At 39.2% G+C, this 72,089-nt stretch overlaps 3 protein-coding genes and 1 pseudogene across 3 annotated transcripts; all 4 read right to left on the bottom strand.

The window, feature by feature from the left end:
* Nucleotides 1-5,979: 5,979 nt before the first annotated feature.
* LOC132226140 (olfactory receptor 6C2-like) lies at nt 5,980-6,918 on the bottom strand. Its single transcript, XM_059681001.1, has one exon. The coding sequence runs from the start codon at nt 6,916-6,918 to the stop codon at nt 5,980-5,982; it is 939 nt and encodes a 312-aa protein (XP_059536984.1).
* Nucleotides 6,919-16,247: 9,329 nt separating this feature from the next.
* On the bottom strand, nt 16,248-17,189 carry LOC132226139 (olfactory receptor 6C65-like). Its single transcript, XM_059681000.1, has one exon. The coding sequence runs from the start codon at nt 17,187-17,189 to the stop codon at nt 16,248-16,250; it is 942 nt and encodes a 313-aa protein (XP_059536983.1).
* Nucleotides 17,190-33,534: 16,345 nt separating this feature from the next.
* On the bottom strand, nt 33,535-42,193 carry LOC132226545 (olfactory receptor 5T3-like; annotated as a pseudogene).
* A 13,823-nt stretch (nt 42,194-56,016) lies between these two features.
* Nucleotides 56,017-56,964, bottom strand: LOC132225776 (olfactory receptor 6C2-like). The gene has a single exon (XM_059680751.1). The coding sequence runs from the start codon at nt 56,962-56,964 to the stop codon at nt 56,017-56,019; it is 948 nt and encodes a 315-aa protein (XP_059536734.1).
* Nucleotides 56,965-72,089: the final 15,125 nt, after the last annotated feature.

Below are 72,089 nucleotides of genomic sequence, written 5' to 3'. Positions count from 1 at the left end.
AGACTGAAAGAACTCTTTGGTGAATGCGCCATGAAATTATGTTGATGATAAATATGCTTCAAAGTTGCCAGGGAAATGACAACTGTAATTTTATCTCATCTTATTTCTCCTTATCAAACCATAAAATATTAAATATGTTGTAATAGGACATATTATGGTGTATAAAATCCAGTACCTAAATTCTGAAACGTTTAGAGAACTTATTTTTTTCTTTGATGTCAATAAAGCAATTTAATAAACACACATAATAACAAAGAGTGTATTATGGCAATGAGATATCCTTACTGCTATGCCAACTTATATGCTTCCAATTAGTGTCTTTTCTCTCCCCTCCCGCACCGACACTACACTTCTACTTGAAAGGTAGTGTATTGTAGAGGAAGGCACATGACTTGAAATCAAAATTCAGACTATGTTATTTGCTACTATGATATATTTACAATTTACTCTATCTTCTGTCCATGTTTTGATACAACTAAGACATATTGATAGAACTAATAAGGGCATTAATAATAATGTTTGAAAAGAGTTTGATGCTTGGGATTCTACTATATAATAAAGAGCTTACATGCTAATTACTGAACAACAGATTGACCATCTGGACGACCTTCCGGGTGAAGCCGAGGCTGTGAGGGCTGGGTGAGGCTGTGAGGGCTGGCCAGGGTTTTGAGGGCTGGCCGGGGCAGCAGGGACTTTGAGGGCCGAGCCCCTTGCACGAATTCTGTGCATTGGGCCTCTAGTCTAATCTAATAGAAGAGAAACATGCAAATTGACATCACCTCTGCGAAACCCAACAGCCAGTTAGAGCAACTATATGCAAATTAACCCAACCAAGATGGCAGCCGGCAGCCATGGAGCTGGGGCAAGCAGGAGGCTTGGTTGCTGCGGTGATGGAGGAAGCCAAACTTCCCGCCTGCCCTGGCCTGCTGCGACCTCCACTCAAGGCAACAAAGTTTCAATTATAGAAGATAAATAAATCCCAGATACATGCTTCCAGCCAGCTTCCACTGAGAGCTTGGGTGGCTGGGGGCCATGGCCAGCCTGCAAATAGCCATCAGTCCCTCACCCAGGGTGGCCACACACTCATGGGGTGAGGGTTCCCACTGAGGGGCTTGGCCAGCCTGCAAACCGACATCAGCCCCTCACCCAGGATGGCCAAGCACCCCAACGGGGACCCCCACTCTGAAGGGGCTGTGGCAAGCCTGAAAACAGCCATCAGCCACTCACCCAGGCTGGCCAGGCACCCCAGCAGGACCCCCATCCCTGAAGGGGGTGTGGCCAACCTGAAAACGTCCCTCAGCCCCTCACCCAGGCTGCCCAAGCACCCCAGCGGGATCCCCACCCTGATCCGGGAACCCCTTCAGGGCAAACCAGCTGTCCCCCACCCAATCACTAGGCCTCTATCCTATATAATAAAAGGATAATATGCAAATTGACCTTAACAGCAGAATGATTGGGAATGACTGGTCACTATGACACACACGGACCACCAGGGGGCAGACACTCAATGCAGGAGCTGCCCCTTGGTGGTCATTGTGCTCCCACAGTGGGAGCTCTGCTCAGCCACAAGCTAGGCTGACGGCTGCCAGTACAGCAGTGGTGGTGGGAGCCTCTTCTGCCTCCTCAGCAGCGCTAAGGATGTCTGACTGCAGCTTAGGCCTGCTCCCTGCTGGCAAGTGGACATCCCCTAAGGGCTCCCAGGCTGCCAGAGGGATGTCTGACTGCCAGCTTAGGCCCAATCCCCCAGGAGCAGGCCTAAGCCAGCAGGTGGTCATCTCCCAAGGGGTCCCAGACTGTGAGAGGACACAGGCCAGGCTGAGGCTGAGGGAACCTTCCCCGCCAAATGCACAAATTTTTGTGCATTGGGCCTCTAGTCTATATAATAAAAGCCTAAGGGATCATTATGGCAGAACGACCAGAATGACTGGTTGCTATGATGCGCACTGACTGCTAGGGGGCAGATGGTCAATTCAGGAGCTGTCCCCTGGTGGCCATTGAGTTCTCACAGGGAGAGCATAGCACAGCCAAAAGCCGGGCTCAGGGCTGGCTAGCACAGCAGCAGCACTAAGGAGCAGCAAGCTGAGCAGCAAGGAGTGAGGGGTCCTGGACTTTGAGAGCACTGGGCCTCTAGTTATTAAATAAAACAAGGGTTACTTAAATGTAGCACAGTGAAATTGGTCTTTCTAAAAGGCACTTATTTTAAAAATTCTTTCCATAGAAATAATTTAAAAGATTGTTTAATTGCATTTTCATAGCTCATCTTTCAAATAAATAGTACCTATATATCTATGCTTCTATTTCTATTTAGTTTGTTAAATTATCTGGTTGATTAGATATTACATATAAGTGAGATCATATGTGTCTGACTGGCTTATTTCATTTAACCTAATTTCCAGATCCACAGCTATCAGAGGGGAGGGCAGTTCAGAAACTGGGTGAAAAAATATGAAGAGATTGAGCATCCCACCAAAAAATATACATTTCCTTCCTTTCCTTTCCTTCCTTCCTTCCTTCCTTCCTTCCTTCCTTCCTTCCTTCCTTCCTTCCTTCCTTCCTTCCTTCCTTTTGACAAGCACACTGTGACTTGCTTAAAACTTTAAGATCTTCAGTTTAGGAATATTTTCTTCAGTTGACCCCTTGATCATAATTCCCATAATTATACCATTTTGTAGTGCCCTTTCTCCCCTTTTTTTGCCAGTTGAATATTCACGATATCTTCTTAAATCATTCATGAACCTTATCTTGATGTGAATAGTAATCTTATTTTATAAGCAAATAAAATTTGGTATTTCAGTTCACTCTTGTGCATCTATTCTAATTTTAAAACCCATAAAAAGTGACATTATCTTTAAATTTATTTTAAATCAAATATATGCCTTTTCCAGTGAATTTTGCTCATGAATATAAATAAACTAGGGGCCCGGTGCACAAAAATTTGTGCACTCGGGGAAGGGAGAGAGGGGGTTCCCTCAGCCCGGCCTGTGCCCTCTTGCAGTCTGGGACCTCTCGGGAGATAACACCCTGCTGGCTTAGGCCTGCTCCCGGGTGGCAGAGGGCAGGCCCAATCCCTAGGTGCAGCCCCTGGTCGGGCTCAGAGCAGGGCGGATTGGGAGGTTGCAATGCCACCCTCAGTCACATTCAGGGTAGGGCCAAATGGGGGGTTGGGGCACACTCAAGGCAGGGTCGATGGGGAGGTTGCGGTGCCACTCCAGGTCACGCACAGAGCAGGGCCAATCAGGGGGGTTGGGGCTCCGTACCCTGTCACGCACAGAGCAGGGTTGATCAGGGGATTGGGGAGCGCCCCCCTGTCACGCACAGAGCAGGGCCGATCAGGGGGGTTGGGGCTCCGTACCCTGTCACGCACAGAGCAGGGTTGATCAGGGGATTGGGGAGCGCCCCCCTTTCACGCACAGAGCAGGGTCAATCAGGGGGTTGGGGAGCTCCCCCCTGTCATGCACAGAGCAGGGCCCATCAGGGGGTTGGGGAGCTCCCCCCTGTCACTCACAGAGTAGGGCCAATAGGGGAGTTGGGGCACTACCCCCTGTCACACACAGAGCAGGGCGGATCAGGGGGTTGGGGCGCCACCCTCTATCACCCACAGAGCAGGGCTGATCAGGGGGTTGGGGCACCGCCACTGTCACACTCAGGGCAGGGCCGATGGGGAGGTTATGGCTCTACCCCATCACACACAGAGCAGGGCCCGTGTGGGGTGGAGGGTTTGGGGCGCTGTCCTCTATCACCCACAGAGCAGGGCCAATCAGGTGGTTGGGGCGCCGCCACTCTCACACTCAGGGCAGGGTCAATGGGGAGGTTATGTCTCTACCCCGTCACACACAGAGCAGGGCCCGTGGGCGGGGGGGGCGGGCACGCCGCAGCTTGTCACACACAGAGCAGGGCCGATCAGGGGGTTGGGGAGCTCCCCCCTAACAGGCACAGAGCAGGGCTGATCAGAGTGTTGGGGCGCCGCACCCTGTCACACACAGAGCCGCAGGGTGATCAGGGGGTTGGGGAGCTCCCCGTATCAGGCACAGAGCAGGGCTGATCAGGGGGTTGGGGCGCCTTCCCCTGTCACGAACAGAGCAGAGAGGATAGGGAGGTTGTGGCCACGCCCCCTGTCACACACAGAGACACAGGAGATCAGGGGGTTTGGGTGCTGCCCCCTGTCACGCTGATCCCGGTGCTGGGAGGCCTCGCGGCTCGGCTGATCCCGGTGCTGGGAGGCATATTACCCTTTTACTATATAGAATAGAGGCCTGGTGCATGGGTGGTGGCTGGCTGGTTTGCCCTGAAGGGTGTCCTGGATCAGGGTGGGGGTCCCCACTGGGGTGTCTGGCCAGCCTGGGTGAGGGGATGATGGCTGTTTGCAGCTGGTCACACACCCTTCAGGGTGGGGGTCCCCACTGGGGTGCCTGGCCAGTCTGGGTGAGGGGCTGAGGGCTGTTTTCAGGCTGACTGAAGCTCCCAACTGTTCCTTTTTTTTTTCTTCCTTTTTTTATTCTTAAAAATAAAAAAGGCTGGAGCCACCTTTAGCTCTGAGTCTCCAGCTCTGAGGCCTCTGCTGCTGAAAGAAGGTATCTGGTTTGTTTTGGTTCTATAATCGAAACTCTGTATCAACTCCAGCTCTGAGATCCCGGGCTCGCTGAAAGTAGGTTTCTGGGGTTTTGTTTAGCTTCTATATTTGTTACAATGTTTCTTAAACTGCAAGCTCAGAGGCCGGCAAGGCAGGGGGGGAACATTGGAGTCCTCCTTCACTGAAGCAAGCAAGCCTCATGTTAGTTTCAAGCTGTCTGGCTGCTGGCCGCCATCTTAGCTGGCATTTAATTTGCATATCTCGCTGATTAGCCAATGGGAAGGGTAGCTGTCATATGCCAATTACCATGATTCTCTTTTATTAGATAGGATTGCAAATAATATAGTCCCCCCCTTATCTGAAATTCCACTATTTGTGGTTTCAGTTACCTGTGGTCAACTGTGGTCTGCAAATATTAAATGGACCGTTAGAGAAATAAACAATTCATATAATTTAAATTGTTCATCTTCTGAGCACTGTGATGGAATCTCATGCCATCCATCTCTGTTCCATCTGGACCTGAATTATCCTTCTGACCACACTGTATATGCTACCTGCACATTATCACCAAGTAACGAAGTTAAGAGATCAACTATTGAGGTATTGCAGTTCTCATGTTCAAGTAACTCTTATTTTATTTATTAATAGCTCCAATGATAAAAGTAGTGATGCTGGTAATTTGAGTTTCCCAAAGAGAAGCTGTGAAGTCCTCCTTTTAAGTGAAAAGTTATGTATACATAAGAAAAACACCACAGTAAGTATAGAGTTCAGTACTATCTAAGGTTTCAGGCATCTACTGAGGTGTTGGAACATATTCCCTCTATATATGGGAACTACTGTACATCTTATTAGTCATTTTGAAGATGTTTCTACTTCTTCAATTCTGATTATTCTCAAACTCCCAGTGATATCTTCATTTCCACTTTGCAATATCCATTATTTTAATTAGCCTGGAATGTCTAATTTGATTTAACTTATTTCAATACATCTTTGCTGTTGCTGTTTTCTAATTTTTATTTGACTCTCAGATTTATAATGTTAACTTTCATAAATTTGACTTAGAGAGAAAAACTAGTAATGTTATTACATAATGAATCTTTTATATAATTTATATACTTTTAAATTTCATTATCTCTTTTTTTACAGAGCACTGACAAAAAGACTAGGTCAGAAATAGAGGCAAGTTCAATTACTTGGAAATACATTTCATAGGTACACAATGAAGGAAAATATTATGTTTGAGCTTGGTTTGAAAGAAGAAGGAGTTTGATTAAGGTGAAATGCAGTATTAATGCCTTTGAGAAGACTACTATGAATAAATTATAGGCACAAAGCAATGAAATAAATTAGAAGCTGTTAACTATTTAGAAGACTTTCTTCTTTCATTTTACTCTGATTCATCCAAACTTCTATTTCGTTGAGAGAAATATTACCCTTTTTACAAAGTCATTGAAAGCTTGTTTCACTTGCTTATTCCTCAGGGTGTAAATGAAGGGGTTCAACAAGGGTGCCACAGAAGTAGTGAGCACTGAGACACCTTTATTTATGGCCACCTCATCCTTTGCTGAGGGCTTGAGGTAGATGAAGATGCAGCTACCATAGGTGATGGAGACCACAATCATGTGGGACGAGCACGTAGAAAAGGCCTTTTTTCTTTCTTGGATGGAGGGGAATCTCAAAATTGTCCGAATGATGAATGTGTAGGACAGAAATACACACACAAGGGTGATAATGAGAGCAAATACAGCTACAACAATAACCATTTGTTCAGATACCCATGTATCTGAGCATGAGATCTTTAGGAGGGGACCTGTATCACAGATAAAATGATCAATGGCATTGGAGTCACAGAATTCAAGATGGAGGCCCAAGCTAAGGGGTGGGAGAATGATCATCAAGCCAGACAGCCAACAGCAGAGGATTAATAAGGTACATACCCTATTGTTCATGATGGTCATGTAATGAAGCGGTTTACAGATAGCAACATAGCGGTCATAGGACATGGCTGCCAGGAGAAAAAATTCTGTTGCTCCAAAGAAAATAACAAAAAATATTTGGCTTGCACAAGCATTATAGCTAATGGTATTATCCCCAGTTGATATACTGTACAAGAATCTAGGAATGCAGACAGTGGTAAATGAGACTTCTAAGAAGGAAAAATTTCTGAGGAAAAAGTACATAGGAGTTTTCAGATGGGAGTCCAGCAGTGTGAGGGTGATAATAGTCAGGTTCCCTGTCACACTGAATATGTAGGTGAGAAATAGAAAGACAAAAAGCAGAATTTGTAGTTGTGGGTCATTTGTTAGTCCTAGCAGGATAAATGTTGTTACTGATGTGTGGTTACCCATCACTGACTTTTGAAATCTACCTAGTCAGCATGTAAAATTGGATTTTTATGATGACATAGGTATTCAAGTTCTGTAGCAAAAGACGCTATTGAAAAACCAAGCAAAGCAGTCTACATTTATTTTCTCCTTTTCTCATCATAATCAATATTGCCACTATTCCAGTAAACTTCCATAATATTACTTGTATGAGCAAGAGATTATTCCTTCAGGATTCCTGTTATTGTTAAATAATCCAACTTTTTCTCAGATCATTATTTACTCCTCAAAATTTATAAATGTAGTTTATTATAATTCATTATATGAATTGGATTTACAAATAAGTTAGGAAAAGTGATGATATTCCTTAAGCCTTCTTTATCAAGGATAAACCTTAGATATAGGATGTATCCAGATGGTTAAGAACATGAATTCTCTTCAATTGTCCCAATCAAGGGATTGTTTTAAGAGTAAACTGCATTTCTCCTGGAAAACAAAATATAATAATAAATCTTTAGATTTTTCTTTGTTTATTCTTCTTTACTTCTATGCCTTCTTCTTAGCCCTAGATGATTTGATGGATAATTACATTGTCTATAGTGTCAGAAATATTGTGTTCAAGATATTTGCAAAGGAGTATCTTTAGATGCACTCATGTTATTTTCAGTTAATTGTCTCTGGTACCTTTTCTCTCAAAACCCAGAAGCTAAAATTACATTTAATATCACTAACTATAGTCTCCAGGTGGTGCCTTTTGCATTATGTTTTTTAATTTCTTTAAAAAGAGAGTAGTAGTTCTACCTCATCCTCATACCTCTACTTAGTTTAGGCTTTATGCCTTTGCACCCTGACTTTCACTTCCAACCCCTCCCTACTGATTTTCTAACACCTACAGGAACTTCATTACTGTGAAGCACAAGGCTAGACTCTTTATTTTAAAATTCATTAAAGTTATACAAAAATATTCACTTTAGTTAATTTTAGCCCGGCACTGGGAATGAGGGGTTAGGTGACAGTGGAGAAATTAAAAGTCAGAATAATGTTAGTATGATAATCAAGAGTTTCATATGCATATTAACATTTGAGATCTACCCAGACAGTTAAGAAAAGTTATTGCCCAAACTTGACATCATCACATATATCCACATCTCCCTCCCAGTTGGTGCTGTTCGTTATATCATTGTAACCACTTAATTTCTAAATTTACATTATAATTTCAGATACACATGAAGGATGAATAGAATGCTAACTGGCTTCTTTTTCCTGTATTATGAGTCTTATTTTGTTGATATTATTTTTGAGCATTATGTATAGTCTTTAGCAAGAAGAAGTGACTCTATTTCTAACTGCTCCTTGTCATTAACCATCATTAATTATTTATGTACAATGATAACTATGAAAATATGTCCTATCTGAGTACATAATCTTTAGGCTTCCTGGTACTTTTTCCTTCACTGAATAAAATGGGATTTCCCAGGAGACATTAATTAGTTTGCTATATGAATGATTTTTTACTCAGTTGCTTTAAAATATATCCTACAAATAACAGCCATCTGAGTCTGGAAAATTGATTCCTTTGTTTCTATGGACATGTGTCTTATAAAATCCCATGTGATACATATAGCAAAATCAATCTTGCTATGAAGGCACGAACACAGGAAAATGGACACTAATACAGGGGAATCTATGAAAAAAACACACAACCCAAATAAGGGAAATGATGCAGAGTTGACACCACTAAGATGGAAACAATAATAAAGTTACCCACCAACATTATATAATGTCAGTCCGCCACATATACTTACCTCATGTATTAAACCTTCAAGGTTTCTTAAGAAATAGATTAACAATGAAAACCTTTTCCTTAGATGATCCTTCTACTCCCAAAGGAGTGATCTCTCTCTGAGCCTTATACCAATCAATAGCTTATACAAGGAAAGAAAAATAGTGCTTTGCTTCCCAACTCTCTGAGGTTTTTTTCAAACCCCCTCATTCTCTTTCTCTACGCAATTCTATTTTTGCTTTTGTTAGATAAGATCAATTTATTAATGATTTTTCTTATATGCAAGTTATAAAGATTAATAAACAGAAACCTCATTGAAATTAGCGTTGGGCGGGTCTGTAGGTGAAGATCACACCCTACCACTCATGGTCTTACCTCCAACAAGATGTTTTTCTATTCTACTCTCCTAACAGGAAGAAGGAAGATTTCCTCAATAGGCAATCACTCAGCCAATGAAAGGCTGTTAAAAATCAGCCAAAGAAAAGCCACTAGATGTTAAACTGCCATGTAATTTTTGTTTACAAAAACCCATCTGAATTCCCACTTTTCTCTATAAAAGAACCTCCTCTGTTTTGTTTCTTTGGATGAGCGCAAGTCTGGCCATTAGATCACATGCCCCAAATTGCAATTGTTTATGGTCTAAATATTTAAATTTATTGAAATAAAATATCATATGTAATGAAAATATTAAGGGTGTTATTACTGGTTACAGTTTTAAATATATTAACAAGAAATCCAACATTTTAATCCAAAAATGACACCACCTTGGTGTCATAGAAACAAAAATGAAATTAAATGTTGAATACCAAATTGTTATTTCTTATTGTTCCCAAATAAATCTTTTTTTTTCTGGCGAAATATCCGGCTGTGTATTTGTTTAAGGCCAACAAAGTGAAATTGTATGCTAAAAATTTACTATGGTTTACATAATCGTTGCTTTGTCTTAAATTTGATTTATCTTAGAAATATTTCCCCCCCAATTACTCTAGGGCTATAAAAAGGACAGTAAGTAGAACAAACTATGAAGTAACTAAAAATTGACAACTTTGCTGTCATCTCTTTTTTCATACTTCCTCCTTTGAATACACAACAGGCAAAAATAGTCTTAGTGAAATACACTTTTCAATTTTGGAAAAATGTTGTTTTATTCTTGGACATTGTAGAGAGAGCAGTTATTTGAGAGTTTAATCAAAAGGACCAGAATAGTATGTGAATGTGTGTGATCACGCTTCCATAACCTTAAATGGGACATACTTCTTGTACCAATACAGTTTTATTATACCTCTGCAGAGTACTTCTTTTTTTTTTTAAAACATATTTTATTAAGTTTTACAGAGAGGAAGAGAGAGGGATAGAGAATCAGAAACATCAATGAGAGAGAAACATCGATCAGCTGCCTCCTGCACACTCCCGACTGGGAATATGCCGGCAACAGAGGTACATGCCCTTGACCGGAATCGAACCTGGGACCCTTCAGTCCGCAGGCTGACGCTCTATCCACTGAGCCAAACCGGTCAGGGCTGCAGAGTACTTCTTAAGCAACACACTCTTAGGCTCTCAAATGATTGCCAGGTATATTTAAAATCATGTTTTCTCCCTAGTTTCCTCTTTCCCCAGCCTTTGGCAAACAGTATTCTTCTTTCTATTTCTAGTAATTTGCTTTAGGTACTTAAAAAAATAGAATCATATGGTAAAAGATGGAGAGAGAGAAAGAGAGAGAAAGAGAGAGAGATAGAGAGAGAGAGAGAGATACTATTTTCAATCTTGCTATCTTGTGCAACAAAAAGTGTCTCTCTCTTAGTCATTACTCTAATGAATAATTTAGATATTAAGGGGACATTTCTGTTAAACTAATAGATGCTTAGGAAGGATGGAATTGTTTCTGCTTAAGTTTTTAATAATAAAAGGATATTATCTACTTAGGAAGTGTTCAAACTTGCCCTGGCTGGGTAGTTCAGTTGGTTAGAGTGTAGTCCTGATACACCATGGTTGCAGATTCCATCCTGGGTCCTGGCACATACAAAAATCAACCAATGAATGCATAAATAAGTGGAATAACAAATTGATCTTTCTTTCTCTCTCTCTCTGAAATCAATCAATAACACTTGTTTTAAAAAAGAAATTGTTCCCATCCTTAAGGTTTGGCTCAGTGGATAGAGTGTTGGCCTGGGGATGGAGGCATGAGGTTTGATTCCAGTCAAGGGCACCTGCCTGGATTGCAGGCTCGATCCGCAGCCGATCAATACTTCTCTTGCATAATTGATGTTTCTATATCCCTCTCCCTTCCTCTCTGAAATCAATAAAAAAATATATATTTTATCTTGTTGGAAGATACCCATTGTCTTCACTATCAGAGAAGTGCTAACAAGGATTGTGAACGCTGGTGAAACTTGAGCCCTTGCAAGGGCCAGAGCTATGCACGAATTGTTTAGTTGAGCCAATGGTGGCTCAAGCAATTTCCTGACCAAATAGTCTCAGAGTAATTCTTTGCTAATATTTACTGACCTTTAAGATAGTCTGTCTGTTACCAGAATTGCCTGCCTGACTAAGGGCTATAGGTGTATCCAAAATTGGATAAAAGTTTGGCAAGGCCTGGGCACCAGTGGAAGTCCTTCCCCTTGCATCAGGCTTCCCACCTGGACCCCAATATTTCCAAATTATTATTTCTTGTCTCATCTCTGTCATTTGAGCGCGGCCCTTCTCCAGATCCCAAACGCTGAACCATACGGGAAATGGCTCACACATTATTTGAAAAAGAAAAGAAAAGAAATTGATCACATTTTAAACAATGTAATATTCTTTTGGGGTATAAATTCCAGGGATTTGGAAAGTATATTTCTGTATGTTCTTGATATTGCACTACATGGGTGACTACTTATGGATTAAAAAATATAACCCTGGCTGTGCCCTTAGTCTTAGAAAGGACTACATACAATTTTGACTACAATTTTCCATATTAAAAGTTGATATAAGCTTAATTAACCATGTTACAGAAAGATATGCCAACAAATATTTTTCTTATCTCTCAAAAGGAAAAGTAGCTCACATATCTACCTTATGACACTTATTCTTTTGATAATTTTCATGGTTTCCACCGGCAGCTCCTCACTGTTTTTCACTGCGCCATGTTCAGGGAGACATGCCTCTCCGCTGGTCTAAAAGGGTTATCAACCTACCCTTACTCTCCAGGGATCTTCTGGAGCCTCTCCAGTTCTTTGAATTTCTCATTTTCATATCATATTAAGACTCTCATTAGTTGATCTTTCTTACTGTAAGTGCTGGAAACATTTTCCTTTGATCTCTGTCACAAAGGGAAGAAAATCCAAGGTAAGAGGGGGACAATAACAACACTTCCTCTGGGTTTTGGAAGAGCTATGATGATCCGAGCAGGAAGTTGGCTTTCCTACTCCCCAAATAATTATATTTATGTTTTTCTGCTCAGTCTTCTGGAGGTGCACTGGGATCACCTGAGTGAATAAAATAAAAAATCCTTGGAGACCCAGGTTCTAATGTGACTAATAAATCTTTTGCATCATGAACTTTGGCAAAGCAACTAAAATAGAAGCATCAGGAATGCTGTCCTTTGAGACACTAAGACAGAACAATAGCATTAGACAGAGGCCAGGTGCTCATCCTAGTAATAAGGGAAAATAGCACAAGCCTGATATAAGTATAAGCAATTTTAATAGCTGAAATATTCTGGTTTACCTAATTTCCCATGATATAATTGCTTGTAAAGTCTTTATTTAAAATGAAAATACACATTGAGACAAATTCCTATGTATTCAATGATATTATAGATTAAATTTATATTTTTTAGTCATAGAAACATTTATCTACTTTTAAAAACCTGGAGATATATGACATGCATATTCTTTATTTTGCAAATGATGAAATTGAGGTACTGAGGGGTTATGTAACTTGCCCAAGGTTACATAAGCAGTATGTGTAGATAGGTTAGCATTTGGTCTCTCTCCTATGGCACCATTCCATTAATGATTGAATAATGTGTATGCAACCCATATTAGAAATGTTCTCAAAATCCAGACATTTCTTTAGCTCTGCGGGCATAGTTCTGCATTCATGAATCAATTGTTCTGAACTAGTCAATCCTGACATAAAGATACCAGAAGCGGTGTGTGTCAACAAAATAAGAATTTTAGGTAATGAGAATTTTAGAATTCTAGGGAGGTAGGTACTCAATCTCCTGAGAGATATTTACGTGTGTAGGTCAACATGGTGTGCTGCTACCCATACTGCCATTTGAGAGAACATGTATGGACCTTGAAAATATTATACAAAGCAAAATAAGTCAGAGTAAGTTAAGAACCATGTGATTTCACTCACATGTGGGACATAAAACTGAAACTCATGGGCACAGACAATAATATGGTGGTTACCAAAAGAACGGGGTAGGAGATTAATAACGGGTAAAGGGGATCAAACGTATGGTGATGGAAGAAGATTTTAGTTTGGATGGTGGGCAGACAATGAAAAATTTATCAATTTTGTGATATTCTGAAGTAGCCAGGTTTGGTTTCATTGATATTTTTAATTTTATTTTTCTGGTTTCTATTTCATTGATCTTTATTATTCCCTTTCATGTTTTCTGTGATACTGAAAAGAATGAGTACAGTATTCTGTTGATGTTGGATGGAATATTCTAAAAATTTCATTTAGATCTATTTGGCTCATAATGTTGTTCAAGTATTCCATATCTTTACCTGATTTATTTTAAAAATTTTTTATAAGTTATTGAAAGTATTGAAATGTTTGACTCCAATTGTGCAGTTGAGTGCTAAGTTCAACTTCATAGTGTTAAGTTAAACTACATTTGTCAAGCTGGTACATTTGCTAATATTGGTTGGTTTTGAGTATGTAATTGGTAAAAATCAATGAAATAATTCTGTAAAAATCTATCGAGTATACAGAATTACAATTAACTTTATTGTATACTTTATTATTTGTAACATATTTGTAAAATTTATAATATGTCTGTGTATTCTTTTCTGATTACTAGTTGATAAAACTTACTAGCACACTATTTCTCTCTGCTCATATACATTGAAGGACCTGGACTTTATTGAGCACTGGATTGCTTGAATAATGTCTCCATCCATGAATGCAAGCAAGTATTTGGATTTATGTAGAATCTCCGAAGTAACAACTGCAAAAATGTAGTCTTGTCATGTAAAGACAGAGAAAAAAACATGATTCTGGAATAGCAGGATAATTCATGTCTAAGCTGCCTAATAAGAGAGTCCATCATACTTCTCAGTTCTCACTGAAGTTACCATCAAATTGAGCAAAAACGCTTTTTACAAGCAAATGTAACAAATGATTTTGCTAACACACAAAAATTTAAATATTATATGGATGCTTTAGACATTAATACTCTCCAACACTTTATTAATTTTTACCTGTGTTTGATTAAGAGTAACGCTGTTTCTTTAAGTACTTGTTAAAAATAGTCACTTTTAAAAAAAATATATTATTACTGATTTCACAGAGGAAGGAAGAGGGAGCGAGAGATAGAAACATCAATGATGAAAGAGAATCATTGGTGGGCTGCCTCCTGCATACCCCCCACTGGGGGGTCGAGCCTGCAACCCTGGCACTTGTCCTGAATGGGGATCAAACCGTGACCTCCTGGCTCACAGGTTGATGCTCAATCTATGAGACTCACCTGTTGGTCAGAAGTCACATTTTAATGGTGAGAAAAGAGAATCCAAGCACTGAGAATGAAAAGAAAAAAAAGTGGGAGGGGGGGCAGGACATCTGTAATACTTTTAACAATAAAGTAAATTTAAAAATAAAATAAAATGTTTAGTAAAAAAGAATATTAAGGATGAGTGTCCTGATGGTAAATTAAATGATCGTATATGTTCAGCATCATTGTGAAAGAAGATAGAAAAGAGGCAAATGGAAGAATATTGAATGAAGTTTGTTCTCAAAAGCATAAAGCTATAATTAAGAAATTTTATAGAAAAGATGTGTGTCAAGGTTTGAACAAAGTTAACACTTACATCCACACCCTCAGTGTCCAAAAATTTCTGAATGAGATATATATATTTGAAAAATAATGAAACCATTCAAACACTGAAACACATTTTAGGGGATCCTTGGCAGACCAGAAAATGCAAGAACTGTCTGGGAGATAGAAATCATAGGTTTTAATTGCCAAAAAAGTCAACAGAGAGGCAATTGGATCTTAGGAAACCTAAAGATAGTCCAGGTTATTCCCAAGAGAACCTCATATGAGCTCCAGGCTCAGCATCAACAAATTTAAAGAAAGTAATGGGCTATGGAGCAATCATCAAGGTAGTTTATCAGAGATGTTTTCTGATAAAAGTAGTGGGGTCCTACATGAATATCAATACCATATTTGTAGTAACTTTGAAATTTGGCCCCCAAAAATCATTAAACTGCCGGGAGCTGGTCCATCCTTGCTGCTTGACACAGTCGCTGCAGGGAAGAAACATCTGCACAGCATATGTTTCAAGGGACCTGGCGTATATGGCATACTGTTCTTAATATGTTTGCTCCCCTTCTTAGCACTATGTGTTTTAACCAAGGTCACCTCTCTGAGAAAGGTTGTTTCCCCCGGTGGGGATTTTTACCTGGAGTTAGGGATTAGCAGGACTAAGAAATGGAATAAATCAGTAAAACCCCTTACCTAAGTGCCAGGCTGGTAGTTAATCACTGTAACTATGAACAATCATGCTTAAGCTACATAATCTTTACTTAGGATAATCTCCTTCAGTTACTTCCTTGTCACTTAACAGAAAAATAGAGTAGCAAACTTGGAAGGGTTAACCTTTGGAATAGAATGGATAGGATTAAAATCAACTGGTATAAATACAGATGTAACAAGAGAATAAAAGATAGAAACTGGCTGGAAAACCTGGTTGGGGAACCTGGCTGGGGAACCTGGCTGGAGAACCTGGCTAGAGAACCTGGCTAGGCTGCTGGCCAACTGAATACTGTCTCCGTGTCATTCCTTCTTCGCCGATTCCATCCACACCTTTGGGAACCCCTGGACCTGTTGGGGCTGGACCCCAGCATTAAAAAACGATATGTTATAATATTAAAGGATGGAATTGACATTGAAGATATAACATCTTTGTCCCAAGTAGCATAGATGAATATTCATAATGTAAAAACCATAGGAGAGATGAGGGCAAATATAAGGACATTAGATTTAAGAGACTTTAATTCCAGAAAATCTTATTTTAATATTTTGTGCATATCTTCTGGGAGAAAAATATTTTTAGAATTCCTTGGTGATAATTTTAACTTTTGATTGGTATCCAAAGGAAAATATCCCTTAAACTATATTCTTGCATTTTTAAAAAATGTCATTCTCATCTATGTAACATCAAATTAATCATGCTCAGAAATTTCAGGGCATGTAAATTTTAAAAGGTAGTTGTGCCAATAAGTCCAAAATGGTATAAATAGAGAATAAAACTTGAAGGGAAAGGAAGTATAGAAGTGGATGGAGAAATATAACAATATTAATATTATGTTAGGCATACCGTTTCATTTAAATAAAGTTCAGGCCATAAATTTATGATGAAAATTTATTTGAGAAACATTTTTTGACCAAGTTCTTAAAGGACTGCTTTACCTGCTGGTTTCTTAAGGAGTAAATAAATGGATTTAGCATTGGGGCAACAGAGGTATTGAGCACTGCTATACCCTTGGTGAAAGCTACTCCTTCTTTTGCTGAAGTTTTGACATACATGAAAATGCAACTGCCATAAGAAATAGAGACAACAATCATGTGTGAGGAACAAGTGGAAAAGGCCTTTTTCCTTTGCTCAGCAGAGGGGATTCTCAGAATCATTTTAAGGATGAATACATAGGAAAGAATCACTAATGTTAAGGTTACCATGAGCGTGAATACCGCCAGAAAAAAGGCCAGGAGCTCTAGGAATGCTGTGTCTGTGCAGGAGATCAGTAGTATCGGAGAAGAGTCACAGGTGAAGTGGTCAATGATGTTGGAGTCACAGAAATCCAGTTGAAGTCCCATGATCACAGGTGGGAAGATAATGAGAAATCCAGCCAGCCAAGAACTAATTACAAGCAGGTTGCAGATCCTGCTATTCATTATTACTGTGTAGTGCAGTGGCTTACAGATAGCCACATACCGATCATAGGACATAGCAGTCAAAAGGAAAAATTCTGTTGAACCAAGGAGAATGAAGAAAAATTCCTGGGCCATGCAGGAATTATAAGAAATGGTCATATCCCCTGTTGCAATGCTGACCAGGAATCTAGGAATAGAAACTGTGGTAAATAAGATTTCTAGGAAAGAGAAATTCCTAAGGAAAAAATACATGGGGGTTTTGAGGTGTGAATCTATCAAAGTAAGGGTGATAATTGTCATGTTTCCAGTTATACTCAGTATATATGTGAAAAACAGAAATAGAAAAATTAAAACATTTAACTGTGGGTCATCTGTTAATCCCAGAAGAATGAACTCTTTTACAGATGTTTGATTTTTCATTTCTTATTGTTAACTTCTTCCCATCTGTAAATGCAAACAAAAAACTATGATTTAGTGAGTATAGGATTACTTTCTTTTTTTAATTGGGACCATCAAACCTATACACACACACACACACACACACACACACACACACACACACAGAGTACATATATATTACAAAATAAGTAAACAGAATGTAAACTTTTTTATGAATTAAATAATAAAATAATGCTTTTTTTTTGAAGAGATTCTAACAGCCAAAGGTAAGGCACCTAAGTTATCAGCTGATTAGAAAACGGAAAAAAATGAATGAGGTGAGAAATGAAAAAATTCTTGCAATTATATAATCCCCTGTGGAGAAATTTTACTGCTGAAACCCAAACACTCTGTTGCCTTATCTTAATTGTCAGTCTTCGATGCTTATTTTGGAGCATTTAATCAATTTCACAACTTGTTTGTGCCTTTGATTTCCATATGTAATAGCATACTTACATAATGTGTTGGTGGAACTTGGTGAGGTGATCCTGGTTGCATAGAGTGAGATGGAACATATGGAAGAATAAGTTCAGTACCAAATTGTTCTTGAAGTAGGGAGGCCCTGATAGAAAGGTGACATAGTCCCAGTTGCTGGTAGAAGGTGCTACATCCAGACTGTAAGCAAAGTATTCAAGAAATCTTGCAACTCGTGATCAAGTAAACTGATGAACAAAAATAGATCCAGAGACAGAGAAGCATGGAACACGCTGTCAAACCTCACAGGGAAGACAGGAAGGGGTTTGTTAAGAGATCAACTAAAGGACTTGTATGCATGCAAAGAAGCATAACCAAAGGACACAGACACTAGGGGCATGAGGGAATGTTCTGGGGGCTGGGAGGGGCTGGGGAGAGGTCAATCAAGGGAAAAGGAGACAGAAGTAATACTTTAAACAATAAATAATTTAAAAAAAGAGAGTTGGTCACATTGTGGCTAAAGCTCTATGGGCAGTTTCAAGTAGTTAATCTATATTAAGTCTGAAAGACCAAACATAAAGCCCTGTCTTAAATTTGAACTGATGACACAACACAATCAGAGGCTGTATTTCCTTGGAATGTGGGTAACACTGCCTAAAAAACTAACTATATAAAATAAAAATAAAAATGTGGGATCAGAAAAATATTTAGCATTGAAATAGGTAAATGGAGGTGAGAAACTTCTGTATTTTGCTGGTTAATTAAGTAAAACTCTTAGTTCATAAGAAAAAGGATCAAAAACATGAGTTAAAATCAAGAAATAACAGCTATGGAAAAGAGGTGAGCTTCATGGCATAGGAGTGAAAGTTTGTAGAAATAAAAATCTCACAATATAAAGAACTATCTGAAGTTGCACAATCCAAAGCCAAGCATTTAATTAGCTCTTGTTTTCCAAAATTTACATAAATATAACTTTCCAACTTTAAATGCTAGAACAATCTTACTTGATCTTAGTAACTTTAGTATAAGAAAGATGGAATATATATATATTTACATTCTTTACCTTGCAGCAGGAACCCTGGTTTTCTAACTACTGTTTTGAAAACAGTGTCGTTTTATTTTATTTTTTTCTCAAAAGAGTCACAGGGGATTCTTGCAAAGAAATGGAATTAAAATGTCTCTAGAGAGGAATGCTACTGATGAATACACTCTAACTTGAGTTGAATAATTTTAATTAGGTATCCTTGGGAAATTATATTTTAAAAACATCAAACATCAGAGACTTGTATAGTACAAACAACAATTAGAAGTTTAAACCCACCTTAGACTGCTTGGCCAAGCCATCGAAAAATGCTAAGGCAATATAATCCAGTTACATATAAACTTGTGAATAAGCAGATAATAGCAAGAGGAAAAGGCCACAAGTATAAAAAATGACCTACTTAAATATTTTATTTATTAAAAATATATTGAGTGTACATTTTAGGCACGATATAGTTAGTAGATAGGCACAACATCAAAATACAGTAACAATCGAGAGACTAATATCTATACCAGGGGTCCTCAAACTACGGCCCGCACGCCACATGCGGCCCGCCGAAAATATTTATCTGGCCCGCTGGGTGTTTTTGCCACCTCTGTCTGTCCTGCTTAGCAGCCAACTTGTCCCAGGCCCGCAGTGCGCATGTGTGGAATGTCTGAGGGACAGTGAACTGGCCCCCTGTTTAAAATGTTTGAGGACCTCTGATCTACACTAGTAAAAGAGAAACATGCAAGTTGACTATAATTGCGACATAGTCCCTCCACTACACCCACCAACCAATTAGAGAGAGTATGCAAATTAACCCAACAAAGATGGCAGTTAATTTGCATGAGCAGGAGTGGAGCAAATAATGAAGACATCTTAGAAGCAAGGCAAGCACTGCAGAAGGGAGCTAAGCGGCAGAGAAGGGAGGGAGCCATAGCGGAGACAGGAGCGGAGCCGAGGCAGCGGATACAGGAGGGAGTGAGGCAGAGGAGAAGGGAGTGAAGCTCGCCCTGTCGGGCTTCTCTCCCCTCTCCGCTTCACTCCAGATCCAGGAAGCCCTATTCTTGCAGGAATCTTCCTGCTTCAGGCCTCTAGTATTACGATAAAACTCATGAGATCGGTTTACCTGAAAAATCTCATTAAGTATTGTTTCTTTCCCATTAAAAAATGAAGCAAGCAAAGTTCAAATATTGTTCTATTATTTTTATCTAATTTTTCCTACTAGACAGTTGGAATCTGGTACATTTTATTTTGAGTATGTTTTCTACACATGACAAAGTCGAACTCTTTGTCCTTAGAATTATATATTTGTATTTTCTGGACTTACATTTTTGGTGAGTGATACAAAAGAATATTTTCACAGCACATCAGCAAACAGAATCCTTGCAGAATTCAAAGAAAGTGATTATTTTCAGTATTTTTCTTGTTTTTATTGAAAGTGATTGCTAAATAATTCATTCTATTCCGAATGTGTGACTACAGATTAAACAAATTAAATTCAGAAATAGAGAAAATTTTGTGTAACTCCTGATTCAAAATTCAATATATATATATTTGAAGTGTTTGAATTTGTCTATTACAATAGTACCACAACCAATAATTATAAAAAGTTTTTATTGAAAAATTGCCTGGTGTATAATCCTATCCTATAATAGACAAACATGGTAATTAACCATACCTCTGAGATGCTTCCCATTGGCTAACCAGGGCGATATTCAAATTAACTGCCAACCAAGATGGCGGCCGGCAGCCAGGCAGCTGAAGCGAACAGGAGGCTTGCTTGCTCCAGTGATGGAGGAAGCCAAGGTTCCCCGCCTGCCACTGCAGGCCTCTGAGCTGCAGCCTAAGCAACTACGTTGCAATTATAGAAGCTAAATAAACCCCAGAAACCTGCTTTCGGCCGTCAGAGCTGAAGCGAGCAGGACCGAAACAATGTTTTACAATTATAGAACCCAAACAAACCCTAGATTCCTGCTTTCAGCAGCCGAGGCCTCAAGCTAGAGCCGGCCTCAGAGCTAAAGCCGGCTCTCAGCTCCAGTGACAGCCATAGAAGGTAAATAAATCCCAGATTAAAAGAAAAAAAGAAAAAAAGGAGAGGTTGGGAGCTTCAGTCGCCCGCCAGCCTGAAAATGGCCCTCAGCCCCTCACCCAGACTGGCCAGGCAACTCAGTGGGGACCCCCACTCTGAAGGGGGGGCGACCAGCTGCAAACAGACATTATCCCCTCATCCAGGCTGGCCAGGCACCCAAGCGGGACCCCCACCCTGATCCAGGACACCCTTCAGGGCAAACCAGCTGGCCCCCACCCATGCACCAGGCCTCTATCTTATATAGTAAAAGGGTAATATGCAAACTGACCCTAACAGCAGAAAGACTGGGAATGACTGGTCACTATGACACACACTGACCACCAGGGGGCAGACACTCAATGCAGGAGCTCCCTCTGGTGGTCAGGGCACTCTCATGTGGGAGGAGCTCTGCTCAGCCACAAGCCAGGCTGATGGCTGCCAGTACAGCGGTGGTGGAGGGAGCCTCTCCTGCCTCCTCAGCAGCGCTAAGGATGTTTGACTACAGCTTAGGTCTGCTCCCTGCTGGCAAGTGGGCATCCCCCAAGGGCTGCTGGGCTGCCATAGGGATGTCTGATTGACATCTTAGGCCCAATCCCCTAGGGAGCAGGCCTAAGCCAGCAAGTGGTCACCCCCGAGGGGTCCCAGACTGCGAGAGGGCACAGGCCGGGCTGAGGGACCCGCTACCCCCAAGTGCACAAGAGAGAGAGAGAGAACACCCAGTAAAGAGGGTGGGGGCAGAATCTGTGGAGACTGAGCTGATATAACAGGCAATGCTTTCTATATTTTAATTGAGGGTACCAATAGTTCATTTAAATTACCATTTTCAACCTAATCTGATAACATTTATCTTTAATAACTATTATGCATTACTCATCATAATTTAACATTGTGTGTCCCTATCTTTATCAACTATTTTTAAATCTAAATTTGTAATTATATCTTGCTTATATCATCAGTTTTTCCAGTATACATGCATTATCTCTTCTTTTCCATTGCTTATTTTCTATCCGATTATAATACTAAGATCCCACATTTTGGACTTTTCTTTAGTTGTTTTCCAGATATATTAAATTCTTTTTCATTAGTAAAAATTGTTCTGAATTTTGATAGTTTTTTTTATCTTTGTTCTATTAACACAACTTTTGATGCAACATCAGATTTTTGAATTTTTATATATTTGACTTGTAATTCCATTTTAGTTCTTTTTTTTGCAGAACTCTCTTGTTACCAATCTTTCTTTTAAGCCTTTAAAATATATGTTCATGCCCTAACCAGTTTGGCTCAGTGAATAGAGCGTCAGCCTGCGGACTGAAGGGTCCCGAGATCGATTCCCATCAAGAGCATGTACCTTGGTTGCGGGCACATCCCCAGTAGGGAGTGTGCAGGAGGCAGCTGATGGATGTTTTTCTCTCATCGATGTTTCTAACTCTCTATCCCTCTCCCTTCCTCTCTGTAAAATATCAATAAAATATATTTAAAAAATAAAATAAAATATATGTTCATTGCAAGATGTTTCATCATTTTGTGTATCCACAAGAATTATATCCTTACAGAGATAGACACTTCAGAGGAAATTTTAATCAGGTCATCTTTTTATTTTTACTCATTTATTTATGCATTTATTTATGAATGTCCTGTTATTTAGGAAGAGTCTTATTTATTTTCCTCTTGAAGACTTTAAAGATTGTATAGCCTTAAGACACTCTTAGAGCCCATCAAAACTTTCCTGTTTTAATTTAAGCCCATTTATTTGTGTTTGTTATTTTTTATGGACTTCTATAATCAAAATTCTGAACCAAAGAATATAGATCTCCCTACATGTGAAACATACAGACTTATAATTTATGTTAACTGGTGACTTCATGTATCCATGCAATTAAATACTATAGGACAAAAGAACAATAAACCAATCATACATACAAATACATGAATAAATCTCCAAAATATTTTGCAAAGTGAAAAAAGTGAAGCTCGAGAGCTAAATATTATATGATTCCTTTTCTATGTTCTATGACATCAACAAACAATACACACACACACATTCACACACACACACACACACACACCATAGGACAATGGATCAGTGGATTATTCAAGGTCTGTGGTTGAAGGGCAGGGGTTGACTACAATAGAGAATAAGGAAACTTTTGGACTGATGGATATATATATATATATCTATATATGTGTGTGTGTGTGTGTGTGTGTGTGTGTATTTACTATGCTTGTGTATGCACAACTACATACATTTTTTAAGTTCTATAAAAGCATATATCTGAAATTTATTATTTGCAATATTTACTTCACTAAACCAGAAAACCAGAAAAGAAAACAAAAACAAAGAGTTACTCTTGATGATGTGAAAAGCAGTGCCAATATATTTGATGTGTCTTTTGAGATCAACATGTTTTGAGACAAAAGCAGAGGGTTTCTATGTTACTGATGGTGTTTGGTACATTACCCTGGGAAATAGATGTATCTATTTTGTGGGAGTTATTTTAATTTGATGTCATTGACTTCATATGTTTTTCTCTATGCGGTACACATTTAACAATAAAAAGCAAAAAGTATAGATGTGAGTGTTTTATTATAAATAGCAATATTTCTATCATATCCAGATTATCTAATTTTGAATCTACTTATGTTTTAATAAAAATGTTAAATTAAACTTTGAAATAAGTCACAGTTTATTCTCAGATTACTTTTAGGTATAATGAATTAAAAGTTGTAAAGTAGTGTTTTTCACTTATGAATGTGAGTGCACTTTTTTGTGTAGAAACCGACTTTGATGTCCAGCTCTTCCCCTTACAAGCGTGACATCTTTTGAAATTTAATTCTACTGGAGTTCCTGTCCTCTGAAGCCTTTGCAACACTGTGTGATCATAGGAACATTATTTTATCTCATGGTTGGTGGTTGGGGAACAGAGTAACAGGAAAGGCAAGCTGATTTTACCTGGAATATTGCATTGATAATAAGATGATTGTGAGTATTAAATAAGATAATACAATATAGTGATTGAGTAATTTTAAATGCCTTTTGCATTGTTAGCGTTCAATACATGGAGCTCATTGTGATCCAGGTTAATGCAGTTTGGTTTAGTAGTTCATACTTTGGCCTAAGGTTTTTCTGGTTGTTGTTATCAAAATAAAAACAAAACTTTTGAAATGCTATTGCATGAGTAATACTGTCCCTTACATGGTTATGATTGACTATATAATATTGTTCCAAGCCTTATGATGTGTCCAGATTATGTAATTTATATGTTGAATCAAGCTTCTAGGCTGGACATTGATTTCAGTGAGCTTATAGAAGATTCATTTTATTTTGGAAGAGATGAATCATTTGCTAAGTATTTTAAAGAAATCAGGAAGCAGCAACCTAAGGAATGGGGCAGCTCTAAAGACAGGCCTTTCTTCCCTGATAGCCTCTTCTCTCCACTTCCCATTTTTCCCGATTAATTTTGAGATGTACCTGCCATTTTATACCAAGTCATCCATATTAATTCAAAGTATTCTCTTTTAAGGCAGCTCAACGGGGAATATAATGACATTCTCAAATGTGCAGAAAGGCTGCATGGGACTCAGTCTTTGGAGAATAACAAATTCAACCCCAAGTATGGCTAAGGACTGGTGTTAGAAGAGATGATTTTATGTAATTAAATTCATTCCACATTTCTCACCTGATGTCATAATGAAATTAAAAATTCCTGCATGTAGTTTATTTCTTATTTCTACCTCATCCTAAAGCTGACCTTGGTAGCATTTGGGCTTTTATTCACTTACATTACTTGTCTTCATAAAAAATCTCACAATGAATTATGCCTCTTAAACAGATTCCTGAATGTCATTGCTTTGTTTCCCCCGCTCCCAAAGACTTGCTTTTTTTGCCCTACTCTCACCTCAAGAAAATTTCAAATTCCTTGAAAATGTCTTCTTATGTTTACTTTTCATCCTCAATACTAACATCTTAGTCTTGGATCTTAACATTCTTTGTTTGGACTATTGCAAACCCTAATCTTCCTTCAATCTGCCCTAGGGCATTGCAACCAGAGTTATTTTTCTACTTACTAAAACCCTTCGGTCATTCTCCTTTACTATAGGGCAAAAGCTCTACTTGATGCTTGGAAACAGTTTTAGGAAGTTTCTAAAATTGAGAATGATAATTTTTAATGTTAAATTTCACTGTGTGGTTATTATAGTAGTGCCAATATGTGACCCACAGTATATGCAGATGAGAGTTTCCTCTCTTTATTAAGAAGCTAAAGACCCATTGTATCATAACCTTCAAGTCATATAGAAAATACATGCATGTACTCACGCAGCTCCCAAATCCTTACATAAAGATTGAGTTTGTTTTAACACACACACACACACACACACACACACACACACACACACACACATTTTTGTGTGTCTATAAATTTGTATATATTATCTATACTAATAAAAGGGTAATATGCTAATTAAACTGGGAGACCTTCCAGTGGACCTTCCGATGTCCTTCCAGACAAAGCCATGGTGGTGGGGCCTAGGCAGAGGTGGTTAGGGGCAATCAGGCCAGAAGGGGAGGGCAGTTGGGGGTGATCAGGCCAGTGGGGGGGGCAGCTGGGCCAGAGCAGGCCAGCAGGGCGTGCAGTAGGGGGTAAGCAAGCCGGCAGTGGGGGGCAGAGGGGTGTAAGCATGCTGGCATGGGGGGGGCAGTAGGAGCCAAGCATGCTGGCAGGTGGGCAGTTGGGGGAGAGCAGGCCTGCAAGGGGGGTCAGTTGGGGCCGACCAGGCTGGCAAGGGGGCAGTAAGGGGTAAGCAGGCTGACAGAGGGGGGCAGTTGGGGTGATCAGGCCAGTGTGGGGGGGGGAAGGTGGGAGTGATCAGGCCAGCAGAGGGGGGCAGTTGGGGGCGAGCAGGCCGGAAGGGGAGCAGTTGGGGGAAAGCAGACCAGCAGAGGGGGCAGTTGGGGGTGAGTAGGCCACAGGGGGGGCCAGTTGGTGGCAAGCAGGCCGGCAGGGGGGATAGTTGGGGGTGAGCAGGCTGGGAGTGGGTGGCAGTTTGGGGTGATCAGGCTGGCAGGGAGGGCAGTTGGGGCGAGCAGGCCAGCAGGCAGAGTGGTTAGGGGCAATCAGGCAGGCAGGCAGGTGAGTGGTTAGGAACCAGTGGTCCCAGATTGTAAGAGGGATGTCCAACTGCTGGATGTCCACAGGGATCATGCCTAACCCAGCAGTTGGACATCTCCTGAGGGGTCCCAGATTGGAGAGGGTGCAGGCCGGGCTGAGGGACACCCCCCTGCATGAATTTTGAGCACCGGGCTACTAGTATGTATATATATTTAAGTGCAAGTATTTAGAAGTATAAATTATATGTGTATACATTTATGTATATGTCTATATCTAAGAACCTCTGGGGAATTTATTGATAATATTTTAATGTTTTTTTCTTTTCCTTTATTAAATAGTGAAGAATAGTAATGTTGAATCTATTGGGAAAGAAGAATTTTCCTCTACCCTACAAAGGCTCCATTGGTGGTCTAATAGTCAAATTTATTTGAGACAGATTCATGGGGGAAAATCAAATTTAATTTTGTATGTATAGGAACGTTACCTGCTTGGGAGTTTTGAGGCCGGAAAGGTACTGTGAGGTATAGATGCCACTTTGAATTAAAGAATGGGACAGGGGTTGGACCTTCAGAGGGAAAGATGGCAACTCAAAGAATAAGAAGAGTAGTTCAGTAATTAGATGCTTGTCCTGATATACAGGTGGGACATAATTATTTATTTCTGGCAATACCTCTTATTACAAGTAAGTGCCCCCCAATTTAAATTCTTTAATGGAGAGGTTAAGGTGTCTTGTGAGAACAGGGATTTTTGTTTAAATTAAATTTGTTGGGGTGACATTGGTCAACATGATCATATAGGTTTCAGGTATGGTTTCTATGTAATTAGAACCAACCACCCCTTGCTTGCCTGCCCTCTGAGATTCAACAGTCTGTTCGGTGCTTCTATGTCTCTAGATGTATTTTGTTCATCAGTTTATTTTATTCATTAGATTCCACATATGAGTGAAATCATGTGATACTTATATTTCTCTAACTGGCTTATTATTTTTACATTTAAGACAAAATAAGGGTTTCTAAACTTTTCTTATTGCTTGATTGCTACTGAGATTTTATGATCAGTAGCTTTTAATGATTTTAACTCTTTTTCCAGCCAATCGTCACTTGATATTTTGATGCCCAGGGACTCAACCGTCCATAAGTGACTACCACCCTGTTGAGAGCATTCTGTAGTATCCAAAATTTGAGGAATGACCCTTGGGAATATGAATTAATGAAGTTCAAATTTGCAATAATATTAATAAAGTCTCATTCTAAGTTACTATTTAACTTTATGCTTCTCAGAGTCAACTTTCAAGATAATTATGCCGGTCTCCCCTTCAAGATGGCGTGGTCTCTGTGGCAGAGCCGGTTGCTCTGGGAGAGATTTCAGCAGCTGCAGAGGCTGCCTGGCCAGGGGAGCCCGGTCCTCTAATCCCCAGCAGTCCCACGGAATATAGCTGTCCCTCACTCACAAATACAGACACTCTCCGCACGTCCAAGCATTCTCCTTTCATTCTCTTACTTGCACACTATCTTGCAGCCTGCCATCTGGTCAGCAGCTATCTTCATCTACTACTGAGATAATTATTGATGCAGATTCAGTGATAAGAATTAATGCAGAAAGAATTCATATATGATTTACACAATTTCCTCCAATGGCAATATCTTATAAGAATACAGTGCACTTTCACAGCCAGGTTATTGACAACGACACAATGAGAGTTCAAAAAAGTTTCATCACCACCAGGATCCCTCATTTTAAGCAAATAAAAACAAATCTTAGAATATATGACTTTTGGGATTGGCATTTTTCCATTTGACATAAGGCCCTGGAGATTCATCCAAATTGTTTTCTGTATCAATAGTTTGTTTCTTTATATACTTTATAGTAACCAACAATTGATGACAACCCAAATGTCCTTTAATATCAATAGTTTATTTCTTTATAATACAAGTAGTATTCCATGATATAGATATGTAATAGTTTGATCATATTTCAACTCTTGGAAGGACATCTGAGTTGTTGCCAATTTTGGTTTTAATAAAGTTGTTATGAATATTTATGTTTTATCAGGGATAAATGTCTAAGAAAAATGCAACCACTAGGTAGTATGGTGGGGTGTTCTTTCACTTAAGAATTACTTGCAGTTTTTCAATTATTTGGTGAATCTTAGAGTATCAGAGGTAAATACAAGGAAAGCTAACTAAGACTTTTACTCTTTGCAAAACATCTTTATGTTATGCTCTTCATCTTGCTAATATAAACTTGTACTAAATTTTACTTTAACGTAACACATGGCTATCTTCTTTATATTCAGAGAATAAAGGATTCATTTGCAACTAGAGAACAGACTTCTTTTGTAACAAGTATAAATTTGCATTAAATAGATCTAACTCATTGACAATCAATAGTTTCAATGGAAAAAATAATAAAGGTAAAATGAACCTTTTGATTAACAAAGTTTTCAAGTAGTCTATATGAAGGGATTTGTTGATTATTCACTTTTGTTTTACTATTCACCCAAGAAAGTAAAAACTTTGAGGCAGTAATCAAATAAAAAGGAACCTAGTTTGTATAACAAATATGTGCTGTTGTCTATTTTGGTTCTTAAAATATAAAATTAAAATGATTAGTATTCTATCAAAGAAATAAAATCAAATGCCAGCTTTTAATCATCTTAATAAATTATCTAACTTTGAGATATAGCATATTGAATTTTATTTTAAAACAGAAACATCCAGTATCTACTATAAATATCAGGAACAAAAAAGATTTAAAAAATAAGACAAAATATAACATAAGAATTAGTAAATGTACTTTCATTAAAAAAACACAAAAGAGAAAGGATACTTGATATCCAATATTTGATTATCCTATTAGGGTAAAGAATAAAAAGATGGCCCTAGCTGGCTTGGTTCAGAGATACAATGTTGGCCCATAAACTGAAGGGTCCTGGGTTCAATTCTGGTCAAGGGCATGTACTTTGGTTGCAGGCTCAATCCCAGGCCCTGGTTGGGGCGTGTGTGGAAGGCAACCAATCTATGTGTCTCTCTCACATTGATGTTCCTCTCTCCCTGTATCTCCCTCCTCTTCTACTGTCTAAAAATCAATGAAAAATATCCTCTGGTGAAGATTACCAGCAAAATAAAAAATAAAAAGGTAATTTTTGTAAGTGGAAATTGATCAGTTCATGGAGTAAGATTGGTGTAAAGGAAGCATGGCGAGACAATAAAAGGAAGTGCAGGGTCATGATTCAAGCAAGATATAATTAAATAATTGTAATGTGGGGGTTTTGTTGTTGTTGAATGGGAAGGGGAGCAAGTAGAGCATAGAGATAAGTAGAAATTACATGGGTCTAGACTTGGAATTTCTAAAAACATTAATAATAGATGTGAGTAATTTATTAGAAATTCTAAATCATTATTCTATCAAGAAGGGAGATCAAAACTCCTATGTACCAATTGGTAGTTATAGAATAGTCACAAAGATGTAAAGTATAGCATGGGGAATATAGTCAATAATATTGAAGTAACTGTTGGCTACTAGATTTATCAGGGTGATCACTTAATAAGTTATGTAATGTCTAATCACTGGGTTGTAGACCTGAAACTAATATAATATTGTATATTATATTAGTTATAAAAATAGAAATTATTTACAGTAAAAAATAAGAAAGAAAAACTCCTATGTATCTTCTAACCCACCATTCCATATCATTAGAGAAGGTCTTGATGACAGATAAAATGATAGCATTTTAAATGTTCACAACAGGTAGAATATTAAAATAAATGAAAGCATCATTTTAAATTATGAAAAAGGAAAATACCTACTTATATTTCATTTAGATGTAACTGGACTATAGTGAAATTGGATGTGGTCTAGTTTCATACTGATACTAAACTCTGATACAGAAAGTCTCAAAGCCAGAAGAAAGAGCTAAAATTAAATTTAATTAAATGTCTTGAGTAAAACATTGAAAATATTAATGCATAATCCACTGCCACACTTTATATAATATCTTTCTTAAATTTATTCTTACCTAACCTCCCTCTTCCCCCGACACTACACATATATGATGCTTCTCTGATAGTTTCATTTAGTTTTCCATATTTTTTAAAAAACTGTGGTACATCTACATAATGGAATACTAAGCTGCTATAAAAAATAAGGAATTCTTACCATTTGCAACAGCATGGATGGACCTGGAGAGCATCATGCTAAGTGAAATAAGTCAGTCAGTTAAAGAAAAATACTACATGATCTCACTCATTCATGAATAATAAAAACATTATAAACTGATGAACAAAAACAGATACAGTGGCAGAAAAGCATTAAACAGACTGTCAAATTACAGCTGGGGATGGTTGGTGGGGGAAGTAAGAGATCAGCTGAAGGACTTGTATGCATGCGTTATACGCATAACCAATGGACACAAGACACTGGGAGGGGCGTGAGGGCATGTGCCGGGGGTAGGGGATGCTGGGGGAAGGTCAAATGGAAAAAAAAGGGAGACAAATGTACTACTATTTGTAATATTTTAAACAATAAAAATAAAATAAAATGCTCACACTAAAATAAAAAGGAATATAGACTCTGTCTTTTGGTGTCAAAAATTTATAAAATATGTATAAAGTGCAGAACCTAGTCATTCAATTTATGAAGGTTTTCAGTTCCTTTCACTGTGTGTTCTGGTATGTGAACTCTGATACACATTACTAAACTGCAGTTTGTGGAATCACCCCTTCCCCACACACACATAGTTTAAAAAAATGGTTTATGTATCTAAAATATATACATCTAATACAATAAAATCTTTGGAAAGTTTTGAAGGCATAGCTCTTAAAACTTTATTTTTAGTATGTTCTTCAATAGTTAAAATATGCATTTAGATTATCTGTTGCCTTAGGAATATTTTCTAAGTATACTAAGTAATATTTCTAAGTAATATTAACATCCTAAAAAGTTAAAAATAACAATGTTTTTATATAATTGAACATAGTACTATAATAATTACATTACTACCATATAATTATACAAATTTACCATTTGCTCAGTATTTGAAATATTATAACTTTATAATATTTATGTTTGCTCACATTTTTATAATATTATAATTGCAAAGATTTTTTATTTTTAGTAATTAGGCTTTGCATTAGTCTAACTATTTTCTTTATTTTTATTAATTTTCATATTATGTGTATTTTCTTTGAATTTTCACATGTTGGATTTCTATTTTTCAGTTACTAGGGTTCTGAATCTCACCTTTAATTTCCATATTTTCAATCCTACTAATTAAGTAGAGTGAACTACATAGGGTGATTATTTGAAAACAGCAAAGGGAAGTGATCTTTGAACTCCCTTATCTGAGTACCAATAAAATGTGTTCTCTGATCCTTATATATGCATATCCTATCTAATAAAAGAGAAAAATGGTAATTGGTGTACGACGATACCCTTTTCATTGGCTAATCAGGGCTATATGCAAATTAACTGCCAACTAAGATTGGCAGTTAACTGCCAACAAAATGGCGGTTAATTTGCATATGTAGGCACAATGCAGGGAGGCAAAAGGGAAAGCAGGAAGAAGCCCCCTGCCACTGACAGTGATCGGAAACCCAGGGGGGAGCTAAGAGCTGGGGGGCAGGGCAAAGGCGGCCCTGGGGCCGCCTTTGCCCTGCCCCCCAGCCATGATCAGAGAATCAGGTGCCTTTGCCGCCCTGGCCAGTGATAGCAGGAAGTAGGGGTGGAGCCAGCGATGGGAGCTGGACACGGTCGAAGCTGGCAGTCCCGGGAGGTAGGGGTCCCTTGCCTGGGCCTAAAGCGGAGCCCACGATCGCGGGGCCACTGCAGCTGCGGGTCACCGCTGCCCGGGCCGGACGCCTAGGCCAGAGGCGTTAGGCCTGGGCAGGGGCGGAGCCTGCAACCGCGGGGAGCTGGGGGTCCCCTGCCCAGGCCTGACACCTCTGCCGGAGGCCTCAGGCCTGGTCAAGGGGCCGATCCGGTGATTGGTGATCGGAGGGTGATGAGGGTCAACTCCTCTGGCCGAGGCATCAGGCCTGGGCGGGGGGCGGAGCCGGGGATTGGGGGGATATGATGGTCCCCTTGCCCAGGCCTGAAGCCTGGGTCAGAGGCGTCAGGCTTGGGCGGGGGGTGGAGCAAGCGATCAGAGGGAGATGGGGGTCCCCTGTCCAAGCCTGACACCTCTGGCGGAGGCGTCAGGCCTGGGCAAGGGGCCGATCAGGCGATCGGAGGGTGATGGGGGTCTACGCCTCTGGCCGAGGCATCAGGCCTGGGCTGGGGGCAGAACCAGTGATGGGGGGAAATGAGGGTCCCCTGCCCAGGCCTGACGCCTCTGTCAGAGGCGTCAGGCCTGGGCAAGGGGCCGATCCTGCGATTGGAGGGTGATGGGTGTCAATGCCTGAGGGCTCCCAGTATGTGAGAGGGGGCAGGTTGGGCTGAGGGACACACACACACACACACACACACACACACACACACACACACACAGTGCACGAATTTCGTGCACCAGGCCCCTAGTTATATAGGTGTGTAAATATTTTGCATTGATTTTCAATGACTGAGTTTTTATGATTTCCCACTTCTTTCTATTTCGTTGTAATGTGATATATTAAAAAAAGAGTCACTGCATGTAGTATAAAAACAGCCATTTCTAATAATCCTGTTTATAGCACTCACTTGAGATCAGCGTTCCCAACAGTGGAAGCCTACTGTAATTACAGTTTACTGTTTAATAGGAGGTGTGTGATCCAAAAAATATAGATACATATTTTTGGTGGATAGAGGTGGTGGGAAAGTAACCTCACAGCTCCACATAACCCATTTTCATATCAGGAGATAACTATTTATCAACTATTTTATCCCCATATAGATTCCGAATAGTAGATTCAATAGAAGAAGGAAATAAGAGTAGGGAGGACACCAAACCCATTGCTAGACATGATCATAAAGCATAGTTTTCTAAGTCTTCATTCCATCCCTAACTCTGGTTTGTTGTGCATTTTATTTCTGGTCATTTATTTTGATGTAGGACTTAAATAGTTTATCTAGAGCTTAGTATTTGTCTTTTGAAAGTAAACATCAATACTTATTTAAAGGCATACCTCATAATGAGTTCATGTTTTACATGTGTGAAATAGGTGGCTATATGAACTTGGGAAAAGAAAAAAGGTAAAGAATATAGAAAAATACACTTGAATATAGAAAAATAAAATAGAAAAAAGCTATAAAATGACATTGACCACCAAACATAATTTGAATTCTACCCCTATTTTCTTAAAGTATTTCAGTTTTTCCCCCCATAGCATTTGCCACCACTAAAGTACTAGGTAATTTATTTTGTATTATGTTGACTCTTTTTTTAAAAAAAAATATATTTTATTGATTTTTTACAGTGAGGAAGGGAGAGAGATAGAGAGTTAGAAACATCAATGAGAGAGAAACATCGATTAGCTGCCTCCTGCACATCTCCCACTGGGAATGTGCCCGCAACCAAGATACATGCCCTTGACTGGAATCGAACCTGGGACCTTTCAGTCCACAGGCCGATGCTCTATCCACTGAGCCAAACAAGTTTCGGCCTATGTTGACTGTTTAATGTATGTTTTCTCACAATGGCTGAAACTTGTGCATGCTTTATTCCCTGTGTATGCCTACCACCTAGAACAGTGGTCTGCATTTATGTGTGGTTTATTTGTGTTTCAGCTACAGATTTTATAACGGGTAGTGTTTGTTTGTCAACAACATCTTTTTGGGGAAATCATTAAGGGCCTGTTTCACTTGCTGGTTTCTTAAGGTATAAATACAAAGATTCAGCATGGGAGCAACAGAAGGATTAAGTACTGCTACCCTCTTGCTCAAAGTCACAAAGTCTTTTGCAGATACTTTTACATATATGAACATGCAGCTCCCATAAGAAATGGAAACCACAATCATATGGGAGCCACAAGTGGAAAAGGCCTTTTCCTTTGCTGGGCAAAGGGGATCTTCAGAATTGTTGGAAGAAGGAGTGTGTAACAGAATCACAAGGCCAACCTTACCATGAGGGTCAATACTGTTAAGAAAAATGCCCTAGGATATAGAAACTTTGTGCAAGTGTCAGCAGCACAGAAGAGCCACAGGTGAAGTGGTCAATAACTCTCAAGTCACAGAAACCCAAATGGAGTCCCATAATCACAGAGGGACAGATGATGAGGAAACCAGCCAGCCAGGAGTTGACTACCATATGTTGGTTGCAGACTTTGTTACTCATGAAAAGTGTATAATGTAGAGTTTTGCAAATCGCCACATAGTGATCATAGGACAGAAGAAAAAACTCTGTAGAACCCACAAAGATAAAAATAAATGCTTGTGTCACACAAAAGTTATAGGAAATGGTTGTATCTCACATAATGATGCTGACCAAAAAACTGGGAATAAAGACTGTTTTGAATGAAATGTCTAAGACATAGAAATTCCTGAGGAAGAAATACATGGGATTCTTCAAACCAGCATTTGACCGTGTTAACATGAAGATGGTCAAGTTTCCAGTTATACTCAATAAGTAGGTGAACAGCAGAAAGAAGAATCAAGTCACAGCTTGTAACTCTGTGTCATCCCTAAGTCACAGAAGAATGAATTCTCTAATTGATGTCTTATTTGGAATGGGTAAACTCTGAAATCTTAGGTCTGTAGGTAAAAATAATCATAGATGTCAACTCCTGATATGATTTCAAATACATTTGTAGTGTTCTTATTCTGCACAGAAAACAATGAAACATGTTGTAACAAAGAGGGACAGCATAGGTATCTATTAATATTGCAAAGTCATATCAGCAATTAATTTGCTATTTATTATTTAAAAAGCTTAGATTTTAATTACAGCTTTAATAATTCCCTGTTATATATTTTTGATTGCTTCTTAACACAGAGAAAGTTGTTTTTTAAGGTCATAAAAATGGGTAATAATAATAATAAATACTTAGTTTATTTTATTGTAGACATAATTCACTTGGGAATTTTAAACAAGTTATTGAAACACATAGTATTTTTGAAAACTTAATAGTCATAAAAATCTACTTGCTAATTTTGCCAGTGGGAAATTTATTATTGAGTCAGAGTACAATCATTTTCTAAATATGTCTTGGTTTCTGTTAATAGTAAAAATTAAGCAGAAAATACAATACTTGTGAGCAATTCATTGAAATTCCTTTCCATTTACCTTTAGCCTAAAGTGATTCTATTTGCTCCTTTTTGACTAAAATTTGCACAACACAATGCCAGACCTTTTTTTTAAAAAAAATTAAATCTTTATTGTTCAGATTATTACAGTTGTTCCTCTTTTTCCCGCCATAGCTCCCCTCTACCCAGTTCCCACCCCACCCTCTGCCCTCCCCCTGCCACTGTCCTCATCCATAGGTGTACGATTTTTGTCCAGTCTCTTCCCGCACCCCCACACCCCTTTTCCTCCAAGAATTGTCAGTCCATTCCCTTTCTATGCCCCTGATTCTATTATATTCACGAGTTTATTCTGTTCATCAGATTATTTATTCACTTGATTTTTAGATTCACTTATTGATAGATATGTATTTGTTGTCACTTTGTTGTTCATAATTTGTATCTTTACCTTTTTCTTCTTCTTCCTCTTCTTAAAGGATACCTTTCAGAATTTCATATAATACTTGTTTGGTGGTGATGAACTCCTTTAGCTTTTTCTTATCTGTGAAGCTCTTTATCTGACGTTCAATTCTGAATGATAGCTTTGCTGGGTAAAGTAATCTTGGTTGTAGGTTCTTGCTATTCACTTTGAATATTTCTTGCCACTCCCTTGTGGCCTGCATAGTTTCTGTTGAGAAATTAGCTGACAGTCGTATGGGTACTCCCTTGTAGGTAACTAACTGTTTTTCTCTTGCCGCTTTTAAGAGTCTCTCTTTGTCTTTTGCTCTTGGCATTTTAATTATGATGTGTCTTCGTGTGGTCCTCTTTGGATTCCTTTTGATTGGGGTTCTCTGCACTTCCTGGACTTGTAAATCTATTTCTTTCACCAGGTAGGGGAAGTTTCCTGTCATTATTTCTTCAAATAGGTTTTCAATATCTTGCTCTCTCTCTTCTTCTGGCACCCCCATAATTCGGATGTTGGAATGCTTGAAGTTGTCCCAGAGGCTCCTTACACTATCTTCATATTTTTGGATTCTTTTTTCATTTTGCTTTTCTGGTTGGATGTTTTTTGTCTCTTCGTATTTCAAATCTTTGACTTGATTCTTATGATCCTCTAGTCTGCTGTTGGATCTCTTTATAATATTCTTTATTTCAGTATGTTTAATTTCTAGTTGGTCCTTTTTCATATCCTTGAAGGTCTCAGTAAATTTATTGGCGGTTTCTAGAAAAATCTTGAAAAACCTTATAACCGTGGTTTTGAACTCTATATCCAGTAGTTTGCTTTCCTTCATTTCTGTCATTTGTGACCTGTTTCTTTGTCTCTGCATTTTGGCTGCTTCCCTGTGTTGACAGAGTGGCTTTGTGTGCTAGGTGTATTATAGGGTCCAGTGGCTCAGCCTCCCCAATTACCTGAGGTGGACAATCTTGGTGCACCCCTTTGTGGGCTTTGTGCACAGTCTTGTTGTAGGTAAGCCTTGATTGTTGTAGGTATCACTGGGAGGAATTGACCTCCAGGCCAATTGGCTGTGAGAATCAGCTGTGTCTATGGTGGGAGAATTTCTGTGCTGGAGACACCCTTATGGGGCAAGACTTGCTTCAGTGGGGTTTTGGTGCTCACTGAGTCTGCCCCCTGAGTGTGTCCTTATGGATCTGAGGAGTTGTAATCTGGATGGTCCCACTCTGACCACTGGGTACACTGGCTCTTGGATCTCTAAGGAGGTGCTAATTTAGCCTCTGCCTGAGGCTACCCAGCAGGAGCTACTGATAGATCTGCAATTCCTCTTTTTTGGAGTTTGGAGTTGCCAGATGAGGTGCAGCTCTGAAGCAATGCAAGCTGCTGTGGGGCTTGGGCCTTCTTTGGATGTTCTGGGCCTCTCTGACCCAGCTGAAGTTTGTTAGGTAATTTTTATTGCAAAGGGCCAGGCCATTTATATGCAAAAGCCTCTGCGCACAGCTTGGGTGGGGCGGGGTCTCAGGGAATCAACAGGGCAGAGCAAACAGCTATGGCTGCTCCTCAGTCCTACCCTAAGAGGCCCGGTGTCTCAGTGTCCTGCAGTAATAGCTTCAAGTACCTCTGAGAGAAAGCCACCCTCGAGTTCCAACCGATGCCAGACAGTCCAGTTTCTCCCCATATGAGTCTGGGTCTCCAGAGACTCGCCCGGAACTGGAGTTCAGAGCATTCGGGAGCTTGAGACTCGCTCCCAATTGAAAAAGACAACCACGTCCTCAGTTTCCAGCCCTTTCCAAGTGTGCCTCCGTACCTCTGCACTTCACTTCCGCAGCTCCTCTGAGTCTCAGTGTGCTTTTCTCTTTCTTTCTAGTTGTAGAATTTCCACTCAGCCAGCCTTCCTATGGTTCTGGATGATGGCCATTTTGTCTTTTAGTTGTATTTTTGAAGTGGTTGTGCGAGGCAGCAATTTTAGGTGTTTACTTATGCCGCCATCTTGGTTTCTCCTGCTAGACCTTTTTAATACACAATGTTGTATGGTAAAAATTCCATTTTGAATCTTTAAATATAATAATTCATATAAATAATGAAAAAAGAGGATTCTTTGTAAGATTAAATAATTATTTTAGAAAGTTATTACATGATAGCCTCTATCGAGCTCAGCTTTCAAAAATAATAATTAAGTCTTTTCAGTTTATCAAACTGTAGTTTTGGAAGATGTGATAGAGAAAGGAAATATATTGGAAGAAACATTACAACAGCAAGAATAACAGTAATAAATTTTATAAGAAAATGTAATGAGTTTTATTATCATTGTTACATTCATTATTATTTATATTATACCAAAGATCTAAATAGCCTTTAACCTGTGCCCCAAAATTCTTTCAGAAGGCCCAGTTAAGAACCTCATTTGCAAATGATGAAATTGAGGTACTGAGGAGTATGTAACTTGCCCAAGGTTACATAAGCAGTATGTGTAGATAGGTTAGCATTTGGTCTCTCTCCTATGGCACCATTCCATTAATGATTGAATAATGTGTATGCAACCCATATTAGAACTGTTCTCAAAATCCAGACATTTCTTTAGCTCTGCGGGCATAAATCTGCATTTATGGATCAATTGTTCTGAACTAGTCAATCCTGACATAAAGATACCAGAAACGGTGTGATTCAACAAAACGGGAACTTTGGGTAATGAGAATTTTGGAATCCTAGGGAGGTAGATACTCAATCTCTTAGAGATATTTACCTGTGTAGGTCAACATGGTGTGCTGCTACCCATACTGCCATTTGAGAGAACATGTATGGACCTTGAAAACATTATACAAAGCAAAATAAGTCAGTTAGAGTAAGTTAAGAACCATATGATTTCACTCACATGTGGGACATAAAACTGAAACTCGTGGGCACAGACAATAGTATGGTGGTTACCAAAGAGAAGGGGGTAGGAGGTTAATAACGGGTAAAGGGGACCAAACATATGGTGACGGAAGATGATTTTACTTTGGATGGTGATCAGACAATGAAAAATTTATCAATTTTGTGGTATTCTGAAGTAGCCAGGTTTGGTTTCATTGATATTTTTAATTTTGTTTTTCTGGTTTCTATTTCATTGATCTTTATTATTCCCTTTCATGTTTTGTGTGATACTAGAAAGAATGAGTACAGTATTCTGTTGATGTTGGATGGAATATTCTAGAAATTTCATTTAGATCTATTTGGTTCATAACATTGTTCAAGTCTTCCATATACAGTGGGGCCTTGACTTAAGAGTTTAATTCGTTCCATGACGGAGCTCATAACTCAAATTACTCGTATGTCAAATCAGCAGTGAACGAGTGAGACACGTGATGCTGGAGTGATGTTGTGGCCTTCACTGTGACATTCGCTGCGCCAACTAGTGGTGGGGTATCTGAAGCTGGCTTGTAACCCGAATTTTAGCTCACAACTCAAAGCAAAAAATCAGCCGAGAGACAGCTCATATCTCAAAAAACTCATTAGTCGGGGCACTCATAAGTCAAGGCCCAACTGTATTCACCTGCTTTCTTTTCAAATTTTTTTTTAAGTTATTGAAAGTATTGAAACGTCCTTTTCCAATTGTGCATTTGAGTGCTAAATTCAACTATATCGTGTTAAGTTAAACTGCATTTGTCAAGCTGGTTCATTTGCAAAGATTGGTTAGTTTTGAGTATGTAATTGGTAAAATTCAATGAAATAATTCTGTAAAAATCTATTGAGTATACAGAATTTACAATGAAGTTTATTGTATACTTTATTATTTGTAACTTATATTTGTAAAATTTATATTATGTCTGTGTATTCTTTTCTGATAATTAGTTGTTAAAACTTACTAGCACCGTATTTCTCTCTGCCCATATACATTGAAGGACCTGGACTTTATTGAGCACTGGATTGCTTGAATAATGTCTCCATCAATGAATGCAAGCAAGTATTTGGATTTATGTAGACTCTCCAAAGTAACAACTGCAAAAATGAAAAGCCTTGTCACGCAAAGAAAGAGAGAAAAAAAATCCCACTCGATTCTGGAATAGCAGGAGAATTCATGTCTATGCTGCCTAATAAGAGAGTCCATCATACTTCTCAGTTCTCACTGAAGTTACCATCAAATTGAGCAAAACACTTTTTACAAGCAAATGTAACAAATGTTTTTGCTAACACACAAAAATTTAAATATTATATGGATGCTTTAGACATTAATACTCTCCAACACTTTATTAATTTTTACCTGTGTTTGATTAAGGGTAACCCTGTTTCATTAGGCACTTGTTAGAAGAAGTCATAATATATATATATATTTACTGATTTCACAGAGGACGGGAGAGGGAGAGAGATAGAAACATCAATGATGAGAAAGAATCATTGATGGGCTGCCTACTTCACACCCTCCACTGGGGGGCTGAGCCTTAAACCCTGGAATTTATCCTGAACTGGGATCAAACCGTGACCTCTTGGTTCATAGGTTGAGGTTCAATTACTGAGCCTCACCAGTTGGGTAGAAGTTACATTTTAATGGTGATAAATGAGAATCCAAGCATTGATAATTAAAAAAGGGGGGGGGAGGACATCTGTAATACTTATTAACAATAAAGTAAATTTAAAAACTAAAATAAAATATTTAATATAAAAGAATATTAAGGAAGAGTGTCCTATAGACAACAAAAAATAGTGTCTTGATGGTAAATTAAATGATCTTATATGTGCATGCATTATTTGTGAAAGAAGATGGAAATGAGGCAAATGGATGAATATTGAATAAAGTTTATTCTTAAATGTATAAAGCTATAATTAAGAACTTCTTATAGAAAAGATGTATGTCAAGGTTTAAACAAAGCAAACATTTAAATCCACACCCTCAATGTTCACAAAAAAATCTGAATTTTACATATATATATATACATACACACACACACACACACACACACACACATATATATATATATATATATATATATATATATTTTAAAAATAATGAAACCATTCAAACACTGATACACATTTTAGGGGATCCTTGGCAGACCAGAAAATGCAAGAACTGCCTGGGAGATAGAAAGCATAGGTTTTAATTGCCAAAAAAGTCAACAGAGAGGCTATTGGGTCTTAGGAAACCTAAAGACAGTCCAGGTTGTTCCCAAGGGAACCTCAGATGAGCTTCAGGCTCAGCATCAACAAATTTAAAGAAAGTAATGGGCTATGAAGCAATCATCAATATAGTTTATCAGAGATGTTTATGGTAAGAGTAGTGGGGTCCTACATGAATATCAATACCATACTTGTAGTAACTTTGAAATTTGCTCCAAAAAATCATTAAACAAGATACGTTATAATAGTAAAGGATGGAATTGACAATGAAGATATTACATCTATGTCCCAATTAGCATAGATAAACATTAATAATGTGAAAACCATAGGAGAGATGAGGGCAAATATAAGGACATTAGATTTAAGAGACTTCATCTCCAGAAAACCTTATTTTAATACCCTGTGCATATCTACTGGGAGAAATATATTTTTAGAATACCTTGGTGATAACTTTATTTAGCTTTTGATTGGTGTCCAAAGGAAAAGATCTTCAATGACTTGTAAACTAAATTCTGGCATTTTAAAAAAATGTCATTCTCATCTATGCAACAACAATTTAATCATGCACAGAAAAATTTCAGGGCAGGTAGATTTTTAAAAGATAGTTGAGCCAAGTGAGGTCAAAATGGTATAAATAGAGATTAAAACTTGAAGGAAATGGAAGTATAGCAGTGGATGGAGAAATATAACAATATTAATATTATGTTAGGCATACCGTTTCATTTAAATAAAGTTCAGACCATAAATTTATGATGAAAATTTATTTGAGAAACATTTTTTGACCAAGTTCTTAAAGGACTGCTTTACCTGCTCATTTCTTAAGGAGTAAATAAATGGATTTAGCATTGGGGCAACAGAGGTATTGAGCACTGCTATACCCTTGGTGAAGGCCACTCCTTCTTTTGCTGAAGTTTTGACATACATGAAAATGCAACTGCCATAAGAAATAGAGACAACAATCATGTGTGAGGAACAAGTGGAAAAGGCCTTCTTCCTTTGCTCAGCAGAGGGGATTCTGAGGATCATTTTAAGGATGAATACATAGGAAAGAATCACTAATGTTAAGGTTACCATGAGCGTGAATACCGCCAGAAAAAAGGCCAGGAGCTCTAGGAATGCTGTGTCTGTGCAGGAGATCAATAGCATAGGAGAAGAGTCACAGGCGAAGTGGTCAATGATGTTGGAGTCACAGAAATCCAGTTGAAGTCCCATGATCACAGGTGGGAAGATAATGAGAAATCCAGCCAGCCAAGAACTAATTACAAGCAGGTTGCAGATTCTGCTATTCATTATTACCGTGTAGTGCAGTGGCTTACAGATAGCCACATACCGATCATAGGACATAGCAGTCAAAAGGAAAAATTCTGTTGAACCAAGGAGAATGAGAAAAAATACCTGGGCCATGCAAGAATTATAAGAAATGGTCATATCCCCTGTCCCAATGCTGACCAAGAATCTAGGAATAGAAACTGTGGTAAATAAGATTTCTAGGAAAGAGAAATTCCTAAGGAAAAAATACATGGGGGTTTTGAGGTGTGAATCTATCAAAGTAAGGGTGATAATTGTCATGTTTCCAGTTATACTCAGTATATATGTGAAAAACAGAAATACAAAAATTAAAGCATTTAACTGTGGGTCATCTGTTAATCCCAGAAGAACGAACTCTTTCACAGATGTTTGGTTTTTCATTTCTCATTGTTAACTTCTTCCACAACTGAAAATGCAAACAAAAAACTATGCTTTAGTGAGTACAGGATTACTTCTTTTAAAAATCACCTCTGCTGGCTTAAGAAATACTGTATTTAATATAATGGACCAATAAGTTAGATACGAAGTTTTACTGAATTCTGAACATATATGTGATCCAGGACAAAGAAAGTTATACTTAGTATCTGCCTTGTAAATCACTAGCCATTTAATATTAAGTGATTCACCTAAGTGAATAAACACATCTGTACAAGAAAAATATATTTGCCCAGCTGGTGTACGCTTAGTGGTTGAACATTGACCCATGAACCAGGACGTCACAGTTAGATTCCCAGTCAGGGCACTCGTCTGGGTTGTGGGCTTAATCTCCAGTGAGGGCTGTGCAAGAGACAGCTGATCAATATTCTCTCTCATCATTGATGTTACTCTCTCTCTCTCTCTCTCTCTCTCTCTCTCTCTCTCTCTCTCTCCCTTCTTCTCTGAAATCAATAAAAACATATTTAAAAGAAAAAAAAACATTCTTATCCAATGTGTTTTACTTTCTCTTAAAAATTTGTTCATGTGTATGAAAATTAGGTATAAAATATTATATTAGCGTTATTGGAATATTTTACCAATGACAACATGTTCTAATCATTCTTAGAAAATGAAACTTTTTAAAGTTTAATTTTTTAGAGATTTTTTCTCCCACAATTTTCTCAGGATGTTTCATGTCAGCCCTGCCTATATATATAATTAATAACGACAAAAGAATCAGGACCATCAAAACTACACACACAGAGACACACACACACACATTTATATGAGTACATATATATAAGTAAGCAAGCAAACAGAATGTATTGTTTTCTTTATGAATTCAATAATAACCTATTGCTTTTTAGAAGAGATTCTAACAGCCAAAGTTAAGGGATCTAAGTTATAAGCTGATTAGAACAAGGAAAAAATAAATGAGGTGAGAAATGAAAAAATTCTTACAATAGTGTAATCCCATGTGGTAGTAATTTGTTGAAACCCAAACACTCTGTTGCCTTACTTTAATTGTCAGTGTTTGATGCTTATTTTGGAGCATTTCATAGATTTCACAACTTGTTTCTGCCTTTGATTTCCTTATGTAATAGCATACTGATATAGTGTGTTGGTGGAATTTGTCAAGATGATCCTGGTTGCATAGAGTGAGATAGATCATATGGAAGAATAAGTCCAGTACAAAATTTATTCTTGAAGTAGGGAGGCCCTGATAGAAAGGTGACATAGTCCCAGTTGCTGGTAGAAGGTGCTACATCCAGACTGTAAGCAAAGTATTCAACAAGTCTTGCAACTTGTGATCAAGGAAACTGATGAACAAAAATTGATCCAGAGGCAGAGAAGCATGGAACAGACTGTCAAACCTCAGAGGAGGGAATTCAGGGAGGGGGGTGTTAAGAGATCAACTAAAGGACTTGTATGGCTGCATAGAAGCATAACCATGGACACAGACCTTAGGGGGAGTGAGGGAATGTTCTGGGGGCTGTGAGAGGCCAGGGAGAGGTCAATGGGCGGGGGGGGGGGAGGTCGGGTGGAAAGGAGGGATAAGTAATACTTTAAACAAAAAAGAATTTAAAAAAAGAGAAAGAGTTGGTGACATTATGGCTAAAGCTCTATGGGCAGCTTCAAATAGTTAATCTATATTAAGCCTGAAAGACCAAAAAAAGAGCCTTGTCTTAAATTTTGAACTGATGACACAGCAGAATCAGAGGCTATATTTCCTTGGAATGTGGGTAACACTGCCTAAAAAACTAACTATATAAATAAAAATAAAAATGTGGGATCAGGGATATATATAGCAGTGAAATTGGTAGAGGTGAGAAAGTTCTGTATTTTGCTGGTTAATTTAGTAAACCTCTTAGTTTGTAAGAAGAGGGATCAAAAACCTGAGTTAAAATCAAGAAAGAACAGCTATGGGAAGAGGTGAGCTTCATGGCATAGGAGTGAAAGTTTGTGAGAAAGAAAATTCTCACGATATAAAGAACTACCTGCAGTAGTACAATCCAAAGCCAAGCATTTAGTTAGCTCTTGTTTTCCAAAATTTACATAAAAATACATTCCAACTTTAAATGCTAGAAAAATCTTACTTGATCTTAGTTACTTTACTAAAAGAAAGATGGATTATAATATAAATATTTTGCAGTCTTTACCTGCCAGCAGGAACCCTGGTTTTCTAACTATTGTTTTGAAAACAGAGTGGTTTTATTTTATTTTTTTTTCTCAAAAGAGTCACAGGGGATTCTTGCAAAGAAATGGAATGAAAATGTCTCTAGAGAGTAATGGTAGTGATGAATACACTTTAGAATTGAATAATTTTAATTAGGTATCCTTGGGAAATTATTTTTTTAAAACATTAAACATCCGAGAGGTGTATAGTACAAAGAACAATGAGGAGTTTAAACCCAGCACCTTAGACTGCTTGCCCACGCCCCCAAAACTAAAACCTGGCGAGGATAACACACACACAGAAACCCTAAGACACCAGTTTCTCTGATTAACACAGATTCAAAGATTCTAAACACAATACTAGTAAATCGGATGCAATAAAACATTGAAGAATCCATCACGATCAAGTGGGGTTCATTGCAGGGGCACAAGGGTGGTTCGACATACTCAAATCAATCAATGTAATATACCACGTGAAGAAGATAAAGGAAAAAAAATACTATGATCTTTTCAATGGGTGCAACATCCATTTATGATTAAAACACTCAGTAACATGGGTATAGAAGGAAAGTGCCTCAACTTAATAAAGGCCATATATGACAAACCCTCAGCTAATATATACTCAAAGGTGAAAAAGTGAAAGCTCCCTCTAAGGAACAAGATAAGGAGGAACACTTTCCCCACTCTTATTCACGATAGTCTTGGAAATCCTAGCCCAAGCAATAAAGCAAGAGAAAAAAAATAAAAGAAAGGCATCCAAATTGAAAAAGAAGTGAAAGTGTCACTTTTTGCAGATAACATGATTTTATATAGGAAACCCTAAAGACACCACCAAAAAACTATTAGGAACAAACAAATACAGTAAAGTTTCAGGATACAAAATCAGTGTACAAAAATCTAATGCATTCCTATATACTAACAATGAAATTTCAAAAAACAAACAAAAAAAGCAACTCCTTTTACAATTGCACACACACACACAAAATTCCTAGAAATAAAGGGTGTGAAATACCTGTATACTGACTTCTACAAAGCATTATTAAAAAGAGATTGAAAAAGATACAATGAAATGCAAAGATATTCCAGGCTCATGGATTGGAAGAACCAACATAGTTAAAATTAAAACATAGCCATATTACCCAAAGCAATATACGGATTTAATGTAATGCCATCAAAGTCCCAAAGCATCAAAATTCCAAAAAGAAACAGAACAAAAAAATCATCAGATTTGTCTGGAACCGCAAAAGACCCCAAATAGTCAAAGCAATCCTGAGAAAAAAGAATAAAGTCAGAGGTATCACATTTCCTCACTTCACATTACCAAGATACAATAATCAAAATAGCATGGTTTGGCAGAAAGACACACAGACCAATGTAACAGAATTGAGAGACCCAAAATAAGTCCATATGTGTATGGACAAATAATTTTTTAAATATATCTTTATTGATTTCAGAGAGGAGAGTAGACAGCGAGAAATATACAAACATCAATGATGAGAGAATTGTTGATTGGCTGCCTCCTGCATGCTCCCTACTGGATATTGAGCCCACAACCTGGGCATGTGCCCTGACCAGGAATTGAACCATGACCTCCTGGTTCATAGGTCAATGCAACTGAGCCATGCCAGCCAGGGAAATGTTATTTTATTTTTACTGGAATAAATGGCAAGGCAATATAATCCAGTTATATGTAAACTTGTGAAGAAGCAGATAATAGCAAGAGGAAAAGGCCACAAGTATAAAAATGACCTACTTAAATATTTTATTTGTTAGTAAAAATATATTGAATGTACATTTTAGGCACAATAGTAGATAGGCACAACATCAAAATACAGTAAAAATTGAGAGACTAATATACAAAGATAAAACTCATGGGATTGGTTTACCTGAAAAATCTCATTAAGTATTGATTCTTTCACATTAAACAAATGAAGCAAGCAATTCAGGGGGTGGGGGGTTTGTGATAGGCTGGAAGTGGGCACCTGATCTGGGGGCTGGAAGTGAGCATGTGATCAGGGTCAGACCTCCTGATGGCAGAAAGTGCCCACCTTATCAGTGTGCTGGGCTCATGATTGGCAGGAAGTTGGCACCTGGTCTGAGGGCTAGCAAAGGGCATGTGCTTACCTTTGGGCCTCCTGATGGCCAGCAGTGGGCAGCTGGCCAGAAGTGGGCACTTGATCTGGGGGCCTGAAGTGGGCATTTGCTCAGGGTTGGGCCCCCTTATGGCCAGAAGTTCCTACCTTGTCTGGGGCCAGGGACCTGAGATAGGCTGGAAATGGGCACCTGATCAGGGGGAGTGGCCACCTGATGGCCTGAAGTGGGCTGGTGATCTGGGGTTGGGGCCTCGTGAACATTCGAGAGTGGGCTGAATTCCCACCTGATGTCTGCACCCCCCTGTCTCAGGGGTCAACACACTTCCCCGCCCAGACTGGTTTGATGACCCTGGAGCTGCAGGAGAAACCTGCCATCTAGTGACAGGCTGGGGCCCAGTCTTACCTGGTACCTGGTGCTTCAGTGGCGCTCTGAGTGTGCTGTTCGCCAAATGCGATTTCCAGGGGATGAGAGCTATGGCTGAGGAGGTGGGGTGGCATCAGGAACTTGTCCCAGTGGGCAGCCAGGCAGAGCCACATCTCAGAGAGCCAATAGAGCTAGTGTGTGGGCACTGAATCAATTTCTTTTTGAAGTAAAACAAAGTCTGCAAGGTAGGCTGGCAAAGCCTGACATGGAAAATTATGGTACTTTGGAATCTAAGCCACAGACAGGGAGGTGAGGCAGCGTGTTCTCCACACAAGGCCCTTGACCCAATGCAAGGGGACTTTGTCAAAGTTACCAGCTGGGAGGGAGCCAGGGATAAAGAGAGCAAGTGCCCAGAGGCACAGGTGCACATTAAAGAAACCTGTCCCCTGGGTGAAGGTGGGTTTTAGCTTGAAGGGTGGAGAAAATGAGGGCAAATTGGTACAGGTGAGGGTGCTTACCTAGAGGTCACAGGTAAAGGATTTACAGGCTGCCCTGACCGGTTTGGCTCAGTGGATAGAGTGTCGGCTTGAGGACTGAAGGGTCCCGGGTTTGATTCTGGTCAAGGGCATGTACCTTGGTTGCGGGCACATCCCCATTAGGGGGTGTGCAGGAGGCAGCTGATCAATGTTTCTCTCTCATAGATGTTTCTAACTCTCTATCCCTCTCCCTTACTCTCTGTAAGAAATCAATAAAACATATTTTTTTAAAAAAAGGATTCACAGGCTGTGGGAAACCGAGGTTTCCGATCAAGGGGGGAGGGTCTCTTGATAGGCTGGAAGTGGACACCTGATCTGGGGGCTAGAAGTGGGCATGTAATCAGATTCGGGCCTCCTGATGGCCAGCTGTGGGCACCCGATCATGGGTCACAGCCACGTGATGGCCTGAAGTGGGCAGGTGATATGGGGGCAGTGACTTGGGAACATCATGAGTGGGGCTGAGTTCCCAGCTGATGTCTACAGCCCTCTGTTTAAGGGGTCAACACACTTCCCAGACTGGTTTGAGGACTCTGGGGATGCAGGCAAGACTTGCACATGAGAACCGTGGCTTGGTAATATAGCTTCATACCTGGTAATGGGATCCCTCCAACTTTGTTCTTCTTTTTCAGGATTGCTGTGGCTATTCCCAGTCTTTTTTATTCCAGATGAATTTTTGGAGAGTTTGTTCTAGATCTTTGAAATATGCTATTGGTATTTTAATGGAGAGTGCATTGAATCTATAGATTGCTTTGGGTAGTATGGACATTTTGATTATGTTGATTCTACCAATCCATGAACACGGTATGTTCTCCCATCTGTTTATGTCTTCCTCTATCTCTTTTTTCAATGTCCTGAAGTTTTTTGAATACAGGTCTTTTACATCCTTAGTTAAGTTTATTCCTAGGTATCTTAATCTTTTTGGTGCAGTGGTAAATGGGATTGTTTTTTTCATTTCTTTTTCTGTGAGTTTATTATTGGTGTATAAAAAGGATTTAGATTTCTGGGTGTTAATTTTGTATCCTGCTACATTGCCAAATACACTTATTAGATCTTGTAATTTTTTGATGGAGCCTTTGAGTTTTCTTTGTATAGTATCATGTCATCTGCGAATAGGGACAGCTTTACTTCTTCTTTTCCAATTTGGATGCCTTTTATTTCTTCATCTTTTCTGATTGCTTTGGCTAGCACTTTCAGTACTATATTGAACAGGAGTGGTGAAAGTGGGCATCCCTGTCTTGTTCCTTTTCTTAGGGCAAATGAGTTTAGTTTTTGCCCATTGAGTATAATATAAGGCTTTTATTATCTTGAGGTATGATCCCTCTATTCCCACATATTCCCAGACATATAGACCAATGGAATAGAATAGAGAACCCAGAAATCTACCCAAACCACTATGCTCAATTAATATTTGACAAAGGAGGCAAGAACATACAATGGAGTCAAGACAGTCTTTTCAATAAATGGTACTGGGAAATTTGGTCATACACATGCAAAAAAATGAAACTAGATCACCAACTTACACCATACACAAAAATAAACTCTAAATGGATAAAGGCCTGAAACATAAGACGGGAAACCATAAAAATATTAGAGAAATCCACAGGTAGCAAAATCTCAGATATATGCCAAAGGAATTTCTTCACTGACACAACCCCTAGGGCAATGGAAACTAAAGGGAAAAAAACAAATGTGACTATATCAAAATAAAAAGCTTCTGCACTGCAAAAGAAACCATCAACAAATTAACAAGAAAACCTACTGCATTGGAGAACATATTTGCCAATGATATCTCTGATAAAGGATTAGTCTCCAACATTTACAGGGAACTCATACAACTTAACAAAAGGAAGATAAACAACCCAATCAAAAAATGGGCAATGGACCTCAATAGACACTTTTTGAAAGAGGACATACATAAGGCTGAGAGACATATGAAAACATGCTCAAAGTTACTAATCATCTGAGAGATGCAAATCAAAACGACAATGAGGTATCACCTCACACCTATCAGAATGGCTATCATCAACAAATCAAAAATGACAAATGCTGGCAAGGATGCAGAGAAAAAGGAACCCTCATTCACTTCTGGTGGAAATGCAAACCGGTTCAACCACTGTGGAGAACAGTATGGAGTTTCCTCAAAAAACTAAGAATGGAACTTCCATTTGACCCAGTGATCCCACTTCTAGGAATATATCCCAAGAAACCAGAAACACCAATCAGGAAGGATATATGCACCCCTATGTTCATAGCAGCACAGTTTACAATAGCTAATATTTGGAATCAGCCTAAGTGCCCATCAGCAGATGAATGGATTAGAAAACTATGATACATCTACACAATGGCATACTATGCTGCTGTAAAAAGGAAGGGACTCCTACCATTTGCAACAGCATGGATGGAGCCAGAGAGCATTATGCTAAGTGAAATTAGTCAGTCAGAGAAAGATAAATATCACATGCTCTCACTCATTTGTGGATTATAATGAACAACATAAACCGATGAACAAAAACAGATGTAGAGACAGAGAAGCATCGATCAGATGCTCAAAACTCAGAGGTAAGATAGGGGAGGGTGGTGGTGAGGGGGAGAGATCAACCGAAGGACTTGTATGCATGCATATAAGCATAAGTGATGGATGTGGACAACAGGGTTTGAGGGTGAGGGCAGGATTTGGGAGGGATGAGGGGACATTGGGGGGATAAGGACACATTTGTAATATCTTAATCAATAAAGGGGAAAATTTAAAAAAAAGAATTACTTGCAGCTTTTCAATTATTTGGTGAATCTTAGAGTATCAGAGGTAAATAAAATGAAGACTAACTAAGACTTCTACTCTTTAAAAAAATCTTTATGTTATGCTCTTCATTTGCTAATATAAGCTTGTACCGAATTCTACTTTAATTTCTGTAACACATGGCCATCTTCTTTATATTCAGAGAATACAGGATTCATTTCCAACTAGCCAACAGACATTTTTCTGTAACAAGTATAAATTTTGCATTAAATAGATCTAATTGATTGTTGTTCACTCATTAACAATCAATTCAGAACACCTACTTATGGAAAAAATAATAAAGCTAAAACGAACCTTTTGATTAACAAAGTTTTCAAGTAGTCTTTATGAAGGGATTTTTTTATTATTTACATGTTTTTACCATCCACACAAGAAAGCAAATACTTTGAGGCACTAATCAAATAAATAGGAATCTAGTTTTTTCTGTTGTCTATTTTGGTCCTTAAAATATACAATAAAAATGATTAATATTCTATCTAAGAAAGAAAATCAAATGCCAGCTTTTAATCATATTAATAAATTATGTAACTTTGAGATATAACATATTGAATTTTAAAACAGAAACTTCCAGCATCTACTTTAAATATCAGGGGCAAAAGTGATTCTTTAAAATGAGACAAAATATAACATAAGAATTAGGAAATGTACTCTCATAAAAAAAAAAACAGTTACAAATTTCCAGCAGAATTTAATAAGAACTAATCTTATATAATTTTTATATTGCATACTCTCTTCAGCTTGAGGTGGCTGTGCCCAAAAATGAAAGGCTACATTTTTGTGAGTGCAGAACAGACTACACTTGTGATCCTTCAGCCAAAAAGCACTTGAGAGGCACTATCCAAACTTCAGGGACAGTGACTTAAATTTGTAGCACATAAACGATCATGCAGATGGCCCAACAGTAGCTATAGGGAGTGTTCTCCTGTGGCTTGATTTTGAATTGCACATATACAACTTTGGGAGGTGAGAATAAGTTTGTTATTTTTAGAGAAGGTTGAGGTGACATTCATTTATAAGATTTAATGGGCTGCAGGAAATTTTCTGTTAAATAGAGAAGCAAGGGAATTCCCCATCCTATCTAATAAAAGAGAAACATGGTAATTGGTGTACGACCGCTACCCTTCCCATTGGCTAATCAGCAAGTTACGCAAATTAACTGCCAGCCAAGATGGCAGCAGGCAGCCAGGCAGCTTGAAACTAACATGAGGCTTGCTTGCTTCAGTAACGGAGGAAACCAGCATTCCCCGCCTGCCTTGCCAGCCTCTGAAAGTGCAGTTTAAAAAACATTGTAACAAATATAGAAGCTAAACAAAACCCCAGAAACCTGCTTTCAGCCAGCCGGGATCTCAGATTTGGAGTTGATACAGAGTTTCAATTATAGAACCTAAACAAACCAGATACCTGCTTTCAGCAGCAGATGCCTAGGAGCTGGAGCCTCAGAGCTAAAGCTGGCCCAGAATAAAAAAAGAAAAAAGAAAAGAGGAGCATTTGGGAACTTCAGTCCCAGACTGAAAACAGCCCTCAGCCCCTCACCCAGACTGGCCAGGCACCCCAGTGGGGACCCCCACCCTGAAGGGTGTGTGACCAGCTGCAAACAGCCATCATCCCCTCACCCAGGCTGGCCAGGCACCCCAATGGGGACCCCCACCCTGATCCAGGACACCCTTCAGGGAAAACCAGCCAGCCCCCACCCGTGCACCAGGCCTCTATTCTGTATAGTAAAAGGGTAATATGCCTTCCAGCACCGGGATCAGCGGAGCTGCGAGGGCTCCTGGCACCAGGATCAGCGTGACAGGGGGAAGTGCCCAAACCCCCTGATCGCCCTGCGGCTCTGTGTGTGACAGGGGGCGGGGCCACACCTCCCTATCTGCCCTGCTCTGTTCCTGACAGGGGAAGGCGCCCCAACCCCCTGATCACCCTGCGGCTCTGTGTGTGACAGTGTGTGGCACCCCAACCCCCCCACCCCACGGGCCCTGCTCTGTTTGTGACAGGGTAGAGCCATAACCTCCCCATCGGCCCTGCCCTAAGTGTGAGAGTGGCAGCGCCCCAACCCCCTGATCAGCCCTGCTCTGTGGGTGATAGAGGGCGGCACCGCAACCCCCCCTCGCCCCACGGGCCCTGCTCTGTGTGTGATGGGGTAGAGCCATAACCTCCTTATCGGCCCTGCCCTGAGTGTGACAGTGGCGGCGCCCCAACCCCTGATCAGCCCTGCTCTGTGGGTGACGGGGAGCGGTGCCCCAACTCCCCTATAGGCCCTACTCTGTGAATGACAGGGGGGAGCTCCTCAACCCCCTGATGGGCCCTGCTCTGTGCATGACAGGTGGGAGCTCCCCAAACCCCTGATCGACCCTGCTCTGTGCATGACAGGGGGCAGCAACCCAACCCCCTGATTGGCCCTGCTCTGTGCATGACGGGGGTGGTGCCGCAACCTCCCCATCTACCCTGCCGTGAGTGTAACAGGGGGCAGTGTCCCAACTCCCCAATAGGCCCTGCTCTGAGCCTGACCAGGGGCTGCACCTAGGGATTAGGCCTGCCCTCTGCCACCTGGGAGCAGGCCTAAGCCAGCAGGTCGTTATCTCCCAAGGGGTCCCAGACTGCAAGAGGGCACAGGCTGGGCTGAGGGACCTCTAGTGCACCGGGCCTCTAGTCCTATCTAATAAAAGAGAAACATGGTAATTAGCGTACAACTGCTACCCTTCCCATTGGCTAATCAGTGAGACAGGCAAATTAACTGGCAGCCAAGATGGTGGCCGGCAGCCAGGCAGCTTGAAACTAACATGAGGTTTGCTTGCTTCAGTGATGGAGAAAACCAAAGTTCCCCGCATACCTTGCCAGCCTCTGAGCCTGCAGTTTAAGAAACATTGTAACAAATATAGAAGCTAAACAAAACCCCAGAAACCTGCTTTCAGCAAGCCGGGATCTCAGAGCTGGAGTTGATACAGAGTTTCAATTATAGAACCTAAACAAACCAGATACCTTCTTTCATCAGCAGAGGCATCAGAGCTGGAGCCAGAGCTAAAGTTGGCCCAGAATAAAAAAAAGAAAAAAGAAAAAAAGGAGCAGTTGGGAGCTTCAGTCCCAGACTGAAAACAGCCTTCAGCCCCTCACCCAGACTGCCCAGGCACCCCAGTGGGGACCCCCTCCCTGAAGGGTGTGTGACCAGCTGCAAACAGCCCTCAGCCCCTCACCCAGGCTGTCCAGACACCCCAGTGGGGACCCCCGCCCTGATCCAGGACACCCTTCAGGGCACACCAGCCGGCCCCCACCCATGCACCAGGCCTCTATCCTATATAGTAAAAGGGTAATATGCCTCCAAGCACCGGGATCAGCGGAGGCGTGAGGCCTCCCGGCACCGGGATCAGCGTGACAGGGGGCAGTGCCCAAACCCCCTGATCGCCCTGCGGCTCTGTGTGTGACAGGGGGAGGGGCCACAACCTCTCTATCAGCCCTGCTCTGTTCCTGACAGGGGAAGGCGCCCCAACCCCCTGATCGGCCCTGCTCTGTGCCTGATAGGGGGAGCTCCTCAACCCCCTGATCACCCTGCAGCTCTGTGTGTGAGAGGGTGTGGCGCCCCAACCCGCTTCCCCCCCCCCCACAGGCCCTGCTCTGTGTGACGGGGTAGAGCCCCTACCCCCTGATCCGCCCTGCTCTGTGTGTGACAGGGGGCGGTGCCCCAACTCCCATATCGGCCCTACTCTGTGCGTGACAGCGGGGAGCTCCCCACCCCCCTGATGGGCCCTGCTCTGTGCGTGACAGGGGGCAGCGCCTCAACCCCCTGATCCGCCCTGCTCTGTGCATGACAGGGGGTGGCGCCGCAACCTCCCCATCGACCCTGCCTTGAGTGTGACGGGGGCGGTGCCCCAAGCCCCCAATCGGCCCTACCCTGAGCGTGACTGAGGGTGGCATCGCAACCTCCCAATCCGCCCTGCTCTGTGCATGACAGGGGGCAGCGCCCCAACTCCCCAATTGGCCCTGCTCTGAGCCCGACCAGGGGCTGCACCTAGGGATTGGGCCTGCCCTCTGCCACCCGGGAGCAGGCCTAAGCCAGCAGGTCGTTATCTCCCGAGGGGTCCCAGACTGCGAGAGGACACAGGCCAGGCTGAGGGACCCCTCTGTCCCCCCTGAGTGCACACATTTTTGTGCACCGGGCCTCTAGTTTAATATAAAACACTAATGGGTTGCAACTTTCAATGTTAGTTAGACCTAGGTGGACAGAATAGACAGGCTTCCCAAAATTTACATTCTTTCAAAATTTGTTTTGAAGTACTCGTAAGAGAAAAGGGGATATTTCAGAGGAATGAACTCATTGAACTCTTTTTGCTGTTCAACACGTTTAAGAGTTACTCCCTAAAGACTGTTGGGAAGATGAAGAGACTGTAGCTGCATAGCAACCTACCTCTCATTATTTCTTCCCAAATGATTCAAAATTGTATAAATGGAAAAGTTAATTCTCTACCAGAGACGGGCAAACTTCTGCAAAAGGCCAGATAGTAAACATTTTTGTGTTTCTGGACTATGTGGTCCCTGTTAAGCTACTCAACTCTGCCATTACAATCAGCTATAGAAGATATATAAATGAGTGGGAGTAAATGTGTTACAATTAAATTCTATTTACAGTAATAACCAGTGTTGGATGAATTTTACCCTCAGGCCCTAGTTTTCTGTCTCACGTTCTAGAATGTGGTCCTTGCTCCTAAGGAACTCCTAAGTGCTTTCCCAGTTAGAAGCCTGTGCTCTTCACTTGGGGTCGGCCCAAACTTCAAGCCCACAGACTGCATGGCCTCTAGTATTTCTGTTGAAATCTCAGCTGAATCACTGGTAAATCAGGACTACACTTGTCCTACATGTCAGTTAGTCACTCAACCATGGGGAACTTCTGCCAAGATCCCAGCTCAACATAATCCTGACCTGAGTGTGGATATTAATCACTTCAGCTGACCCGATCTCTGCCAACAAAACTTAGAGAGACAATCATATTGTGCTTAGTCTCTAGCTCATAATGTGGACTGAGGTAGTGGTAATTATGGACTCATTTTCTGAATTTCCCTTTTCCAGAGGGATACAATTTTGAGCTGCTTGTTGTCAAAAATTTCCTTACATAGTTGATTCAGTTTTATGATTATTTAAAACAGAAAACATGGGATCAAACTAGTTATTCTGATAGAGCTGTCAGCAAAATTCTTTCATTTTTTAATCTTGTTTTATGTGTGTACACATGTATGAATACTTGCATGTTACTGTAAAACAGCTGTGGTCTAAATTTTTCTTGTTTCTAAGTAAATCTTCTAAATATTCTGGCTTGCTTATATCTTTAGTATATCACATTTGTTTCCAGATTCATGGTATTTATTTTCTTATTTTGGGTACAATGTGTTTTAATTTTACTTGATATTTCTATTTGAGTTCTTTTATTTTAAAATTTGTCTTATAATACCTTAAAACAGATGTGAAATATTTCTTCCTGTATTTTAAATGTTCCTTTCAGCATATTTGCATATATAAATTAAATAAGTTTAGCAAAACATTCCCAAGAAATGTAAATACTATATTTAACATGTTATATAAGTTCTTTTTGAATAATAATTAGAAAAACTTAATGAGAAATGAAGGAAGATTTTGGTCATTGGAAAAAAACTCTCACATTCTTTTATTGATAGAAACAATTTTGATTAAGATTAAAGAGGGAACGAAATTATTTGTTCCAAGTAGGTTCACAAATCAATATTTTAAGAATTATGAAAAGGTTAACCTTACTGAACTAATTAGGACTTCCAGAAAAGTGTTAAGAAATGAATCTTCCATTTCCGTTTGATTGTTCAAAATCAGTGTGCTCTTATGTGTAAGGTAAATGCAATTTTTTTAATCGTGTCACTGAAAGCTTGTTTCACTTGCTTGTTCCTCAAGGTATAAATGAAGGGGTTCAACAAAGGGGCAACAGATGTAGTGAGCACTGATACTCCTTTGTTGATGTCCACCTCTTCTTTGGCTGAAGGCTTGATGTAGATAAAAATACAGCTGCCATAGGTGATGGAAACAACAATCATGTGAGAAGAACAAGTGGAGAAAGCTTTTTTTCTTTGCTGAGCAGAAGGGAATCTTAGAATTGTCCTGATAATATAGATGTATGAAAGAATGACGCCCATGAGTGTAATAATGAATGTTAACGCTGCACAGATTATAACCATTTGTTCTATGAACCATGTATCTGAGCATGAAATCTTAAAAAGGGGGGATGCATCACAGCCAAAATGATCAATGGCGTTGGAGTCACAGAATTCCAGCTGGAGGCCCATACTGAGCGGTGTGCTGATGATCATTAACCCAGAGATCCAGCAGCAGAGGACAAGGATGGTACAGACTCTGTTGTTCATGATGGTCATGTAATGAAGGGGTTTACAGATGGCCACATAGCGGTCATAGGACATGGCTGCCAGGAGGAAAAATTCTGTGGCCCCAAAGAGTCCAATAAAAAATATTTGACTAGCACAAGCATTATAAGTAATAGTATTGTCCCCAGTTGATATACTGTACAGGAATCTGGGAATACAGACCGTTGTGAATGAGATTTCTAAGACAGAGAAATTTCGAAGAAAAAAATACATAGGTGTTTTAAGATGAGAATCCACAAGTGTCAGAATGATAATGGTCAGATTTCCAGTAATACTCAGCATGTAGGTGAGAAATAAGAAGATAAAGATCAGAACTTGCAGCCGTGGGTCTTCTGTAAGTCCCAACAGGATAAATTTTGTTATTGTTGTGCGATTTTTCATTATTACCTTTGACGTTACAGGCAATCTACATGTAAAAAAGCCAGAGAAGCAGCATCTAAACAGAAGAAAGAAAATCATAAGGAAAAATCAATGAAAAATAGAACAAAAATTAAGAGATTAATGAAATCAAAAGCTGATTTCTTAGAAAGGATGAATGCCATTGATAAAACTATTGTGAAAGTGATCTGGAAAAACATAAAATTTATCAGGAATTAGAAATATGACACAATTTTAGGTTATACAGACATTAAAATGATCAAATAGAATATTTTGGAAAGCTCTGCAAAGTAGATTTTGTAACTTAAATAATCTGAGCTATTTAAAAGATTTAATCTACTAAAGCTAATTCAAGATAAAATATCTAACCTATACATCCATATATTTGTTAAAGTAAACAAATATACACGTAAATCGTCCTGAAAAGAGAACTTCAGGTATAGATGTTTGTACTATTATTTTAATAAATTGCTCTACTAATTTTTCTATCAAAGTTTTTACCAAACATTGAAAAATAAATGAAAACACCAATTCTACACAAATCCTTTCATACAATAAATTGTTGAAATAAAAAATTATAACATTATCTGGTGGAGTTTCCAATGTATATAAAAATAATACAAATAATAAGTACAATAGGAAGAGGAAGATTAAATGGTTTTATAGAGTAATATATATTATACATTCTACTTTCAATGGATCCAATGGTTAAATATTGATCTAAGAGGCATGTGAAATGGTCACTTGTATATTATAAATCATAGACAACAACACATATCGATAATGTTTATATTAGAAAATAAGAAATATTTCACTAAAGTATATAACCTTTAAAAATAAACTAGTACAAAAGGGTGAAATAACCCAAAACATGCAGGAAGAAAAGATAAAGACCAGAAATCAATTATCAGAAACAAAAAGACCATAGTGAAAGTTAGTGAAACCAAAAGTCGGTTCTTTAATGATTAATAATGTTGATAAGCTTATAACCAGACTGATAAGCAAAACAAAACACTGGGAGAAAAAATACACTAGAAATATCAGAAATGAAAGATTGCACCCCAGATCTCAGATATTTAAAGGATAATAAGAAGATACTATGAACAAGTCACACAAATATTTTGGGCAACTTAAATGAAACAGATGGAATTTTAAAGTCCACAAACACATCCAAGAAAAGATAGACAGCCTAATAGTGCTTCAACTATTAAATAAATTGAACATGTAGTTAAGAAAGCAAAATTTATAGGGCTAAGTATTTAAACATAAAATATCACCAATTTTACACAATCTATTCAAGACAACAGGGGTAGAGAACATATCTCACCTTATTTTTTGAGGATTTAAAACAATTGTACAATGAATATCAATGGAAGGGCCAAAATTAAAAGTCACATTTGAAGACATTAAAGAGTGATGTGGAATTCATACTATGGATATTCAGATTTATTTTAGAAAAACCATAATTAAGATAGTATGCTGCTTAAAATAATAGTGGATAGATTTCTTCAGAAAAGAGAAATTATTAGCACACTTCACCTCCTTTTATAAGGCAAGTATTACTGTGATACCAAAATCAAAAAAAGACATTGAGAGAGAGAGAGAGAGAGAGAAATTTTAAACAAAACTATCTATGAACATAGATTAAAATTTCAATGAAAAATAGCAAATAGTCTGCCTGGTGTTGCTCAGTGGTTAGATGTCACCCCATGAATCAAGAGGTTCTGGGTTTAATTCCCGGTCAGGACACATGCCCACATTATGGGCTTGGTCCCTAGTGTGTGTGTGTGTGTGTGTGTGTGTGTGTGTGTGCGCAGAAGGCATCCGATCGATGTGTCTCTCTTATTGATGTTTCTCTCTATCCCTCTCCATTCCTCACTCTGTAAAATCAATAAAAATATATTAAAAAATAGCAATAAAATTCAGCAATAACAGTGCAAGTATAATACCTCATGAGAAGGTGACATTTATCCTAGGAATTCAAGATTGGCTTAACATTTTAAATCAGTCAATTTTATTCACCATATAACAGTAAATGAGAGAAACTGTATTGACAAAATTCAACATCCACTTATGCTAAAAATCTTTCAGTAAAGTAAAAGTAGAGGAAACTCTCTTAGTGTGATAAAGGACACCTACTTAAAAAAACAAAACAAAACTTCTGCTAATATCAAATATAAAGAAAAAAACTGGAAACTTTTCCCCTAAAATGAGCTATGAAACGATGACTACTTCATAACTCATATTCCTAGCTAATCAAATGAAAAAAAATGGTGGCATTGCGATTAAAAATAAAGAAGTTAAATTGTTTTCCCTTGTAGAAGGCATAATTAGGTAGATATAGCATCCGAAGTAATTTAAAAAATAACTACTTGAATAACTGAGTTTAGCAAAGTCACAAGATAGATAATCAATATATATACATGAAATTGTATTTATAAATACCAACTTGGAACTTGAATTTTTTAAACTGCCATTTACAGCATATTTAAACATGAAATACTTGGGGATAAATTGAATAAATTAGAATAGCAATGTAATAGAAATTACAAAAAATGATATTTTGATAAGGATAAATACATAATTCATTGGAAAAGAACATGTATACTGAAATAGAGTTACATAAGACAAAGTGAGGGGAAACTAAGTCTTTAAAATGGTGCTGCTACCATAAAATATACATTAGGATAAAAATGAGACAACAACAACAACAAAAACTTGGAATAGGTCACAGACCTAATTAAAAACTCTCTGCTTTTTAAAAAAATTTCTTAATTGATTAAGTTATTACATATGTGTCCTTATTCCCACATTATCCCCCACTCCTCCCCCCAATCATGCCCTCACCCCCCCCCCGTTGTCAGTGTCCATTGGTTAGGCCTATATGCTTGCATATAAGTCCTTTGGTTGATCTCTCCCCCTTACCCCCACCCTCCCCTACCTTCCCTCTTTTTGAAAGACAGTCTTAGAATATGAAAGAAAAAGTCATGTACTAGAAAAGTCATACATACTAGAAAATATTATCTGACAAAGATCATGTATTTCACATATATGTATGAAATATACATATATATATTAGTAAATGCATATCATATGTTTACAACAAAAAATAAAAAGAAATATATCTGTATATATGCATATGTAGACACACAATCCTGTATAATAAAAGGCTAACATGCAAATCAACCAAATGGTGGAAGGGCTGGTCGCTATGATGTGCACTGACCACCAGATAGATGCTCAATGCAGGAGCTGCCCCCTTGTCGTCAGTGCGCTCCCACAGGGAGAGCTCCGCTCAGCCAGAAGCCTCCATGGCAGCTCTGAGGATGTCTGACTGTTGGACATACCCCAAGGGCTTCCGGACTGCAAGTGGGCGCAGGCCAGGCTGAGGGACCATACCCCCTGAGTGCACAAATTTCGTGCACGGGGGCTCTAGTTTACTAATAAAAAAAAAAAGTCCAATAAAAAATGGCCAAGGATTTGAGCATAAACTTCACAAAGGAAGATGCATGAGTGGTAAATGTGCACAGGAAGAGATGCTCAACAACATTAGTTATTAAGGAAGTGAAAACTAAAATGACAAAAAGATATTACTAAACATGCATTAAGAGAGTCAAAATTAAATTTACTAACAAGAGCAAGTGTGGGATAACAAGGAAATTGAGATTTTTATATATTGCTAATAGAAATGTAAAATAATGAAACCACTTGGAAATACAGTTTTGCAGTATTAATTTTATAATTTTTTATAAAATAAAAAATGTACCTACTATATGACATGGTAAATCCATTGTGAAGGATTTACCCCAAAAGAAAAAACTACATATGTCCACAGAAAGACTTTATAATTGCAACTTTATTCATAATAACAAAAAGTGGAATGAAATACAAGTAAACATAGGGAATAAGTAAACACTGTGATATATTTATACACGGAATGCTATGTAGCAATAAAAAGAATAAAAAATTCATGTGTGAAACATGGATAAATCCTAAAATAGTATTTCAAGGAAAATATATACACAATAAAGACAAAATACTAGAAAATTTAATTTATATGCAATTCTAGAAAAGGCAAAGCAATCTATTACAAGGAATTAAGAAGGAGCACAAACATTTTTTATATATCTTGATTTCATTGTGGTTTTAAGGATGTATATAGACATTTTTCAAAACCCATTGGAATGCTATACTTAAAAACAAGCCTTTTATTGTATGTATGTTGTACTTTAATAAAAATGATCTAAACAAATCGTCAACGAATGGGAGAAGATATCTGCAACAACTTTTAAGGAAGACAACCTGCATTTATAAAATGCTGCTACAAATTAATAAGAAAACAAAACTTAACCTAATAATAATAATTAGACACATTTCTTCATAAAAGAATATATCTAAAGGCCAGTGAGCATATTGAAAATGTGATGTTTAGTACTTAGGGAGAAAGAAATTAAATTCACAACTAATACACAACCTTCAGAATAACTAACATTAAATAGATGAATCATACCAACTATTTTAACAGCATGGGTAACTAATATCTTAAAGATTAGTGAATACATTCCTATAAATAATATAAAAACTTTAAAAATATATTTATTAAGCTGAATGTCCATATATCTATAAAAAGGAAATTACAATTCTAGGTGTTTACCTAATAGAAATGTGTATATGTGTACATTAAACATACACACATTTAAGGAAGTTTATAGGAGTATTATTCTCAATAATCTCAGGACATAAAAACCAAAATGTTCATTAATGATGGAAACAATTTTTAAATTGTGATATATTCATAAAATGGAAGAATATACCAATGAAGATAAAATAATACATCTACATGCAAGGACATGGAGAGTTCTCACACTCAATATGAAACATTCATGCTCTAACTGGACTTTCTGTCTCCTCACTGAGTCTACAATGAGTTCTGAGATACTATCTCAATTCCTCCTGAGTAGGCTAGATACATCTCCAATATATTTCTGTATCCCTCATCCTTATATCAGAATGGTATCATATTGCTTATTTCTTATTTGTCACCCAATTAGACAGTGATAGTCTTGAGGTCAGGGCCTATCTTGTTTTCAATAATATATTCAGATCTTATCACATTTCCTGGAATATAATAGTTTCCCTGTATAGTGATTAAACACATAGATATTTATAAACAAAGATCAGGATATACTCTTTACTAATTTTTCAAGATTCTACTTGATACAAGTTTATTGCTGTGGTTCATCTAGAAGATACTACTCTAATGTTGAAGGTACTTCTTTCAATATATATCTAAGACTTTGTATCATACTTCCCTGACCCTTCAGGGCACCACTTTTTGAAAGATAAAATATAGTCACTCAGATTGTAAAAAGCCCACAGGAGTTTTATTTATTATTTTTTCTAATATAGACCTTGTGAAAAAAGGGGGATATAAAAAAGTATAAGGTAATGATATATTTAAAAAGTTCTAGATATGAGCTAATGATTATTTTTCTTTGTATTATATTTGCCTGATCCTTTTTCTAGAAAGTCCCTTAGTTTTGTGGGGTTATGCTTTTCAATCTTACTGGCAGTATATAGGGAAAACTACTTAGACTGTAGTCCAAATAAACTAGAATTAGCATTTCTTTAAAGAATTGTTAATTGTGTTTTTTAAAAAATATATATTTTATTGATTTTTTACAGAGAGGAAAGGAGAGAGATAGAGAGCCAGAAACATCGATGAGAGAGAAACATTGATCAGCTGCCTCCTGCACACCTCCCACTGGGGATGTGCCTGCAGCCAAGGTACATGCCCCAGACCAGAATCGAACCCGGGACCCTTCAGTCCACAGGCCAACCCTCTATCCACTGAGCCAAACCAGCTAGGGCTAATTGTGTTATTAGATGGTTAGTTTCAACCAAATCTTGCTCCTAGGCTCTTCCTTTGACAAACATTGTCTTAGATGGAACCTATGTAACAAAAAGCAGCATTCAAAGTATCTAGACACCATTGGGAAGGACAAGCATTGAGTGTCTGCAATAGCTCAAATTGAGAAACACAAGATTGTTGTTCCCCAGAGCCCGCCTTCCTTTCTTCCTTTCTTCTCTTCATGCTCTATTGGAACTTCTAGCAAAAGTCCCTGATAATTCTGGGTATTATTGGAGGATGCAAAATAACCCTTTTGTTCTTCTAATCACCTACTTCAGAATCATGTCTGACAAACATCCTGACAAATTAATTATATTGCAGGTGTAACTTATTAATTTTTGTTTGCTATGCCTATACATCAAAAAGCATTTATGTTTTTAAAAAGACAAGATTTTTTGGATAAAATGTCAAACATAATTTCATTAAGTTGAAGCAGATGTATTTATATAATTGAAATTGTTGTGTGCACTAACAGGTGTGTGTGGTAGCAATGGGGGCAATACCAGTAGATGTTGCATTATGTGCCCATCAAATTTGACTATTTTATTGTCCATATAAATAACATAAAACAGGCATAGAAACTTCCTCATGTGTTTCCATGATTACTATTCTTTAAAAAAATGACAATTAAAAAATGAAATTAATTTTTCATATCTTTATGAACCATCCAAATTTTATAAAATACACACCCATACACAAACATGCACACTTAGAAGAGTGACAGAAAATATATTAATTATTTTTCCAAATTTCAGAAAAGAAAACCATTAATTTGAGGAATACGAACATACTTACTCTTTAGTCTCTCATTCGGGCTTCAGTTTTTGTTTTACTCATAGATCCCTAGTGGAACTCACAATTGAACAAGAATTATTAGTAGCGATGTGGATACAATCTAGTCATGCTTTCTCACTCAACTTTCACTCCAAGGTAGCAGTGGCAAGGCATCCACACGCTGTATCAGTGTTTAAATACTTACGTCTAACACTTATTATGAATTATAATACCAATCTAAATGAAAAAGGAACTACTATATATCTACATAATCTGAATGCTAGATAGAAGGAAAGACTAGTAAACAGGCAAAGGAAAATGAGAAATTCTTTTTGCTTCTTGAAAAGTTGATGATTTGACCCAACTATTTTAACACAGAGAACCTCCCTTAAAAAATTTCATCACAGATATGATTGAAGATGCTTTATATGGCTAACTTGTATTAGGTAATATCAACTAAATTAAAAAAAAAAGTGTCATTGGTGACTCTGCTTCCAAGTGAGTAATGAATGTAACATATAATTAATATGGAAAAATAAAACAAAATTAACTAATGCACCTAGGAATTGGGACTGTGTCTTTGGAGACTGGAAAATACATTAATAACATCAAGATCTAAACATATTATCAGTGTACTACACTTAAATCTTTACTGAAATGATGATCCAAGTAATATTTTGTTCTTTTGTTCACTTGTGTTGATTGTTAATGACATATAGTAATTTTTCAAATGTTAAATGTAGTTTATGCTTTATTTCTGGAAGGCAGCTATGCTCACCACTATACCACCAACGCAATTTATGCTTTATTTCTGAACAAAATAATACTACCCTTTCATTGCTCTTGCAAAAAAAAGTAATTCCTTATCCTTTTCTAAGATACTTGCATATTCATGATGCTACATCTTTGCAGGTATTATGTTACAACTCCTATGGAATGATTTATTATTTAACAGTTAAGACAATTTATGGTGGTGTTATACAGAAAATTTTATATATATGAAGTAAAACATATTTCCATTTTGTTATATTATCTCAGAATCTGTTGCAATTATTTGAGACACTACTCATCTCAATCTTGTCTGTAGTTTCTTCCAATTATTTTATGACTTACTTTACATTAACATCTGCATTCTATCTGGATTACTGTTGGCATAAGGTATGAATATATTGAATTCTCCCAAAATGATTAGGCAGTTATTCAAATGTCATTTAATTAAAAGTCAACCATCATATTTCTCTTTTTAATATGTTTTTAATGATTTCAGAGAGGAAGGGAGAGGGAGAGAAAGATAGAAATACCAATTATGAGAGAGAATCATCAATTGGTTGCCTCCTGCTCGCTCCCTTTTGGGGATTGAGCCCACAACCTGGGCAAGTGCCTGACTGGGAATCAAACCGTGACCTCCCGGTTCATAGGTGGACATTCAACTGAAACCAAAATGTGGGGTTCTGATCCTAGTTTGTTGTCTTGCAAATTCAAAGAATGAAGTCTCAGACAAAAATGGTTAGTGGAAGCAAAGTTAATTGAGAGAAGCCAGTCCTGGGAAAGGTGCAGCTGGGATTCCAGGAGAGTAAAAAGTGAGCCAGTGTCCAGAGCTTCTGTTCCATGTTGCAGCTGGGTGTAGTACATCATCCAAACTGATTAAAGTCTATTAGTCCATGTGTGGAGTCCCACATGGCCATAAGCCACCTGGGTACAGGGGAGCACATCCCCTGGAACCCAGCAAGACAGAAAGAGAGAGAGAGGAGAGAGAGAGAACTAGAAGCAGAGCGCATTGTTTTGTTTTGTTTTGTCTAGGGGTAGAGATACATGCTTTGCTAGCTCCTGATTGGTCCTTTCAAAGAATTCTGCCTTAGCAACATCCTTGGGATTGGTAATATGCCTCACTGCCTTGTGATTGGTTATCTGCAAGCTGCCTGTCTTAGTAATATTGGTACATTTTATTTTATTTTGTTTATTTTTTTTCTTTTGGATAATTCTTTTTAAAAATTATTTTAAAATTTTTTATTCTTGAAAGTATTGCATATGTCTCCTTTCCCCCCTATTGACCTCTCCCAACCCGTCTCTGCTCCATACCTCAGGCCTTCACCACCTCATTGTCTGTGTTCATGGGTTATGCATATAAGCATACAAGTTAATTGGTTGAGCTCTCCCCACCCACCTACCCTCCCCTGCCTTCCCTCTGAGGTTTGATAGTCTGTTTGGTGCTTTTATGTCTCTGGTTCTATTTTTGTTCGTCAGTTTATGTTGTTCATTATATTCCACAAATGAGTGAGATCGTGTTATACTTATCTTTCTCTGACTGGCTTATTTTGCTGAGCAAAGTGATCTCCAGGTCCATCCATGTTGCTGCAAATTGTAAGATTTCTTTCTTTTTTATAGCTGCATGGTGTTCCATTGTGTAGATGTGCCACAGTTTTTCTGTGTGTTTTTTTAAAATATATTTTATAGATTTTTTTACAGAGAGGAAGGGAGAGGGATAGAAAGTTAGAAATATCGAGGAGAGAGAAACATTGATCAGTTGCCTCCTGCACACCCCTTAATGGGGATGTGCCTGCAACCAAGGTACATGCCCTTGATCAGAATCAAACCTGGAATCCTTCAGTCCGCAGGCCAACGCGCTATCCACTGAACCAAACCAGTCAGGGCTGTGCCACAGCGTTTTAATCCATTCATCTGCTGATGGGCACTTAGGCTGTTTCCAAATCTTAGCTATTGTAAGTTGTGCTGCTATGAACATAAGGGTGCATATATCCTTTCTGACAGGTGTTTCTTAGAATATATTTCTAGAAGTGGGATCACTGGGTCAAATGGCAGTTCCATTTTTAATTTTTGAGGAAACTCCGTAATGTTTTTCACAGAAGCTTCACCAGCCTGCATTCCCACCAGCCGTGTAGGAGGGTTCTCTAAAGCTCATATCTCCCGTGTGTGCCCTTCTTTCCCTGCCCAGCTGGGTCTAGTTCTAGGTCATTTTGTCTGTCTCTGTGGTTTTTCTCAGAAATGGGCGTGGTCAGTAAGCTATATTTTGCCTGCGTCTGGAATGCTTTGCTCCACCTCCCAGCCCCTGTAGTTCTGTCCCTCTCTACCTAGCCCCCTTATTCTATCTCCTCACAACCACTGAGCAACACCAGTTTGGAAACCATTATATTTCTTTATCTTTTTCATCTTTGAATTTTCTTTTAGAATTTATCTTAAAATGATTTATTTTAAAAGAAAGAAAGGGAGCCGTAATCAGAACACAGATTTTAAAGAGTTTCTAAAATACAGAAAGAAGATAATTTCCCTGTGTATCCTCATCTAAGTTTCACTCCACATTTATATCATCTTATTTTTATCATTAATGGATGGGAACTAAGGGAAAAGAGAAAGGATACTTGATATCCAATATTTGATCATCTTATTAGGGTCAAGAACAAAAACATGGCCCTAGCTGGCTTGGTTCAGAGATACATGTTGGCCCATAAACTGAAGGGTCCTGGGTTCAATTCTGGTCAAGGGAATGTACCATGGTTTCAGGCTCAATCCCCAGCACCTGTTGGGGCGTGTGTGGGAGGCAACCAATCCATGTGTCTTTCCACATTGATATTCCTCTCTTCCTTTCTCTCCCTCCTTTACTGCTCTCTAAAATCAATGGAAACATATCCTCTGGTGAGTATTACAAACAAAAAAAGAATAAAAAGATATTCTTTGTAAGTGGAAATTGATCACATCTTGGAGAAAGATTGGTATAAAGGAAGCATGGTGAGACAATAAAAGGTAGTGCACGGTGATGATTCAAGCAATATATAATTAAACTAGAGGCCCTGTGCACAAAAATTTGTGCACTGGGGGGGAGAGGGGGTCCCTCAGCCCGGCCTGTGCCCTCTCGCAGTCTGGGACCCCTCGGGAGATAACGACCTGCTGGCTTAGGCCTGCTCCCGGGTGGCAGAGGGCAGGCCCAATCCCTAGATGCAGCCCCTGGTCCGGCTCAGAGCAGGGCCGATTGGGGAGTTGGGGCGCCACCCCCTGTCATGCACAGAGCAGGGCGGATCTGGAGGTTGCGATGCCACCCTTAGTCACGCTCAGGGTAGGGCCGATTGGGGGGTTGGGGCACCACCCCCTGTCACGCTCAAGGCAGGGTCGATATGGAAGTTGCGGTGCCACCCCCTGTCATTCACAGAGCAGGGCCGATCAGGGGGTTGGGGCGCTGCCCCCTGTCAGGGCCCATCAGGGGGTTGGGGCTCTGTACCCTGTCACACACAGAGCAGGGCCCATCAGGGGGTTGAGGAGCTCCCCACTGTCACTCACAGAGCAGGGCCCATCAGGGGGGGTTGGGGCACTGCCCCCCGTCACACACAGAGCAGGGCGGATGAGGGGGTTGGGGCGCCACCCTCTATCACCCACAGAGCAGGGCTGATCAGGGAGTTGGGGTGCCGCCACTGTCACACTCAGTGCAGGGCCGATGGGCAGGTTATGGCTTTACCCCGTCACACACAGAGAAGGGCCCATGGGGGGATGGGGGGGTTGGGGTGCCGCCCTCTATCACCCACAGAGCAGGGCTGATCAGGGGGTTGGGGAGCTGCACCCTGTCACACACAGAGCAGGGCCGATCAGGGGGTTAGGGCGCTGCACCCTGTCACGCTGATTCCGGTGCCGGGAGGCATATTACCCTTTTACTATATAGAATAGAGGCCTGGTGCATGGGTGGGGGCCGGCTGGTTTGCCCTGAAGGGTGTCCTGGATCAGGGTGGGGGTCCCCAGTGGGGTGCCTGGCCAGTCTGGCTGAGGGGCTGAGGGCCGTTTTCAGGCTGATGGGTGACTGAAGCTCCCAACCGCTCCTTTTTTTCTTTTTTATTTTTTTTTATTCTGGGCCAGCTTTAGCTCTGAGGCCTCGGCTGCTGAAAACAGGTTTCTGGCCTTTTTTTATGGTCTGTATTTGATACAATGTTGCGGTCCGGCTGGCTGAAGCCCGGCTGAGTAAAGCAGGTTTCTGAGGTGTTTTTAGCTTCTATATTTGCAACATAGTTGGTTAGAGTTGCAGCTGAGAGGCCAGCAAGTCAGGCGGGGAATGTTGGAGTCCTCCGTCACTGAAGCAAGCAAGCCTCATATTAGTTTGAAGCTGCCTGGCTGCCGGCCGCCATCTTGGCTGACAGTAAATTTGCATATCTCGCTGATTAGCCAATGAGAAGGGTAGCGGTCGTACACCAATTACCATCTTTCTCTTTTATTAGATAGGATAATTGTAATGTGGGGGGTTTTGTTGTTGAGTGAAAAGGGGAGCAAATAGAGTATAGAGCTAACAAGTAGAAATTACATGGGTCTAGACTTGGAATTTCTAAAAACATTAATAATAGAGGTGAGAAATTTATTAGAAATTCTGAATCATTATTCTATCAAGAAGGAAGATCAAAACTCCTATGTACCAATTGGTAGACAGGAGTACCAATTGGTAGTTATAGGATAGTCAGAAAGATGTAACGTATAGCATGGAGAATACAATCAATAATATTGTAATAACTGTTGGTTACTAGCTTTATCAGGTGATCACTTAATAAATTATGTAATGTCTAATCACTGGGTTGAAGACCTGAAACTAATATAATATTGTATGCTAAATGTAAATAAAAAATAAAAATTATTTACAGTAAAAAACGAAAGAAAAAATCCTATGTACCTTTCAATCCACCATTCCTTATCATTAGAGAAGGTCTTGCTGTCCAACTTACGTCAGATAAAATGATAGCATTTTAAAAGTTCACAACAGGTAGAATATTAACATAAATGAAAGCATCATTCTAAATTACGAAAAAAGAAAATACCTACTTATATTTCATTTAGATGTAACTGGACTATAGTGAAATTGGATGTGGTCTAGTTTCATACTGATACTAAAGTCTAATACAGAAAGCTTCAAAGCCAGAAGAAAGAGCTAAAATTAAATTTAATTAAATGTCTTGAGTAAAACATTGGAAATATTAATGCATAATCCACTTCATAGAATCTCTTTCTTAAGTTTACTCTTACCTAAAGCCCCTCTCCCTTTGACACACACACATATCATGCTTCTCTGATAGTTTCATTTTGTTTCCCTTTTCTCCCTTGAAACTTATTTCCCCTACAAATATTACTCATTGCCTATTGGCATCTTGTATTTTCTTTCCACCACCCTCTCTTCAAATCTACCGCATACTGTAGGTTGAGAAAGATAAAATTTGAGCAGAAAAGCCTGTGGTGATAATTTGCACTGTTACACAAAATCCTAACGTTTATCAATATATTAACTCAAGTTGAAAATTAAAAAACACACAGTATATCGTGGATTAATGGTCAACACTAGTTTCTAACATTTTGAGTTCAATCTCAACACCTTTGTCTACTAAAATAGTTAGTGAAATTTTAAACAAATAAATAAATAATACATAAATGTGGTTTTAACCAGAAAAGTGGTAATGGAAATGGTGAGAGGTGGTTAAGTTCCAATATATAGATGGAGTTTTCAAACTTGAGACCAACTAAGAGCACCTTGGGAATAAGTGTAGAAAGGAAACAGACCCAGAGACTGAACCTTGGGCCAATTCAACATACAGAAGTCAGAAAAATGAGGAGCACATAGTGAGGTAGGAGGGACAATCACCAGGGTAGAAAGATATTAAGAAAATAAAGTGAAGAAAGGGTTTCAGGCAAATAAAAGGCTGTCAATGTTCTCTGGCCCAGTGGAAAAAGAAAAGAGAAAAAATCCTCTCTGGAGTAGATAAAATCATATATATAGTCCCCACTTTTTTCTGTAATAATAACTTCAAACACAGTGTCCAGCAAAAAAATCATACATGAAAAAATCGAGAAAATAACACCCATAAATATAGAAACAAATAGTGTCTCTAGAAGTTGGAATTGTCTGGCTAGCTACTATAATAAACTAAGTGTACTGTGTTCAAGGACAAAAGCTGAAATCTAATCTCTAGATAGTTAACCTATCTATATATACTAAAGAGCCAGGGTCCATAACATCCAAATGACCAAAGGCTCTACCGAACACCAGAAGTCAGTCCTGCAGTCCGTGCTGGGCTGCCATGGATTCCACGCTGCTGGCGCCGCAGCAACCCAGCACTGACTGCTGAGGGGCTGCAGATCAGGCTGGAGAGAGGCCTGGAGAGAGAAGCAGGGTCTGATCCACAGCCTCCCTGGCAGCTGTTGATTAGCCCTTGCCTCTCTTTCTCTCTGGGCCTCGGGCTTTGCCAGCAGCCGTGGGGGCTGCTAATCAGCCCTGCCTCTCTGATCAGGCTTGGAGATAGGCCCGGAGATGCTGACTGGCATAGAAATGGACAATCAGAACCAAATCTGGGGGAACTGCGAGGAGCCAGTGGCTGCCTAGGAGGATGAGCTTTTGATGCTGACTGGCATAGAAACCCACCAATCAGAACCTTATCTGGGTGAACTGCGAGGAACCAATGGCTGCCTAGGAGGATGAGCTTTTGATGCTGACTGGCATAGAAACCCACCAATCAGAACCTTATCTGGGTGAACTGTGAAGGCAGAACCTAAGGTGGGGGCTGTGGAGGGGTTTTAAGGGCAACAGCTGTTTTTTGTAAGATGTAAGAAAGAAGTTCAATTTTTTAATGACCAGTTTGGCAGTATAGTGCAAAAGGTTGGCTATCAGTCGAGATATAGGGATTAGGTGTTTTTGTCTGCCAAGAGTATCTCCTCCTGCTGAAAAAGGCTTCCCCCAACCACACACATTTAAGCAATCCTATCCTATATAATTTATCTGTGCTAATAAAGGGTTAATATGCTAATTAGACTGGGTTGACAGGCCATGTTCCGGATGTGTGACTTCCTTCTGGACAAAGCCATGGTGGTGGGGGCCAAGGCAGGAGCAGTTAGGGGCAATCAGGGTGGCAGGGGAGGGCAGTTGGGGGCGAGATTAGGCCAGAAGGGGAGGGCAGTTGGGGGCGAGATCAGGCCTACAGTTGGGGGTGAGATCAGGCCAGCAGGGGAGGGAAGTTAGGGGCAATCAGGCAGGCAGGCAGAGGCAGTTAGGGGTGATCAGGCAGGCAGGCAGGTGAGTGTTTAGGAGCCAGTGGTCCCAGATTGAGAAAGGGATGTCTGACTGCCGGTTTAGGACATCCCCCAATGGGTCCCCGATTGCAGAGGGTGCAGGCTGGGCTGAGGGACCCCCCACCTCCGTGAATGAATTTTGTGCACTGGGCCACTAGTGTTCTTTATAAAAAACAAGCAAGCATATATTCACGGTGGCCAACACGTGGAAGCAACCAAGTGTCCCTTGATAGATGATTGAATATAGAAGATGTGATATCCATGTTGCCATTTGTAACAAGATGGATGGATATTGAGAATATTATGCTAAGCCAAATAAGTCAGACAGAAAAGGCCAAGAACCATATGATTTTACTTATATGTGGGTTATATAACTGAAAGCAATGAATGCACAAACAAGAAAACA

Source organism: Myotis daubentonii, chromosome 2 (genome assembly GCF_963259705.1).
Source record: "Myotis daubentonii chromosome 2, mMyoDau2.1, whole genome shotgun sequence".
Taxonomy (NCBI): domain Eukaryota; kingdom Metazoa; phylum Chordata; class Mammalia; order Chiroptera; family Vespertilionidae; genus Myotis; species Myotis daubentonii.
The sequence above is the reverse complement of the archived record's forward strand: the minus strand, read 5'-3'. Positions and strand labels throughout refer to the sequence as shown.

Excerpts from the sequence above, each read along its gene's own strand:
- LOC132225776 (XM_059680751.1), bottom strand. The coding sequence starts at position 56,964 with ATGAAAAATCGCACAACAATAACAAAATTTATCCTGTTGGGACTTACA.
- LOC132226140 (XM_059681001.1), bottom strand. The coding sequence starts at position 6,918 with ATGGGTAACCACACATCAGTAACAACATTTATCCTGCTAGGACTAACA.
- LOC132226139 (XM_059681000.1), bottom strand. The coding sequence starts at position 17,189 with ATGAAAAATCAAACATCTGTAAAAGAGTTCATTCTTCTGGGATTAACA.